Consider the following 65071-nt stretch of genomic DNA (forward strand, 5'->3'; position numbering starts at 1 on the left):
CCTTGCATATTTGAATTGAATTCTGCAAAATAATTAAAGCATGTTATTTCAATCCCAATATCAAAGAAAGCAATGATCCAGGCCATTCATAGTCTTCCATTGACCAAAACTTTCAACAATGACACAATTATTCTGATTTGCATCTTTCAATTGGTGGTTGTTGAGGAAAAGAAAATGTCATAATTCCAGAGATAACATGGGCACCCTTATGTATATTGAATATACATGGGCCATCCTACCGTGGAAATTTTGGAAATTAGAATTTTATTGATAATTGGCTATAAAATGAAGAAATTTAATCCCTTGGAATCATTGGAAGCAAGATTAGTGAGGGAGAGACAGCCCTCCTCTTACTCTGTGGGCAGTGGAAAAAAAGGAGAAAGCAAAAGGAGGAAAGCTAGCATGGAGGTTGAACACCAGCAAAACAGTGGACTTTTATTAGGCAAAACCATGAATGTAAGAGTTCTTTCATCTCTCATCTGTCTCTCTTGTCACAGACACACTTCTCACTTGGAATCATTGTAGATTACGATGATGTCACTCCTCACGTCAAAATTTGGTCACAGCTCCATGGTTGATGGGCTTGAGCCCAATGGATGCCAATAGCTCCCATTAAGGCCTATAGAGCCAAAATAGGCCCAACCCAATAATGTTGGATGATAGTTCCAGGCTTATATGATCTCTTCCTCATCCATGTTGAAGGATGAGGGAGGAGTGATTGTGATGATGAATTCTCTTCCTCCTTTCTGCAATGCCAAACTCACCCTTATTCCTCTCACTTCTCCCTCATCTATTTTCCTCCGCAAAACCAAATATTCTCTTTCTCTAAATACCGAAACTGGGATTTCCCTAATATCAGTAAAACCCTCACAAAACCTCAACCCCTCCAAATGGCGAATCAATGTCCGAGCCAGTGCTGCAGACGAAATCGACATGGTTCGAAACAAAGATGGCGTCTACACAGTCAAGCGGAAGAAGGTGGTGGTTCTCTGGGATCTTGATAACAAGCCCCCTCGTGGCCCGCCGTATGCGGCGGCGACGGCACTGATAGAATTGGCGCAGCGGTTCGGCGATATTGTCGACATCTCCGCCTACGCCAACCGCCATGCCTTCGTGCACCTACCCCAGTGGGTCCTCGAGGAACGCCACGAACGACGCCGCATGGACTTCCTCGAACGCAAGGGCATAACGACGCCGGCTGAGCCCTATATCTGCGGCGTCTGCGGCCGCAAATGCCGAACCAACTTGGACCTCAAAAAGCACTTCAAGCAGCTCCACGAGCGCGAGCGCCAGAAGAAGCTAAATCGGATGAGGTCGCTCAAGGGTAAGAAACGACAGCGTTATAAGGAGAAGTTCATTTCTGGGAATACTAAGTATGAGGAGGCAGCGAGGTCTTTAATCACTCCAAAGGTTGGGTATGGACTGGCTTCGGAGTTGAGGCGTGCCGGAGTTTTTGTGAAGACGGTGGAGGATAAGCCCCAGGCGGCAGATTGGGCGTTGAAGAGGCAAATGCAGCATTCCATGAGTCGAGGAATTGATTGGTTGGTTTTGGTATCAGATGATTCAGACTTTGCGGATATGTTGAGGAGGGCCAGGGAGTCGAATTTGGGGACAGTGGTTGTTGGGGATTGGCACAGGGCATTGGGGCGCCATGCAGATTTGTGGGTTCCCTGGACTGGGGTTGAAAATAGGGAGGTTACGGAGGAGGATTTGAGGCCTAGGAATAGGAGGAGAAGTGATTTCGAGGATAGGGATGATGGTTTGTTTTCAGTCACCCATTTTAATGGAGATGGCATTGGTGGGGGCATTTTGGATGGTTTAGTGGATGAGCTTGTCGTGAATAGGTCCGAGTGTAATGGTGTCAATATATCAGCTTTTTCTGAAGGGGAAGAAGATTGGATAGGAGAGGAATTAGACAAGAGGGGTCGTGTTCAGTTCCAAGCTGGCCAATCTCTTGATGAGGATGATGATTATATCTTATGGGATAGTGAGGATGAGGAAGCAGAGGAGGAAGATGGGTATTTGTGATATAGCAAATGCACTTGTTAGCCTGGGGAATTGATTTTTGTTTTGTGGGCATTCCCTTCTGTTGTGAAATTGGAATATATGGGTTGGGAAGGATAAGAACTGCTGCAATTAAGGAACAAGAATGTTTATTGACAGCCTAATTCATAGATTCCAACTTCATGCCCAGATGTCATTGATTGCTTTCTGGATATACAGAGTTGGTTGGGTGGTTTAACTGGGAATTCACAAAACGTGCATGAAAAGGTGCTCCATCACGGGCAATATCTTTGGATCTTACAATGAAAGGTTGACAGTGTTGATTATCATATCTGCAAATGGTATGTGTCCGCCGGAAAGTACATGAGTTCTATATCTCCATACCTTTGCATTTAACCTTCAATGCTTTCATCATTTACAAACTCTACATTTGACCATGCAACTTAGTGCAGTGTAGTCATCTATCTAGGGCTTGAAGAGGTGTCTTAGTATTTGCCTCAGGTTTATGGTGTAATATGTCACTTGTATGGTTTATATGTACAAATTGTACTGAAATTTTAATCACTGAAGCATTAGCATAAGAGGGCTGTAGAGATATTTCATGTTCTGATTCAAATTTTTATAAGGATCGCAATCAATAACCTTGAAGGGAATTCACATTTGACCTTCAGGCAAATTTTCAGTCTAGATTGACTTTTTTAGTTTACTTTGATGAATGAATATGTTACTCCAATTTGTAAAATGCTTTTGTGATTGTTTTATTAATTCAATGCTGTTCATTGATGGCTCTGATTTTATGGTTATTCATTTTCTTCATTGCCTAATATTTTGGTGTAGAACAACGCTAAAAACTAGTGTCAAGCATGCATCTGATTGTACCATGAGGAATAGTGGACGTTAATGACATCATTTTTTTATAAGACCAAGAAGAATAGAAGGAAAAAAGGAGGCAGGAAAGTAAAGGACTTTAGGTTCATAAGCTTAGTGGAGAGTTTGTATAAGCTTTTAGCTAAAGTTTTGGGTAATAGGTTGAAGAAAGTGATCCCATAATGCTTTTGTAGAAGTGGAACAAGTCTTGGATACGACTCTTATTTTCAATGAATTTTTTTTTTTTTTATAGGCAAAGGCATAGAAGAAGGATACATCAATAAGAACAGGGCGCCCAACGGCCAACCCAAAGCATACAAGAAGTATATAACAGGCGCCTATAGGCAAAAAAAAAAAAAAAGGAAGGTACAAAAAAACTCACTTGTCCTCATTTAGAGCCCAATCAATCAAAAAAGTTGATTAAAGAATTAGGCTCTTCATCTATACATGACTTAGTTCAAGGCCAAAAATTACGAACAAAAAAATATTTCATCATTTGAATAAAAAACTCCTCATTTTAAAAACAATCTTATTTCTTTCCTTCCAAACCGTCCAAAAGAGACTTAAGGGGGCTGCTCTCCAAACCTTTCTTCGCTTTCTTTGCTTCTTGCTCACAAACGAGCCATACCACCCAAGAAGGATCTCTCTAACCGATGAAGGAAGAACCCACAGCACACCAAAAAGGGTAAACAACAAATCCCACAAAACCTTAGCCTTGGTGCGGTGAATTAGAAGGTGATCAATAGACTCTTTAGCAGCACAACAAAGGAAACATCTATTCGGAAGTGACCAGCCCCTCTTCTTTAGTTGATCCAAAGTTGAAGCTTTACCCCATGAAGCTTCCTAAGCAAAAAAACCAACCTTATTGCCAAAGAGATTATTGATTCAAGTCTGAGGAGTCTTACAAGGAGTGGTTGTTAAGTTAGATTTTGGAAAAGCCTATGACCCACTTATGAAAAAAAAAACAGATTTTTGGAAAAGGCTATGACCCTGTCAACCAGAGTTTTCCTTTGGTAGTGCTGCAGTTTTGGCCAGAAAGGGGTTGACTGGATTTGATTTTGCATATCAATAACAAACTTTTTGTCTTGGTGAAAGGAATGCCTTTTGATTTCATTCACAATTAAAAGGATTGGGACAATGGGATCCCCTATCGCCTTATCTGTTTGTTTAGATGATGGAGGCCCTTAGTCTTTTCTTGAGAATGACAAGGGTGGGAGGTTTCATTTCAGGCTTAAAGGTGGGAAATAGGAGAGGAGAGAGTGGAGATTTCCTACCTTCTATTCATTGATAATGTCCTTTATTTTTAATCTTGTTCAAATAAATTGAACTATATGAGTTGGGTTTTGTTATGGTTTGAGGCTTCTTCAAGTTTGAAAGTTAATTTAGGCTAAAGTGAATTAATTCCAGAGAGGGAGGTCCCTAGCATAAAGGAGCTTGCTTTGATGTTGGGTTGCGGGGTGGGGAAACATCCTGCCACTTTTTTAGATTTGCCTTTGGGAGCTACCTTCGAATCTCCATGTATTTGCTATGTGATAGAGAAGAGGTTTCGCATAAGGTTAGCTCTTTGGAAAAGGCAATATCTCTCATAGAAAGGAAAACTCACTCTTATAGGTACCTTTTGCAGCATGCCTAATTTCTTTCATGTCTCTGATTGTTACTCCTAAAGTGACTTCTTTGAGATTGGAAACATTTTAGCATGATTTCCTATGGAGGGTGGAGCTTTTGAGAAGAAACCCCATCTAATGAAGTGGTTGTCTCTTTGCAAAGATAAAAAGGTTAGGGGGCTAGGTATTTGAGTTTTGGCCGCACTTAAAAAAGGCCTTGGAAAAATGGTGCTTGACATTTGCTTTGGAAAGCGAGTTTCTTTAGAGATATCTTGTTATGGAAAAGTTTTGGCAAGAGTTGGGAAGTTGGTGTTCTCGTGTAGGGAGGGAGAGTATGACATTGGTTTGTGAAGGCAATAAGAAGAAGATAGAGAGCTTTCAAAGCTAGAACAAGATTTGAGGCAAGCAATAGGAGAAGAATCATGTTTTGGCAATATGTTTGGTGCAAAGGTTCTTCCTTAAAGCACTTGTTTCCCTCTCTTTTCTTGTTTGCAACTTTTAAGAGTCTTAGGTGGCTAATGTTCAGGACTCAGGAGTTTGTGTTAAGTAGGTCTTTGGAATCTTGCTTCTGAGGACATCTCCAAGACTAGGAGTTGGATTGTATCAAGGAGTTGGTTAGGAGCTTACAAGCGTGAGGAGGTGCAATGGGGATGAGGCTAGATTGGTTTGAGAGGCTTGCAATAGTAGGAAATTCTGTGAAATCTTTCTATATCTTAGAAATGGATGAAGAAGCATTTTTCCTCCAAAGGAAGCATGTGGCTCTTGAGCTCCTTTGAAAGTGGCATTTTTTTTCCATACGAGACTGCTTGGGAAAGGATCCCAACTTTAGATCAGCTCAAAAGAAGAGTGGTTGTTGCTATTTGTGCAAGAATGCAGAAAGTCAGTTAAATACCTTCTTCATTGTGGGAAAGCAAAGGAGTTCTGACACTTCTTGTTCTCTCTCTTTGGTATCTCTTGTGTCCTCCCTTTGGTGAAAAAATTACTAATTGGTTCGTATAAGAGTTTCACTGGCAAAAAGTGAGGGTTTGGATGATAACCAGGACCCTTTATTGGAGTTCAATGTTTATATCAATCTTTGAAGGACTCCCTTACTTGTGCCCACTTCTGGTGGTCTCACCAATCTCTTCAAGCTGGTCCTTCATTCATCCTTGATAGACTTTATGAGTAGTTGAGCTTTAGGTAGCGGGAATGCTGATGTGGCTTTTGGTTGTTTTTCTTTTCACTTTAAAGTGTGCCTACCTTTTTCTTTTGTCAGGCACTATTAGATGTAATCTTGTTTTTCTGAATATCATTGATTATAGCAAGGTTACAGAATAAGTTCCAAATTGAAGTGGGACTTACTATTGTAGATCCTGGTCTTTCATGTCAAGGACTTGTACCTTTGGCTTTGACAAAAACATTGTGGAATTTATTGTGACTGTTGTTAATTTAGAAAGGCAACATGCCTAAACCACGGAACTGTTTGAAAGCTACAAGGAAAACACTTCTCTGAACTACATATATGAAATTTGATTGTCTGGTGAGAGTTTTGAGAGCATAATTAATAGTTCCTCATGATTATTCTTTTCCCATTTTTTTTTTTCACTTTAGAAGATATGTGATTGATGTGAATTCTCTGGATATCGGATTATTTGGGTTTAGACATTTGGGATGACACCACTCTTCAATTTTGTGCCCTCTTCTTTGAGTGCAAATCTGTTTGGTGGGGGTAAAGTTACTAAGATTCTACCCTGCAATTATCTTTTGATGACTAACATTGAATACTCACCAGAAATTCATATTCTTTAAAGGTGAAATGCGTGTAACACAAATCAAACCTATGCTTTTCTATCTTATGCAATTGTTCCAATCATCCAGCAGCCTAGGTTATATTCACTTGCCCATGCTAATCTATCTCAGAGGGTGGTTTACCTGAGTTTTACTATGCTTGAAATTTTCGACCTTGTCTCTCACCTTAGTGAACTAGTTTGGTTCAACAGCAACCAATTCATTCATTTTCTGAACGAGCTGGGGTTGGTGGTTGGCAGCATGGTCTCTGCCGTCTGGCTTTGCAGAACCATGTTCTTTTTGTCTTCTTAGAATGAACCCTAGACAGCACTTTCTTGTTTTAGGATTTGACAATTTGACAAGCACTCGATGCCAGCCTGATGTATCCCTCCATCCGGGTTGCCCCTGGTAGTGCCCTCAAAGCACAGAGCCCTAGCAATTTAATCTTCTATTAGAATGACCCAATGTTCTAACTAAGAGATAATTAAACATCTAATAATGATGACCTGAATGTTCATTGCAATTCCTGTTTGCCAGTCCGTGATAAGTTTGTAAAGTGAGATGATGTTGGATGTTGGCTAGCCCTTGCCACTCCATATTTTTGTTTTCTTGTTTTTTTTTTTTTTTTTGTCCATAAATAATATAAGAGGGCCTTATTACCAATTTGTCTGATATATCTGTTTGAAAGCTGGAGGGTTTCTTAAGCTTTTGTTTCGATGATATAACCAGGTCACTCCCATATTTGTTGAAGGTGATTCAGAGCGCATTTAACAATGATTTTAGAAAGTGTTTTTGGTATTTCTAATACTTTAACGATAACATTTTTTAAGTATAAAAAATATTAAAAACTCTTTTTAAAATCACTATTAAACGCACTCTCGGTTTGAAAGGAAGTCTATTGTAATTGGAGCATGAATTCATTCTGCAATTTCAACCGAAGAAGCAAAGTAGCAGCACCACTCCACTTTACTACTGTATCTGTATCATTAGGTTTGACGATAGACTTGTCCTCTCTTCAAATCTTATTCAAGATTGAGATTTGGACCCAAATATCATAGTCAGACTTAACATATTTCTGATTAGTGGGAATGGATTCTGGTGGACAATGGAGGGAGATTTTAAAAAAAAAAATGGAGTGGCTGGCATCGATTTTCCTAATTGCTTTTGGGATCAAATTTGATGTGGACATTTTTGTCCAATTAAACGCCTTATGTCTATCCTCAGTTTGAGGATTGATAAATAGACCTAAAATAGAGTAGACATGGACATGAACGGTAGTTGTGAGCCAAATGATTTTGGGGTTGATAATTAAATGAATGTGAAGTATGTCCATGGAAATGATTAATGGTGTAATGAGCGCATATGTGATATGCCCACCAGTCACCACCACATTGGCCCTTCAATACCTGAAAGCTCTCGATTCATGATGTCATTCTCATCTTGGACGAGGGTTTGCCTCACGCCCCTCACCTCTTATTTTTGTTATTAACAATTCCTACCCAAATCTTTTGAAGATAATTCGATCCTAACACCTAATTAAATAAATGTTAATTTAGAATAAATTGCTAGAAGAATCAGGCGGTCACAGTCAAGCAGACAAAACCAAGTATTAGCTCAAAACATATCATTTTTTTTTTAATTTTAGTAATTAGTTATAGTATCTCGGTGTTTAAGAATACTAGTGTAAAAAGGTTTTAAACAGCAGGTTTGTCTTTAGTCGGGAGTGGGTGGCACTTGGTAAGGCCACTTGGTTTAGTGTTTCAAACTCCATTTTATATGATGAATTATATCCTTGAATGTCCACCAATGAATTAAGGAAGCTGAATCCACAAGTAGAGAGAGAGGTCCCGATGGCGTAACAGAGAGGCAAAGTGACAAAGTCTGTTGTTATTAAGTTATTATAGTTGTCCCCGATGCAAATATTATTGGAATATCCAAGTTTGAAATTCGAGAAGTCGGCAGGCCACGCCACGTGCTCCAAATTATGGACGCATTCCTTCTGAACATACAAATAATTGCAGCCGCCTGACCTAACACACTTGCTCTAAGCTGCAATCTTATTTTTATATCAACAGGGACGGCCACCAGCAGAGCAACAGCGATTATCCTCCCTAAACGCCCCTTTTCCATCAACTCAGGACTCACCCCATCCCAACTCCCCATTTGGCCCGACATTCTTTATTTAATTTCTCCCGCATATTCTGGCTATCTAATTGGTTCAATGATTTATTAACTTTTATATTTCTTTCCAAAACCCTCGAGTTCCAGTCAAAAAATTTTATTCCATCACATTTCACCATTTTGATGAATCAAAATTACCCACATGACCTTTCGTTTTTTGCATCTTTTTTTTTATTTTTTACTATTTCACTTGCATTATTTTTTATTTTTCTTTTTCTTTTTTCTATTACTATTATTATTATTATTATTTAGGCTTATTCAACCTCCTATAATTTGGATTAAATACAATTAATCGTCATTAATTTGAAATTTCATTAAATACTTGTCTTATTTTTCTCTTTTATTAATTTCATTCATAACCCTTATTATTTATAAAATTAAAAATTTAATATTCTAATTAAAAATTAAAAATTATTTATTTTCAGATTTTTTTTTTTTTTTATCATAGCAAAAAATGAGTAAGTTGAAAATGTGAGGAATTCCAACATCTATTCAATAGAAATTACAAGTTACATATAAATTATACTCATAAAATGAGTAATATGCTCTCATAATTATAAATTTTACTCCCAAAATCCGGAATTTTGTACCCAATGGCAAATGATGATATTGTTTCTAGCATCATCGGTTTATACATTTGGTTATCATTGATACCTTTAGTCTCAATGGTATGCTCTGTACCATTAGTACCATTGGTCCTTATTATGTTCTTGATTTTATTTTATGTATTTTGATTTCATTAAACTTTGTATCTTGATCTCATTCCTTTATTCCTTAATTTCATTGCTTTATATCATAGTCTTTTTGCTTTATATCATAGTCTTATTAAATTTGTACCTTCATCTTATTGTTTTATATCTTAATCTCACTCATTTTTACATTGGTTCTATATATTTGCACATTGATATGATTGTTTAATGAATGAGCTCTTATAAACTCTAAAATGGTCATATCATCAGAATAATTTCATATCAAAGTACTTTAATAAATGTGAAGCTAAATTACTTCTCTACTAATTGTTATACCTACACTCAAAGCATTTTCGTCAAATGGGTGCAAATCCAATTTTTTAATTGCACTTCTATATATAAAATAAATAAATTATCAATTATAGCTTTTCATGGCATATGTGATTTGATGAAGTAGAATGAATAGTAAGTTCTAAACATTTCACTCCCATTAATTTAAATTATGGTACGCAAAAGTGATTTCACATAAGATAGGTTATATTTATTTTTTAAGCGTGTATTTGATAATGATTATAGAAAATGTTTTCAATTTCTTTAATATTTAAAAGATAAAAAAATTTAAATGTTAGAAATATTATAAATACTTTCTAAAATCACTATCAAACGCACTTTAATTTGGTTTGTATTGATATTCAAAGCATTATGCAAAACACTTCAATTTATTTAGAAGGAAATTCAGTTTCTCAAAGATTTGAATTCCACACCTCAAAAGTTGAATTTCATTCACATTAATGTCATTTTTTTGAAGTGATTTTATTACGTCTTTATCTGGTTTTTTAATAGAGATGCCCAATCCACCTTTACTTCAAAAAAAATAAATGTGCAAGCAGAGTCCTATGACTTCAAAAAACAATTTTATTTGAATAATATATACTATTAACATATCTTTGTAATACAACATGATCTTTTTTCTTTTGTAATTGTGCATTCCATTTATTCCAAATATCTATTTCCAGTTTTCTTGGTAATTTTAACCTATACCTATCTAATTATTTTATCTCATTTACTACTCTTGCTTTTTATACATATTCTAAAATTTTTGTTAATATTTATCTAAATATTGAAATTTGAAAATTTGTAACTATAATTCTCTCAATATCATTTATTACAAGGTATTTTCGAATTAAGTTTACAGAATTAACTATTTTAATTTTTTTTTAAATGTTATTTTTTTTTTCAACTTAATACTGAATACAATTTTCTTTCGGTCCTAAAATAGTTTATTTTTAACTTTTTTTTTTCTTTTATTTATTACTTGTTTTTAAAATATTTTGACTAAATAAAAAGAAGTCAATTTTTTTCTTTTTGATAAAAATAATTTTTAAAACAACTAAAACACAATCTTGACATAACTATCATCTTATTAATATTTGACGCTTAAAGAGAAATAAAATAATTTATTACTTAATAATTTATATTTAGAATTAAGTTAAATTAAATTTTATTTACATTTAAATAAAAAAACAAACAAACAACCACCACCTACCTCTATCACACTCTTATCCGCTTAACTGTTGATAAAAGTGTTACTAATATTTTATACTTCCCATTAGTTTAATAATTGATCTCATAATTGTGCATCCTGTGACCTTTCCCAAGATGTGATCGATTCTTTTCTCATATTTTTATTGAGTAATCTTTCCTTAGCTAAAATCTTTTTTTTTTTTTTCTTCATTTTCTAAATTTATATGCTTATAATTATTAACATTTATATTGGGCATTCCTTTACCATCATGATATATGCTACTTTTTTTTTAGTTTGTTTACTTTCTTCTAGATTTAAACCAGGAGGGTTACATCTTTGCCCTTCAAATCAAACCATCTATTTTCTTTGCTCTTATCATTTCTACATATATTGTATTGAAACCATTATTCATTTCATGTCCCTTTGTGTTAACAAATATTTTAATATGCTTACTATACTCTTCACTTCTCAGTCTTATAATCCCAAATATTTTTCCTTCAAAGCTTCTTCATGCATGTAGGTGTATTGACTCACACAAAGGCTAGGGATACTAGGTGTAAAAAGTAAAAAAAAAAATTGTCATTTACAAAAGAATTGAATCCCTTTTTATTTTTCTAAGGAAAATATTAAATATTTGAATCTTTTGGATGATTGGGTCTTACCCAAGCTTCTAAGGTGTTTTATGTAATGTTTTTAACGACGTATTTTGAATAAGAAATTTAGAAGTTTTGCTTTCAGATTTGAATAATTTAAGAAAAGTCATAGTTTTAAGATGAAAACTCACAATTACTTTGCATATAACATATACAAACATGAAAATTACTTTTAACATGTAATAAAGGTTCAAATAGGATGGTTTATAATTCTACTACATCTCTCATATAATTTTATATACATAGATTGGTTGACCTAGAAATAGTGTTTTATACACTCCCAATTGCTTTGTACATGGTATATACAAGCATGAAAAATATTTTTAGCATGTAATAAAGGTTCAAATAACATGGACTATAAGTCTATTATACCTATCATATAATTTTATAAGTATACGCAAACTTTGTAACATGAAAAATACTTTTGACATGTAATAAAGGTTTAAATACCATGGATCATGAGTCTATTATACCTGTCATATGATACTATAAATATGCGTAGGCTTGGAGCATGAAAAATACTTTTGACATATAATAAAATTTAAATAACATGGATTACGAGTCTATTACACCTGTCATATAATTTTATAAATATACGTGGACTTGCGGACTTAAAAAAAATATCTTATATAAATAATGAATTTGTTTTGTGCATGCAATACAATTTTCTTATAGATAACTGATCCATACATAAAAAATGTTTGTATATGTAAAAGGGTACAAATACGATGAATTAGAGTTTTATTGCACCTATCATGTATCATCATCATTATTATTATTATTATTATTATTATTATTGTTATAATATCGTGCTCTACTGAAATATGTAAAAGAAAATCAAAATAATATATATCCATAATAATTGTCATACAGGTAATATAAGTTAATATAAATATTATTCATATTATTTTAATATTACGCAAATAATCACATTAATATTAAATAATATTATTATTATTGATATTAAAAATATTAATATAATAATAATATTACCAACCATAGTAAAATATATATTAGGAATGGCCATGTTGAAATCAATATTTATATTCACTAATAATAATAATAGCATGTTTGGAATAATTGATAATAGTATTTGTAATAGTAGTAAGAATAATAATAGAAGGAATGGAGAGAGACTGTATAGTACACAATGCATTGAATTGTAATCTAATAGTAGGGTAAGCTTGCCAACTTTTGTTGGACATGTGATGAAAAGGGCAAAGAGAAAAGGAAGAAAAGGAGTAGAGTTGCTGCCCACGCTCGGTTCCTTTGGCGGTAGTGGATAAATTTTCTATCGAAAGCGTTTGAAGTCAATTACCAAATTGCAGTCCCGATTTTGGCATGAATGAACGTCCCCGATGCTTATCCCCAAAAACCGCTGTTCATACCAAAAGTCTTACGTTTAGCCTCCCTCTATCTTTTTTGTAGTGACCATCGAATAAGACAACGTGAGCTCATCTTTTTTTTTCCTTTTTCTTTTTTTCCATTTTTTATAGATATAAATAAGCTCAATAATTTTATCATATTTTAATTAAATTCCTTCTTTTTTTATTTTTTTTGGCCCCCTTTTATTTGTGGCATATTCCCATCATGAACCTAAAGGGAAGTGTGTATTTTATTGATATGCATAAAAAGATATGCAGGGAATAGTTTTTACAATTGCTTAACTGGTATTGCCAAATCTCCCACAGTTATCTTTTTTACTTTTGGGTCCAAACTTTAATTTGTTGTGTATGTTTCATCTTATGTTTTATTTTGTCCTTTATTGTTTAATTTCTTGATACCCATATAATATGATTATGCACCCAAAGCAGCGGAGGGCACCTTGCCAGCCTAGTCGTGGCTGAATTAAAAAAATGAAGTAACCAGGGAAAAAAAAGGGCGAAGGTGATCAGCTTCTGGGAGTGGTTATTGCGTGTACGGAAAGTCACTGAGAGAAACCCATCCATCCACCACCGACCTGCCTCTCTCTCTATCTATCTATATATATAACATAGCTTAAGTCCAACTTGACCCTGACCGCACACTCTAGATTTTGATGAGGCGGTCTTGGGCAAGGGCCAAACTGATGGACTCATCATCTTTGAGGACAAACAAAACAAAACGGGGCTTAGTATTGTGAGGGCTTGGTGTTTGCGTAGTAGAAGCGGAACCATCCACGTCGGCCAACCCCAGCTCGCATCACATGCCCCACAAGCCGCTACGTGGATGAGAAAACTCCAAATACCCTTTCAGACTCACAAACAAAGAGAGAAGGGGGATGAGATAGGGGGCGATGGATTATGTCGGCCAGTGTTGGATTTATCTTTAAGGAAGATCAACGTGGCGGCCTCCCCACTCGACAGAATAGCAGCCAAGTAGGAAACTAATGCGTGCTGCCTCTGCATTTCTATATTCTCTATTTACTACTATAAATATTAATCCACCTTCTCTCCCAAGTGTTTTCTGAGATAGAATCTTTTTCTGGTTTTGGTTTTTAGCTTTGGGGCTGTTTGGGGCACAGAACAAAGGTCGGTTGTGATGATGGAAGGCAAGTGTTGTGCGACCACAGAGAAGCGGAAGCAGAGGCAGCAACAAGAGAAGCCTTACAGAGGTATAAGGATGAGGAAGTGGGGTAAGTGGGTGGCTGAGATTAGAGAACCCAACAAGAGGTCCAGGATATGGCTTGGTTCATACTCCACACCGAAAGCCGCTGCCCGTGCCTATGACACCGCCGTCTTCTGTCTCCGGGGCCGCTCTGCTCGCCTCAACTTCCCGGAGTATATAGCGGAAGAAGATGAGGTTCAGGACTTATCCGCCGCATCCATACGAAAGAAAGCCACCGAAGTCGGAGCTAGGGTTGACGCCATGGAGACCGCCCTCCACGCATCAGAACCCAATTCTAGCAGAGTCTCCGACAAACCCGACTTGAACGAGTACCCTAGCCCAGAAAGTTCAGATGATGATTGACAGCTATCTCAAACCCACAGATCATAAACTTATGATCTTGTGTTCCCCTCTATTACCCATCTCTTTCTTCTGCAACCATGGAAGAAGAGAAAAACAAAGGAATTGTTGCTGGGTAATCCGAAACTGGAACTATAATCCAAAGGATTATGTCAAACGGGCAAAGCTGCTTACTCTTTGGTTTTCATCACTTTGTCAGATGTAACAACCCAACCCAACAAAGGGGTGTTTAACGGCTATAGTTAGTTATTTGATGATGGACTTGGTTTTTTTTTATGTTAATTATTGTTTACTTATGTTTGTTTTGTTGGAATGATTTTTATTAAGTCGGAGACAAGTATGAAGAAGGAAGGAAGGGAGGAGGGAAAGAAAATGAAGGAAGGGGGGAAGGTGGCTGTTGAATTGAATGAAGGGATAAAGAAACAGTAACAGACCACCAGGGAACCCCTCAGTTTGCCAAACAACACTAGATAAGGAGATAAGGAAGAGTTGGTTACCAGAACCGTTACTTAATGACGTGCCTGTGGACAGCAGGAACAAGCACAAGAGACACCGAAAGAGAGAGAGTAGTGAGTGGTCCTCCATCAGGGAGCCTGTCACCGTCATGGGATGGTGGAGGCTTGCGAAAGGTTGTTTTATGGGTGGGTGATGGATGATGATGGGTGGTGGGCGGTGAGTGGGGTTTTTTGTTTTTTTTTTTTTTTGCCTTCTCTTTATTTATTTGTTTTTAATTTTTAATTATTCCTTTTCCTGGGTATAAAATGCATTACGTTGGTTGCTAAATATTGTTGTATTGGGTGTAATATAAGTTGGCCTGCGGTCTGTACAGGGACACAAAATGAAACTTGTCAAGCCTCACTTTTCTTCTCTTGGGATATGCTTCTCTTTCCACCTTTCTTTATTGCCAGAATAAACCTGCGGCTGCCTAACTGTACTCCAATCAAACTCTGCCTCCCTTTCTCTTTCATCTCTTTACATTTTAATGTCCAATCATGTGGATGTATAATCACTTCTTAAGCTACCACCATTTATCAGTTTGATCGCGTCGGGCTGGTGCTGTCGATCAATAATTAACTTGAACTACTTTCTAGACCGAGCGCCCTCACTAAACGCTCTTGATTTTATTGACAAAGCTTGTTATTTTTCTTTTGAGAGATATCATTTGAAGAACAGTCTACATTTATAATATTAAAAATTTCCTCTGTTCTAGTCTATGCCATAATTGTTTCCATTAATACTGCGGTTGGTCCAACAAATCTTACTCTGACTAATTAAACATCATCCGTTGAACAAAGACTATAACTTGGACAAACTTAAATAAAACTGTTTGAAGTATGGCTCATGATCTGTCCAAGTACAGTTTGGTTGAAAAATGTGATCAGCCATAGTCAAATAAAATTAAATAAAGAGAGATGTCCATCATTGAACAAAATAAAGTCTTCTGCACAAAAGAGGTAAAAACGAATAATGGGCTTAGAGCTAGAAGAGGAAAAAGGCTCATACTCTATGAGAACACTCCACCCAGATTTGAGATCAATCAGCAGAATCCTCTATTTTCTAGAGGGCACTGTACCAGGTTGTCAGTCACCACAACCAGGTTGTTGCCCTTGTATAAGACCTGTTTAAAATATATGCCACCATACATATATGGTCCACCACTTCCGCACCCAAAAAGATATATATACATATACATATTTCTTCTGATTATATTAGCCTTCAGGGGATCGGATGCAAACCCTTACGGATAAACTTTGATATAAAATATACACGTCCTCGCAGCACAGATCATTATATTACAGCTTGAATATATTAATGCTACAGCTTGAACATGTCTTGCCCAATACTAGAGAAGCTTCTGTGTAGACTGCTACACCACCAACAGACACCTTGGAACTCATCGCTGCAAGAACCTACTGTTTTTAATAATAACCAAATCTTCTTGCTGGGCCTTGTCCATTTTCCAATATAATCCAACAACTATGAAACATGATTAACATCTAAACAATGTTAATTGGGATTTGACAAACCCAATTGTCTGAACCACTTTCATTCATCTGATTTTCTTATTCACTTTTTATTTGCATGGAAATGAAAGGTTGGTCCATCATGCATGTGAATTCATCACCTTCCTCCAAAAGCAAGAATCTCGGTCAAGTTTATTATTCTAGCTTGTATCTTGTTTTCATACTTTTAATTGTTTGTATTTTTACTTTTTCATAATTTATTATAAATTTTTTGTTGAATAGACAAAGTCAAAATCTTTGATTTTTTCTAAATGGAAAAAGTAATATGTTGGTTTTTCTTGACTTTTTAATACTTAATAAAAATAAGATATTATAAAATCAAACAATTTAATATTTAATACTATTAAATATTATTTAGAATTAAGTGAAAAAAAAATACAATTGTTAATTTTGATTGGTTAGTAAAAAAATTTAGTGAAATAAATATTTAAACTAAATTATAAAATGTATTTTCATGTCTTCGCTTGTGTCTCAATTTAACCTTTAAATTATTTTCGTTACAACAATTTCAATATATTCTAAATTATGCTTAAATATCAAATAGATTTTCTGTTAATATTTTTTTTTAAAAAATGATGGAGAAACTCACATAATAAATCTTTATATGACACGTTTGGACATTGAAATTGATCATCAACTTATCAGAGGTATGTGTTCATCCATTCTAAAAGAAAATCATAATGGAATAATCTTTTTAGTATTTAGATATAGTTTAAGATTAACGTTATTTAAAAAATAAATAAATAATCCGATTAATAGTTACTAATCCAATTAATTATATCCAACCAAATATATATTTACTAATTCCAACTTAAATTAATTTAAATTTAAATTTGAAAAAAATGGACTTAAAGATTGGGCTTGGGCAAAAGGGCTTGAATTTGGGTTGACTCTGCATCCATCCTTCGCGAGCCGCATCCCTAAAAAGGTGAAAAGGATTATGCATCAGATTGCCACTTATTAAGCCGTTTTCTATTTTAAAATGCACCCTTTAACTAAAGGTGAAGCCCTGAGGCGTGAAGGACACCCAAACGGAACAAAACTTTGGGCCTTCAAGCTTGGCCTGGGTCATCTTAGACCACCAAATTATTGAGCCTTTGGGGCCATGTGAGTTGGGCTTGGACACATGACCCCACACCGACCCGAGAAGAAGAGAAATACATATGTTGGGCTCTACCTTGGGGACAATTACATAAAAGAGTAGATCTAAAGCCCAAAATTTTTGGACAAAAATGCATTTTACCATTCACACATATCCATTTACGTGTTTTTCTCGACATCAAACCATTGAAAATATTATTTACAAGTGCATAAATATCAAATATAATTTTTATTTTTTATATTTTTATATATATACAAGACATTTGTATTAGGTATGCAAGGCTTGTACAAGTTTACATGATATGAATATATTTACATATTTTTCTTTATTTTTTATTTATTGTTTATATCATAGGAAAGATTGTTTACATATATGCATAAATATTTATTATAACTTTTTATATTTTCACATATGTACAAAACATTTATACTAAATGTATAATGGATTTGTAGGAGTTATACAATGCCTATAAAGTCTTATATAATTGTTATTTAATTAAATTTTAAAAAAAATCAAAATTTTAAAATAAAATATTATTATAACCCAATATTAAATTAATGAAAATAAATAAATATAATAATAATAAACTACCTCAAACAACCTATGGAAAACTCCCCACCTAAAAAACTCTACATAAAGCATAAAAAAGGTTGTTATAGATGTGAGAATAATCTAGAATCATCGTTCCAAGGCATATATAAGGCTGCCACAACATCCTACAAAAAAATCCAATACAGGAAACTTCCTAGAAAAGTCTAAAATCCAAACAAAGAAGTTTTCTAAAAGAAAAACAAATAAAAGTTACAAATGCCAAAAGCCAAAAGGCCAAGGTCAAGGCTCTCTTCATAGTATAAACATGGAAAGGTGGGTTTTAATTTCCTAATTTTTAAAAATACAATAATAATAATAATACAGAATCCTAACTTTTATAAATGAGTATTATCTTCATTCATTTAAAAATATTTTAAAATACATGTATTTTTTCATAATTCAAATAATTATTTATTAAAATACCCTTTTATTTGATAATATTAAATAAAATTATCCAAAATTAATTTATTATTTTAATTTAATAAAAGTGTTTTACAAATAAATATATAATAATTTTTTTTTATTATATAATATGAGATACATATTATTGTAAAAAAATTCTCTAGGATTCTTAAGTAGTAAATAAAATATTTCTAATCCTCTAGTTAATAATAAATTTATATAGTATTATGTAAATCCTCTCGTCTTCTCGTTTTATTTAATAAAATTAAATAAAAAATTTGTTTGTTGACATCAATAATAAAATAAAAACTTTAAAAATAAAAAATATAATTAAAACGAAAAAACATAAAAATTAAATATAATTAAATACAAAAAAACTTAAAATTTTAAAAATAAAATATTTACTCCTATTGTATTTTCAACTCCTCTCCAATATTTATATTTTCTATCGGAGTGTTTTAATTAAGTGAAAGTTAATATTTCACTTTTATATTTTTAGCTTTAAAGTTTTTTTTTTTAGTTTTAATTGTATTTTTAATTTTTAAAATTTTTCATTTTATTAATCTCAAATTAGTTCTCACAATTAAAATATTATTAATTGGTATTATTAACATGTAAAAGGATCATTTTAGAAAATAATTATTTGAATTATAAAAAAGTGCATGTATTTTAAAATATTTTCAAATGGATGAAAATAAATATGATTTATAAAAGTTTAAGTTTTTTTTTATATTTTTTTAAATTAGTGAGTCAAAACCCATTTTTTTCTATAAACATAAGTAATTTAGTTTCTTAAAAAAAGGAAGATACAAGAAGTCCTCCGTGGAAATCTCTTTGTACAAAATCATCTTAATCTTTGAAGTATCTAAAATTTCTATTTTAAAAGTAAAAATGATACAAGCAATTTATTTTATGTCTTTTGTACCATTCAATTTTAATGTGATTTTATGAGTTTTTTTTTCTTTTTTAATTTTTTAATAATTTTTTATTATTTATTTGTTTAAGTTGAGGCTTACACATGACTTTGCCTAGAGTCTTACGCCTTCCTCATTTAGGTAAACACTACAAAACACCTTAAAAATCATCTTTAACTGTTTAAAACATTGCCACTAATGAAGAGATTAAAAAACATTTTTGAAACATCAATTGTCCCGTATGGTAACACCCAAAAAGGGTGAATAAGTGAATTTTAGATATTTTAATATAAAAGTTGAATGTTTGGATTTTAATTAAACCCTTGAGAGAATAATAAACATAATCAATAAATCACAATGAACATAATAGATTTTACGTGGAAAAACCCATAACAATGTGTGAAGATAAAAAAACCATGAGTTTAAGATCTCAAATGTGAAATTCACCGTATAATATATAGTTTTACTTGACAGATGTTACCTAAGACTTACTCTTAAACGCTTATATCACAATCCACATCCACGACATAATACCTCAAGTGCTCAAGTGAGTTTGTTAAACGAATTGTTGAGAGCTTTTAGGAACTATAGGACAAGTTAAGGTTTTTCTCAAATGGAGCATCAAACCTTATAATGAGTTTAGGTAGTGTGAAACCAAGGTTTGGTTAATATCAGTTTTGATGATAACAAAAGAAAGTTTAGAATTAATTATTATATTTTAAGTGTGATTAGATAAAACGATTTTCAAAGTGGCAATCACAAAGATAAATCAAACCAAAGAGAAATCATAAAGAAGAAGAAGATCTCAAAAAGAAATGTTTTACAAGACCCAAGCTTCATAAGATCTCTTTGTAAAGTTGTTGGTACATTAGGATTTTCATACATTACATTCTTTACTTATGCACCCAAATCATCCAAAAGTTATTTTGTTTTAAATTTTTTAAAATTTGATGATTTCATACTTTCAACTAAAACCTTGTATCAAATGTTTTTTAAACTTGTTTAAAAGGTTTTAAGTTGAAAAAGTTTATTGTTGAGCCAAAAACGGTTCAACCGATTGAACCGAATGAAGAATTGGTTGACCCCAACTTAATTGGTCGAGATGTGTAAAAAACATTCTCTCTCTTCCAAAACGATTGTTCAATCGATCAATGTGTGAACAGTAACTGATCAACCCCCACCTTAACCGATCGAGCTCCAACGGTCACCTGTCAAACATTAAATGTCAACGATTAGTTAACCGGTTGACCCCCCAACTCGACCGGTCGAACCCCTAATAGCTAATTTGACTTTTTTTCCTTTATAAATATGTTCCAAATCTTTATTGTTTATGAACTTAACCTTCTCAAACATTTTTTGAATATATTTGAGTCTTGGAAGAGTGTTTTTTAGTATACCATTGTTCTAAAACTTGCATATCTTTAGTGCACTATTCAATTCTAGTTTTCTTATATCATTTAAGCCTAAAGTTTTGCACTAGGATTTTGTGAAATTATTTGTATATCTATGAGAGGAAGAATCTAAGTGTGAGGTATCACTTAGAGATTCTCAAGTGTGGGGTATCACTTGAGAGGTTGTTCAAGAGTGGGGTATCTCTTAAGAAGTGTAAAGGGTGCTTAGAGCCAAAAGTCCAAGAGGGTGGATTAAAACCATAATCTAATTGTATTGCTTGAAGACTTGATTTGGAATCCTTGAATTAATGGAACTTTAAGCTTGTAATTGAAGTTAGAGGAGAGTGGATGTAGGTCGGGTTGCGCCAAACCATTATAAAATCTTGTGTTTACATTCAATCTTCCCTATTCTTTTAATTTATATGCAATTGTCTTTATATTATTTAATATATATTTGCATATAATTGTCTCTTATATTCACATAGTTTGAATTTGCAAAAAGAGACCATCACCCTTTTCACCCTTCCTTTAAGGTGATTATCTTAGATTGGATTAGTTTAATTTTTCTAACAAGTAAGATATATATATAGTTTTAAAGATTTAAAGGATCAAAATTTTCTTGAAAAATAAAATCTTGATTTTCCAAAAAAATGAACTACCAAAATTTGACAACTGTCCAAACAAGTGTTTATGTGGACTTAACTACCACTTGAGCATTGGCTTGAGCACTCGAGTGTTTTGGCTAACATTTGAGCACTCTAGTTAATTTCAATAAATTGTTTAAGTTCAAAATTAAAACTTTGATCCAATTACCATTTAAAAAACTAATTTGCCTTTATCTAAACCTTTTAAACTTGCACATGCCTCTCCAGATGAATAACCAGTAACCTCAAATTTTTAATTAAAAATAAGTTATTGTCTAAAAGGATCCTATACCAGAATGAAAATGAACAAAATTACCAAGAATTAAAAATAATAGAAAATGTCTTAACAATTTGATAAAAAAATAATAAAAATGTATTTGACAATAAATTATTCAAATAATGTCACAAATTATTTAAAAGCAAATGCGTGATTTAAAATATCATTAAAAAAGGATATTTTAAATTTTTTAAAAATTAATTTAAAAAGTAATCAATTTGATGCCTTTTAGGATAAGAAATTATCTCCTAATTACCAATAATTTATTAGCACTCGTCAATGAGATGTGGAGTTGATTCCATAGAGAAATTTCTTATCACTACTTGGTTCTTTGCTATTAATCGCTATCTTAATCATTGGAGGAGAAGATCCTGTGCCATAACCAGTGGTGTTTGTGGTAGGTTCTAGTTTACCACCAAAGATGAGTGCCTTTATGGTCCATTTATGTGTGAGGACCACTGGAGAAGTTGTTCCAATAATAGGTAGTTAGTTATCATCAATGGGAAGTGCGGGGGTAATAAAGCAGTCACCATGATTTCAAATTCTCAACCTAACCACCAATATGATGGGGCTTGTAAGCAAGTGCCACTTGTTTAGAAAATTTGAATCCTCCCCTTCCCATGATGATACCCGTGTTAATTCGATGTGTTCTGATTTAAGCCCACTTTACTAGGCAGGCTGAGTCCAGCTAAGCTTCCCAGGTTTCGGCGTAGTGCCATCGGCTAGGTCTAAGCTTAAAGTGGTTGAGACTAGACTCAACCCCAATCAGGTGAGACGGGGTCGGGTTTGCATAATGATTGCCTAAACTAAAATTAAATCATGGACACTAAAAAATTTATAAGAGATACATGCTAATACATGTAATTGACACTTCACAATAAATCACACGTGGGTACTTTTTATGAAACCCACTTTGTAGTGGAATGTCTCGTCTCTCTTTATTTCTTTTATGCTTTTAGTCGATATTTTGTAACTAAAAGTTTAGATTTTCTCAATATTCACAATAAAAATCAAAATCATTTTTATTATAATATTTATAAGATATAAATACCAAGCGACTCATATTATGATATAAAATAAATTTATTTAAAATATAAAAATAAATATATTAATAGATGTTGAAATCTTTGTATGAACGTTTGAACATCATTATAAGTATTTAAGCGTTTGAAGTAATGTTTAAGAGCTCGATGAATTGTACAATAATTTTCAAAGCATTTTTGTTTAGTTAAAAACATGGAGTCTGTGTTATGTTTTAATTAAATTAAATTTTATTTTCTTCAAACTAATTCAATTAGTTAATTGAATTGAGTTGCATGAAAAAAATAATTTTAATATTTTAAAATGATTTTTTAAGTCATTATCATAGTCATGTCCATCTCACACCTTTTTTCTCATTGTTTATGTTTTTGAGCTTTTAATTAAAGAAAAAATGAAGAAGAAAATTAACATTAGTAACCATGATTTAAAGAAAAACAACTGTTTATTATATAACTCTAAAAAAAAAGTTGGAATTGCAAAGATTTGAAGTAGGTTTGGTGGTGAGGAGGTGTTAATTAAGAAATCAAGTTTAAATTATGCTTTTAGTCGGTGAGAGCTGTGATTTTTGAATTGAGAATTTCGGCTCCGATAATAGAGACGTTGAAAAAGATCCGCACAAAGGAAAAGGAAGAGGGAGAGAGGAGATTATGAGTGGAAAATAAAGATATTTTCGAACCTCCGATGTATTCCTGATTTACCTGAGAGTGGAAATGGGTTGATGAAGGCACTAAATTGGTAGGTGAAGACGGACGGAAGGTGATTAGCAGACGTAAGCATGTAGTTGTATTTGGCGGACGGTGGATCAGCACGTATTCACATTTCATACTCTTTTTTCTTGTGTGGACTGTCGATATGGGCGGGAGACTGAGTGCGCTGACAAACCCAATGCACTAAAAGATGTAGCTGACAAATTTGGCACTTGGTTCGTTGTGGTTGGGAGTGGCTGGCACGCGCTGCTGGAAAGGAGTATGTTAGCTGAAGTCTGTGGAAGGAAGAAGACTAAAAAGACGCTTAGACTTTGAGAAGAGTCAAGATTTAACTCTTTGAGTTTGTGCAAACACCCCAAAGGGGTTAAAAAACTTAGGAAAGGGGAGAAAAGAAAAGAAAAGAAAAAGAAAAGTTTGTATCGGGGGAGGATCTTTCAGTGCCATCAATTCAACTTAATTGTGCTTGGACTGTCATCCATTCACTCCCAACAAATCCCTTTCCTCTCACATTTGCACCCACTTTCCCTTACATGACATGACCATTTTCTAGCCATGCGATCATGCCCTTCATTCATCCTTTCTAACTTTCTCTCCCTTTCTCGGGAAAAATGAAAAAGCAAAGAGAATTAGACTGTACTACATAAAGTGATGAAGTAAGTGTACATAAAGATGCCACATCTAAATGTAGTTGGGAATAAAATTCAATCAAAACAATGATGCCTGCCAGCAATTCACTTTATTTGGCATATATCAACCCCTTACCATCACAATTACTTTTCTATCAATTTCCAAGCTAAAAAGGCTTCCATCCCCAACCCCGAGCATACCTAGAGTATAGAAATATAAAGGCATTAGCAAAAGTAGGTGAAGATGACCCTTCCAATCTTCCTTCTTCATCTCTCTCTACACATGCGTATTATTATAATTTCTTGTCTGATGTCATTCGATGCCACGTGTCAAGCCTTTTCTCCAACCGACACGTTAGGACGAGGACCCCCCCTCCTCTCTCTCTACCAATTAAGTCCAAAAACCATACTCTGTTTTTCCGATTTAAATGTTTCTTTCAACTACAAGCCTCCATAATTAGCTGCTTCATAGCGTTGTTAGACCTATGAGTATAAAACCAGAGGAACCTCAGTTTTATTGGGTGTAAGAGGGAATCTCACATGCAGACTAAGGTCAAAGAATAATTCTCACACCACTCATTAGCATTTTGGCAGGAGCTGCTGCGTATATTTTATCGAGCTCATCCTTTTAACTTATTTGGGTGCCCAGTGTCCCATGCATGTTTTTATTGTTATGCATGTCAACAAGAATGAGGATAATTAGGCATGGGGAGCTGTGCCTTCATTTATTATACCTTTCAAACTTAAATATGATATTTAATGTGCATGCAACGGTTGTTTTTTTAAATCATAACAAAATTATAAACATTAATGCAAATTTGTTCTTTAAAACATACCTCCCAGTTTCTAGTTTTTCTAACGGAAAAAACAAAAACAGCCATATTCATCACTGTTTTTAGCTGAAAGAAAAACGAAAAAAGGAAAAGGAAAAAGAAAAAAGAGTCAAAATTGACAAGATATCAGAGATTGGAAGCATAAATGTAACGCATTTGTCCTGTAGGTAGAAGCAGATTGGAAAGTGGATGAGAAATGGAGGTGGAAAGGCGCGTGGAAGTTGGAGAAGGGGAAGGGGAGGGGGGGGATTATAATTGAAAAGCTACAGTTAGTAGTGTTAAGTGTGGTCCATAGACACGTGCAAATGATGGCATTGTCTTCCCTAATGATGGATTCCCACCGCTTCTTCCACTGTGTGGGCTCCTCCATTCCTATCATGAATGGTTGCCTCCCTCTACTTTTTCTTTGACCCACTCTATATTCCCCTCCTCCTTTCATATCATATCAATTATCACCCTCCTCAATCCTCACCATTTTTCAGGCACTTGGAACTTTCTCCTCTCCCAACGCTGCTCTGGCGTTTTCTTATTAGCCCTTGTTCAATCTCTTTTTCACCCCACTGTGACATCTCCCCTCATAACCACCACTTCCATTCTGGATTCACTGCCTGAATCCCTGCGCCTTTTGTTTAATCGTGGCGGGTCCCATCCCATTCTTGGCGGTCTGCTTTGCTAATCCCACCGTAAATCCTTCCTAATATCTCACAAATCACATTTTTGGATCCATCCCGCTGCCTAATATTGACTTTGTATTTTCTATTACTTTTAATGTCTCTCCACCTGTTCAAATAGGTTTGACGTATTTTGGTGCTCCTTTCAAGTAATCTCTCCAAAGTCCTAAATATCTAATCTAATTTTATTGTTTTAAATTAGAACACTAACATCCTCTAATTATTTTTTTAACTGTCCATAGAGTGGTCGTGACCACCCCAGATATATCACATTCACCCACTTTTGTTTGCTTTTCTTTCCTTTGTTTAATCATCCCTAATGGGGACTCTTTTTGACACATTCGTGTGATTATATCTAAAAGAATTGTTCTTGTTTCATGCATATAAAAAAATAAAAACAAATAAAAATAAATGATTTTTTTTCATGATTGATTTGATTAAATTTAGGAAGCCTTTTCATAAGGGTTTTCTAGATAATCAATTTTAAAATTTAATGATTTAAAAAAAATATTTTGGAGCCTTTATAAAATTAATATTTAGTTGTTCCAGGTAATGATGAGTCACAGGCTTGGAGCCTGATTGATACTGAAAACAGAATGAAAATCTTGAAAATGATTTTCATTTTTACTGTTTATTCAGAATGACTTATTATTACAATTAGCAACATTTAATGTGAATCTAAGCTTGATATTTTTGGTAGTGAAAGAGTTACTTGGAGTTACCTGATAGGTTGGATGGGGTGAGCTGTGTTGGCCCTATGCAGAAAAAAAAACTGATGTTAGGTACAGAATTATGAGGGGCTATGTAGGTAGCTAGTCATTGATTTAAAAAAGAGAAGATTTTATTATGTCGTGATTGATGGGGGGTGGTGTCATGGAATCTGCTTAAGGTAGGCCAAAACATGGACTCACATCCTATATAATCTCTGGAATGTCAACATTTCTATGATTATCCTAGGCATTCACGTCCATTTAGAATGACATCTGCCCAATAGAATTGAAGAGGTCATCTTCATTTCAAAGTTACTTTGCTTTTTCTAAGTACACAATTGGCAGGTTAATTATTACACCAAAATAACCATACAGGTAATTCTCTAAAAAGGGCTGGCTGTTGTAGTAGTTTAATCTGTACCATATTATCATTAACAGTTGAGAAGAAATTAACACAGTGTACGCGTATCCTTGTGATATCAAGCTGGATGGATTATATGGATATATGTCCCTCATGTCGCTCCCTCTCTGTAGCTTCTGCATGGAGAGTTCAGAATGAGCTGTTCAGCAAATCAACATCCAAACATCACGCTGAGTTTTTGTCAATGTCAATTGCCTTAATTCGTACTATGTTAGGGAAGGAAGGAAGGAAGGAAGGAAGGAGAAATTATGGGTCACATCAGACTGGCAACCCAATCCTTTCGAACAAGTATATTCATATTTACCGGGTGGGAAGGGGGAGAGGACTGAGGAGGATCCATAGCAGGTGGGTGGATGTTAGTTACAGAACAATCATGCCTGGAGAATACTTGGCTAGATTCACGCATGGAGTGCCTTTGATTGCTGATTCAAGGAGGAATAATAATGTTTGAGGTCTGAAATGGCCCCATTTGAATTTTTTCTTAACTTCTTCTAGATATCAGGTAGGTTTATCAAGAAATTGTGGTTTTTGATTCCTTGGTCATATTGTCCTGTCACTCTCAGAAGAACACCCGACAATCCCTCCTCTTATTCAATCAAAACCCCACATCCCCGTATACCTCCAAAGATCCACGACACAAGATGTGGCTGGAATTGGCCTGTAATGCTAAATGTCAAAGTATACAGATTACATACTGTACAAAAGGGTCAGAAGTCATGCTGTCTTGAAACCTTTCCAAACAAAGACGCGAGGGTTTAGGGTCGTATTTGCGGGGATTGAAGGATTTCAGTCGACCCAAGACTCTCCACATTAGGCCCCCAAGAAAGACACTCGTATGCGTTAGATGCTATAGAAGGAGAATCAAAAAGGCCACAGAAATTTGCAATAATTTGTGAGATAGTTTATGAATGCAGCACATGTGTGGTATATATCTCACTTGATAATTGCCAATCAGTGAAGAAGAAGCTGTGATTGCGGTCATCAAGACAACTGTAACAATAGCTTTACTCAAGACTTGATCATATTGTGTGAAAAGACAATAAGATAAATTTACCCCCATGTAAAATACGTAGATGATTGAGATATATATACTAGGTGATGAGTGGGAGGGTGAAGAATTTGGAATACAAAAATGAGATGAAAAGTGGGGTTGATGGGTTTATACTATTTGGGAAATTGGAGCTACAGTTCCCAAAGAAGGGGATATGGAATTGAGATAGATTTGTTTGTGGGTTTTTTTTTTTTTTTTCTCCTTTTCTTTTTTTCAACATTCTCTACCACTTAAAGACGGCCTTCAGTTCCAGTCACCATATCCGTATCTTGAAAAGCAAAGAGTTCCCATATTCAAGTTTTGGGATTGGAGGAATTTTTTTTCATTCTCTTCCCTCCATCGCCCTCTCTGCTCACTTTATAGAGAAAAAGTTAAGAATGAGAGCCAAAGAGGCCACCGAAAAGCATGGACACCTTATCATGAAAGCAAGAAAAAAACGACCGATTTGACGGGCCAACACACGCATATACACACACCACACGCTCATACAATATTTCTCATTCTCTCTCTCTCTCTATCTTTTCTTTTTTGTATGGAAATCCTAAGTCAACCTCACCTCATCATTTGGTCTTGGTTCTTCTAAGCACCACCTCATATCCCACTTTCTTTTTCTTCTATCTCTCTCTCTCATCTTCTATATAATTACCACTCTCTATCATTCAATCCTCCCCCATGGGAAGCATGAAGGTGCATCAGTTCGCACGTGGATTCTGGGAGCACGAACCCTCCCTCACGCTTGGCTGCAAGCGTTTACGCCCTCTTGCTCCCAAGCTGGCCAACAGTGACAGTGTCGCTGCTTTCGATCTCAAGAGCTTCATTAGACCTGAAAGTGGCCCCAGGAAGCTTGGATGCTCTGATGATAAGAGAGATTCACCTCAGGTGTGTGTCTCTAACTCTCAACTAATTTTCTATTTTAATTGTCCACTGATTTCTGCAACTGTCACTTTAACTGCAAATTGCTGCACCGCTGCTCCATGGCTTCTGGGCAGCTGCTTAACTTACCTTAACTTATTATTGAACTGCAATTCCGACAGCCCTCATGCATCTCTAATTACGTAATAACACTATACAATAAGATCTATATGAACCAGAAGTATGATAACCTCTCACCACCCAATCATGACATGCCAAACATTTCATGTAGGTGGAAACACATCCAGGTGGGACGCGGTGGAATCCAACCCAGGAACAGATTGGGATCTTGGAGATGCTGTATAAAAGTGGAATGCGCACTCCCAATGCACAGCAAATAGAACAAATCACTGCACAGCTTGGAAAGTACGGGAAGATCGAAGGCAAGAATGTGTTTTATTGGTTCCAAAACCACAAAGCACGGGAGAGACAGAAGCAGAAGCGCAACAGTTTGGGTCTCGGCCACTGTCCCAGGACTCCCACATCCATAACTACAATAACCTTGGATACCAGGGTAGGTGCCATTTTTTCAAAACTCTGTTCCTTGGGTTCTCCTCTAGCATTGGTATATTTTTCTGAAAAAAAAAAGAATGCCATTATAGAGTATCATCCATACAGACGGTTGCTTGGCTGAACTCTTAAATGGCCATTCTCAGTTTCTCACAACATCTATCAGATACTTACTTCTAGTCTAGGTTTATTGTGGGAGATCTATGTGAAAGGTGAAAAAAAAAATGAATTTAATATTATTTACTAAAAAACTGTAGGTGGAAGTGGGAAGAGAAGAAGATAGTCCAAACAAGAGAAAGTGTAAGAGCTGGACGTTTGAAACGGTGGAAGAAAATAACAGATACTACAGAGAGGAGGGAGATAAGACTCTGGAGCTTTTCCCGTTGCACCCGGAAGGCAGATGAAGGGGTTTGAAAATTTAATTTAAACTCTGTTTCATTGTGATCAATTTGCTTTCATGTGCTTTTCCATGTTTTTCTCTCTTTGTTTGGGGAAAGAAGAAAGACAAGTTGTTTCTTTGTGGCCTCCTGCTTATTATTCTTGACTTGAAACCAAAGTGCTTTGTCACTCTTTATTCGATTTCTGGAGGTGATTCCTTTTGACTATGGAGGAACTTGTTGAGGCGAAGCTTTTTTAGATCAAAAGCAGCAAGCCAAGGACACTGAAGTCCACGCACTTGCCTGAATTTTCAAATTGAAAAAGAGAAGTGTCCTCTCAGCCATCTCCTTATACCACACAATGAATAATATCTATTACTTAAAAAAAGTATATAGAATGCAAACATTTCATAAGACTTTGATAAAGTAGCATATCGACCATCAAGAGACATGCATATAATTTTTTGTGGGTGGTGGGGACGCTCCTCGCCCATAGAGGTTGTCTCTGGGACTGGGAGGGAAAGCCAAATCACATGAAAATTGAAATGGATAAACAGTAGTTCATTGCATCATCCGTGCTCATGTTTTTTGAGTTTGATTGGACATACAACGACCATGATTGTGTTCTCCAAAATGGCGGGCTATCTAGTAAGATTCCTTTTGGTCCATCCAAAATGGATACATATGTTGCACATTGCAGTGCATTTTGGTAGGTCTGCACCAGTGATTTTAGTCTCCAGAAATATCCGGATATTTCCACGAATTTTTCATTTTTGGGACCCACGGGATATTATAGCATAAATTTTAGTTGAAATTTTCCCCAAAAATAGTTTTTAAAAATAATTTTTATTTTATTATTTTTATTTTTAATATTTTTAAAAATAATTTTTATAGCTAAAGTTTTATCTTTAATTATTATATATGCTTGTATAATTATTTTTTAAAATAACTATTAAAAAAGAAGTAAAATCAACTTAAAACGAATAAAAGATGTCATTTAAAAATATAATATTTTATGCTTTTGAGAATAAAAAATAGAAAACAGAAATTTTGTTGTGAAACATATTTTAAAATTTTTTTTGTTATGAAAAATAAAAAACTATTTTCAAAAAACAGTTTTCTAAGAAACCCTTGGTTTCTTTACCGGTATTATTTATATTCGCATATGTTATATTTAAGGAATACAATACTCTCTAAAATTAAATCTTAAAACAAAATTTTAATAAATTAATTTATTTTAATTATCTTATTTTAGAATACGATTTAATTGATTATTAAACATATAAAAATTTGTTCATAATTTATTGAATAAGTTTTTTTTTTTATATTTTTTTATATATATAGCAATTAAATATAAGGAAAATATAAAATTGTAAATAAAATTATAAAATTTTTAAATAAAAATAATCATATATTCAAATTAAATGAACCATTTTTTTAGTAATAATATATTTTTAAGTTCTATTATATTATTATTTCTTAGAAACTTTTATCAATATTTTTAGAAGTTTAGATCAATTGTTATCTCATCAATGTATTTTATTTGAATTTTAACATGATATTTATCAATATTTTTTGTAAAATGTAATCATTCTAATATATGAATGCTACTTCTACCCTGAATCTAAAAGGAGAAATAATTTAAGAAATCGAAGATCACCCTTTCTGCTCTCTCAAATTAATGAATTGAAAAATTAATCATAAATTTTGAAAAAAAAAAAATTCATTATCTAACCAGTGTATTTTCATTTTGGGGAAAAAAAAAATCATGAAGTTATATTAAATGTACCATAACCATTCAATAATTTTAAAAATTTATCCTAAGATTCAATAACTAAACTTTGGTTTAAATATGATAGTCATCATTAGTTTGGCCATGTGACGTCAGTATGACAAAATTTGTTGATCATAAGGAGCCACTAACTCATCTTTCAGCAGGGTTAGCCGCTTTGGAGTTTGGATTAGGAAATTATAGTATATTCGCGAGCCTTTAAACGCACTTCGTGTCCTTTTTTTTTTTTTGGGTTTGAAAGTGGACATAAGATATGATTAGAAAGGGATGGTGGGAGGAAGAAGAGATAATCCCTTTGAGTTCTCCAACTATAGGCTAATACGGTAATATACTGCCTCCTTAAAAGAGAGGTGTGGGATCCAAATCCTTAGACGTTAAATCTTCTTTTAGTTAAGAAAGGAAAAGGCTTCTGTAAAGAAGTCATACTAGCTTCTTTGTAACTTTGTTAGTGTGAAGTCGCTGCCATTTGGCCCCTACATAAAGCGTATGAGAAAGGAGCACTTGGATGGATGAATTGTATGAACGCTCTAATGTCAAGCGTGCTCCAGTACCCAAAAAAAGGGTTGCCACGCCCCACCATGACGACCGTAGGCTCTTCTTTTTTGCTGAGATTTCCAAGTTGAAATAAATAAATAAATAAATCGATGTTGCTTCGAAGTTCAGACTACTATGCTACCTTGTCTTGCATTTAGAGAGAAGGCCCATGATCATTCTCTAAAAGACTATTCTAGTAGTCTGCTCAGATCCAGCCCATTAGGGGGGTTTGGTGGGTCGGCAGAGTTAGACAATGGTAAAGGCCCAACCCACGCCACGTGAACGGTGAGACAAGCAACCAAAATGGAAACTTCCACAGCCACGCAACCTCGGGCAAAAGTTGCCGCGTGTCGCCACCAACCAATTAACGCAAAACAATCAGGTTTTTTTTTTGTTTTTTTTTTTTGAACTATTAAATTATTAATAAATACAATGGACAACCGTTTTAAGTTTGGCCGTCTAACCGGAAACCGTCTGGGGACATAGAAAGAAATCTAACGGCCCAGATTTCTTCCGACAACATAAATTAGGGTTGCAAATCCATCTACCCAGGTACATAAGTCCACAGTTGCACCACCGCCGGTGCGGTGCAGGTCGGTCTGCCCTCCTCTTTACCCCAAAAAAACATCTTCGTTCACTCCGTCGCCGTTGTTTGGCTTCCTCCGAACGATTTTATCCCCTCTTTACCCTTCCCTCTCCTCTTCCTGTTTCTATTTCCTACCCTAAAACAAAAATTTCAAAAAAAATTTCAGAAATCTCAAGAAAAAAAATTCTAATATCGGCTGTCGGATTCCAATCCTTTCAGACAAAACTATCAGTGGCGCCACTCCGCGGAGTCTAGTACTGTTGTTGTTGTTGTGTGCTCGTATTGTCTCTCTAGGGTTTGATTTTTGAATAATTTGAGGAGAGGGAAGTACAGAAAAAGGAAAAAAAAATCAGAAAAAAGAAAGGAAAAAAAAAAGATCTGGATGGCGCAGATTCAGGCCGCGGTAGCAGGTCCCAATGGAGTGGCGAATACAGCATCGCTATATGTGGGAGACCTTGACGTCAACATCACGGATTCGCAGCTTTACGATCTGTTTATCCAGGCCGGCCAAGTGCTGTCCGTACGGGTGTGTAGAGACTTGAGCACCCGGAGATCTCTCGGCTACGGCTACGTCAACTATAGCAACCCTCAAGATGGTTTGTGCTTTCATCCTCCTTACCTTATAATTCGACTTAAGGGTCATATCTCACTCTTTAGGATGTCTGTAGCTTTAGCATATTGATGTTGGTAGCTCTCTCCCTAGAACAATAATGCTGTTGAAATCCCTCAAATTATACATTTATCGTGGCACTGAAGGAAAACCCCTTCTTTTCATTATGCAAAATGTCTTACTTGATAAGTAGATAAGATGCTATAAAATGTGTGCTGCAAAGGGATTTCATTTAATGGAAAATGAGTCACAGGAAATGATAGTTTTGGATTCAGTAGCTATCTTTATTATGTATCACTAAACCCCCCCGCCCCCCCCAAAAAAATGGAAAGTCTTTTGCATGCTGACTATGTTTATTTGATAGTCGAATAGTGATACACACGAAATATTAGCCTTTGTGTGATATTCACTTATAGCCTCTTTGAGTTTAGGGTGGCAGTGGCACCTTTTATCTAGTCGTTTGAGACTGATTTGAGTGTACCTCATTGGTAGAAAAAGTTAAATAGAGGAGTGATTCAGGGATACACAACTTGAACTTGTGTGTACCCCTTTATGTTCTTCTTCACACCTCTCTTACGTCATTGTTTCAATTTGATCACAGCGGCAAGGGCATTGGATCTACTGAACTTCACTCCACTCAATGGCAAGCCCATCAGAATTATGTACTCTCATCGGGACCCTAGTATTCGTAAAAGTGGAACCGCCAATATATTTATTAAGGTATTTATATTATTATGTTGTTCCTCTTGCATTTAGCCTTGGTGTTTGTTTATTATTTCACCTGCAGTATGGGATAGTATCACCTGCATTTGGCATTAGTGTATGCTATTTAACATCCCTTCTCTTTGGTACAGAACCTGGACAAGTCAATCGACAACAAAGCACTCCATGATACTTTTTCTGCTTTCGGAAACATTCTTTCTTGCAAGATAGCTACTGATCCTTCTGGCCAGTCCAAAGGCTATGGTTTTGTACAATTTGATAATGAAGAATCTGCGCAAAATGCTATAGATAAGTTGAATGGCATGCTGATTAATGACAAACAAGTGTATGTTGGACAATTCCTTCGGAAGCAGGAGAGAGAAACTGCTTTGAATAAGACAAAATTTAATAATGTTTATGTGAAAAATCTCTCAGAATCAACAACAGAAGAAGATCTGAAGAATATTTTTGGTGAATTTGGAACAATTACTAGTGTTGTTGTAATGAGGGATGGAGATGGAAAATCAAAATGTTTTGGATTTGTTAACTTTGAGAATGCAGATGATGCTGCTGAAGCAGTTGAGGCTCTTAATGGGAAGAAATTTGATGAGAAAGAATGGTATGTTGGGAAAGCCCAGAAAAAATATGAAAGAGAGCTTGAACTGAAAGGGCGATTTGAGCAGAGTATGAAGGAAGTAGTAGACAAATTTCAAGGGGTGAACTTGTATATTAAAAACTTGGATGATAGCATTGGCGATGATAAACTAAAGGAATTGTTCTCAGAGTTTGGTACAATTACCTCATGCAAGGTTTGCAAATGTTCTCCCTCAAAAAGAAATATATTAGAAATTAGAGTCCTAATCAAATGCCTCACCCCTCTCTTGGTGGCAGTGGTCTAAAATTAGTTCCCTGTTCTGATGATTTTACAGGTTATGCGTGACCCAAGTGGAATAAGTAGAGGCTCGGGATTTGTTGCCTTCTCAACTTCTGAAGAAGCATCTCGAGCAGTAAGCTGATTTTTATGTGGTTCTTTTACCATGTATTGCAATTCTCTTGCTATGTTCAGAAATAATCAATTTCATGTTTTTTACTACAGCTCGCGGAGATGAATGGTAAAATGGTTGTGAGCAAACCTCTTTATGTTGCCCTTGCACAGAGGAAAGAAGAGAGGAGAGCCAGGTTGCAGGTAGTATATCAGGGAAATTATTTCAATGTATTTTTTTAAACAACAAAGATTTTACTGAAAAGCGTTTAAGCAAGGGGCACACCCTATGTAAACAAGAGGTATACGATGGGTGTCAAAGGCACCAATAATTACTTGGAAAAATGTATACATGAACATGCTTAAAATGATATAAATTTGTTTGTTTTTTTTCTTTTAAATACAATGACAATATCAAGTTCCAAAAGAGAATGGATGGTTTCATTCTTCAACTTGACGCCCAATATTTGGAGTTAATTGTCCCTAAATTATAATTTTCTCTCCTTCTAAGGAAATGGATGGAGTTGGAAAGTCATGGTTGAATTTGAAGCACTAAAACATGGTTTCAACTGGGATTTATCAAAAAGGTCTAGAACTCTTAGTGCTGATCTTAAGATTTTCTTTGCTATTAGGTTTCAAATTGCGATTGCAAAGAATATGATATCTTGGTATATTGAAGGTTTTCTTTTCAATATGGTCTCTTGCTATGTTAGGCAGAAAGGCTAAGATGGAGTGAATGTACGCATTACTTACCCTTGTTGTTCTCATAGAATTTGCATTTTCCGTTGTTTTTTCTCTAGATTTTTTCGTGCCTCTTTCTTTTGTGTTTATTGTGTGGGCAGCATATAGTTTCATAGAATAACGTAACTAGTGGTTTTTTTTCTAGCTTTGTGTGCCTTGCCTTTCTCTCTTTACTTGTGTTGATTTTGCAGGCACAGTTCTCTCAAATGAGGCCCGTCTCGATGGCACCTTCAGTTGCACCTAGGATGCCAATGTACCCTCCTGGTGCTCCCGGTCTTGGGCAGCAATTATTTTATGGGCAAGGGCCACCTGCTATAATTCCTCCCCAAGTAATAATTTTAATTTTGTTTTCTATTCTTTTGTTCCATTTCTCATAAACTACTTTTTCTTTGGTCCTGTTTGGTGTTGCTTGTTTTTTACTTAAGCTATAAGGTTTTTTTTAATTTTTTTACTTAAGCCAGACAGTGAAGTTCAACCCAAATCCATAATTTAGAAGGGTAATATAACTGAGGTTCAAGCCCAATCCAATTTTGAAAGGTAATGACTGTATTGTAAAAGTTATATTAAAGATAAGACAACTTCTTGCATAAGCTAAAGAAATTACCTATATAAAAAAAAAAGAGCTAAAGAAAGGCTTCTATGAGAAGCAATATTTTCTTGGCTTTCATCTTAAACTCTTGCTTGATTCAATAGCTTTTTTAATAAAATTACCTGAACTAATAAACTTTTTGTTTTGTCAAAAGCCAATCCAAATAGATTCTTCTTCTTCGTTTTTTTTTTTTTTTTTTAATTAGACAATCCATTTATGTAAAATTGGTATTGTTTCCTTCTTCTCCCCCAGAATCACATTTGAGCAATTGGTTTTTTTCTTCTGTTTTTTTTTCCAAGAATTATATTTGAGCAATTGGGTTGATTTATTGATGGATCTTAAAAGTGACTCTGAATGGAATTTATGGTGGAATATTCTTTAAAAGTAGTGGTTTATGAGAATTCGATTACAAGGAGGGTGCTTCTATTTGGTTTTACAATAAATTTTTTGTCCTAAGTCAAGAAAACTGGAGGCAAAATCTGGTTTGGCCATATTGTAAATAGTATGGGAGCAACTTATGGTTTTGTTTTGAATAATGAACAGCTTGTATGGTAGTTGGATCATTTCAAAGAGGCAGTTGAAAAGAATTAGGTGCATGGGCTTTAGCAGGAAGCTAAAAAATCCGCGTTGAGTCCACCCTATGGATGCCCATAGCAATATCAATGGAAGATGTGTTAGATTGACAAAATTTATGCTGATTTTAGATGGCAGTAACTCATAACAGAACTGATTGAGACAATTTAAGGATGGTTATTTCTTCTTTTTGTGGTAATCAAAGAAAGATGCTGACAAGCAAAAATGCAAAGAAAGGAAAAGTTGGGAAGTTAACAACTACTATTCAATTTGAACCTTTGCGAGTGTAATGGGAGAAGGGCTAATGGTTAGATGATAACTTGCCAATAGGAGATCAGAAAAAGCTGCCTTGTTTGTGTTAGCCCTTGTATAACAATTGAGTGGGATCTAATGTGAGAGACATGATCTCACCTATAAAAAAAATGTGAGAGACATGGTCTCAATAACACCCTTCTCTTTTTCAAGAGATTGTTCTTTTTGAATTCAATTGGCAAAACCATTTATTTAAATGATTTGGGCTATTGACATGGAAGAGGGCAGTTGCTTTTTTCTTGTTCTCTCCTCTTTGTTTAAGGAGACACTCCTTGGGTGACATGGGTCCTTTGTGGGTAAAGCCTGCAAAAAGTGTTGGAAGGTGGTCCCATTATGTATTTTTTGGACGGTGTGGAAGGAAAGGAACTTTCTAGCGTTTGATAATGCAGACTTTTTGGTCCAAAGGATGAAAATTTCTTTTTTTTTTTTGTAATTTGTGGTCTTGGTCTAAGGTGTCTATCGATGTGGGGCCTTTTTCTCTTCTTAGCTTTTTTGGTTGGCTGGGTTTTAAGTGAGGATAGGTGATGTTTTTGTTTCTCTCCCTCTCCCACTTGGGTGAGTTTGTGGGCGTCCGTATACTTCCTATACTTTGGGATGTTGTTTTGGCGTTTCCTTTTTATATTTACCATCTATTCTCACCTATTAAAAAAAAAAACATCATTATGCAAAAATACACATTAAGTGTAAACTTAGTGAGGTGTTGGGAATTCAATTGTAGATGGATTGAGATATAAAGTCTTCCTTTTCAATTTTGAGTTATTTGGGGAATTGGAGCATGGGAGGAGACCATATATGGTTCCACATTTTCCATGGATAACAATCTTTTAAGGGATAGTGAAGGCATTGAAGCTTGTAGGTGGTTAGAAAGAGGGAATTAGTTAGCACCTGTAGAGGGTGTGAGATTTCAACCTATCTAATTATGCAAAGTAAAGGTGCTTCAATGGGAAAAAAGAATTCAAGATCTTGTTGTAGAGGTTGTAGGTTCTTCCAACTTCTTCAGTTGAGTAACCCTTGTCCAAGTATGTCTATCCATTCCCACAGCTTTGGCTCAAGATACTGGGTATTTTGTCTAAAAAATTGATTTTCTTGGTGGGATGTGTGGTACTGATATTGGTGTTTAATTCTTTTTTTTTCGAACCCCTGTACCTTATTTTTCAGGAATTGTCCTTGTTTTTTATATGCTATCCACTTTTCTACTTTTTCAGGAGGGCGCACACAGTCTCTCCTCAAATTCATAGTTCTCTAGCTTGCTATCAAAGCATAGTTTGAAACCCTAACTCCCAGTTGCAAACCATCCTCTCCAACTCAAGGTGTTCACCGTGACAACACGGAATTCTTACAAGTCAATTAGAACCCTATCTACACCATCTCATCCATGACTTGCTCCTCAAAGCGCACACAGTCTCTCCTCAAATCAGTAGTTCTCTTGCTTGGTATCAAAGCGTAGTTTGAAACCCTAACTTCCAGTTGCAAACCATCCTCTCCAATTCAAGGTGTTCACCGTGACAACAAGAAATTCTTACTAGTCAATTAGAACCCTGTTTTTTTTGTTTTTGATAAGTCAATTAGAACCCTATCTACACCATCTCATCCATGACTTGCTCCTTAAAACCCTATTTTATCTTTTACAACTTTTCTTAGATTAAAAACCCAATTGCAGTTGTGTTCACTTTTGTCTAGATTGGGCTGAGTTTCTTCCTTGATTTTAGAGCTGCTACACCTTTGGTCCTTTTGTTGTCCAAGTGAGTTACTTCAATCTATTGCATTTTTTTAGATGACTTTTGATGGTAGCATCAAACTTTTGTGTAATTGACTTGAGACAGTATTGGTACCCAAATTACACCATAAAATTAAAGGAATCTGATTATCTACTTGGTCAAAAAATGAAAATATGTATTAGGGCAAAGGGTAAATTATAGTTTTTGTGTGATGATTCTTCTCATTATTACTTGGAGGACAATGAAGAATGATATGGGAAGAACCCAATAATCATGACCTTGCTTTGGAATATCATGAAACCTTGTATTTCTGCTACATTTATGTTCTTTGACATTGCTAAAGAGATTTATGAAGCATTTTGCCTTTTTAGTTGAAAATTGCTCATAAAGCTAACTACTATCAACAACTATGCTTATTTCAGAGTTCTTAAAGTTATTGAATTGCTTAGGCACTGTGCCTAAGCTACTATAGTAAGCTTGAAAAAGGTAAACTATGCCTTTTTTCCTAAGGAACAAGATTTGACAATAATTTAACATCTCTTATTGTAAGAAAAACAGATTAATAACAGAAGAAACAACTTTTCTTGGTGGATGTTCAAGTTGTCTGTGCAATAATTCCATAAGGCCATTTTCGTTTACAGAATAGGCATTTGGGAAAGGGTGTCGTATTCCCATTCCATCAATGCCTTTATTCCGTCCAACATTTTGAACTTTGGAATTTATCCCCACCTGGAAATCATCTCCCACAAAATATGGTTGATTGAAAACCTATGATGCTCCTAGGAATTTCTAACTCCACTCTTGTGCTTTCCTTTTATGATAAAGAATAATGACTAATAAACCATCCATCTAATCCTCTCAATAAATAAAATGCTAATTATATTTCATTTCTTCTTCTCATATTGTCAATCTTTATTGTAAAACTAATATATTTGTAATTCAGTAAATTATTTATTTCTTTTAGTCATCGGTTATTCATTTTCTTAAAATACTGATATCTCTTGAAGATATTTTGATTACATTTAGAATAAATAAATATAAATGTAATCATGGCTTAGTTTAATCTTGTTTAAATATGTATAGTAATTGAAATATTATTTTATTTTAGTTTAATATTATGTCTAGTTTAATCTTGTTTAATAATTTTTAAAATTTTAGTCATTATATATATTTTTTAAGGATAATGTCTTATAATATTGTAATATAATAAATTATGCAAGTTATCTCAATCATTATTTATCTTTTCCTTAAAAATATATGATATTTTCTATTATAAGATAATTTAATAAATACAAACCATACCAATATTTTATTAAAAAAATGTCATATGTTATTTTGCAAGTATTTCAAAAATAAAAAATATTTAGTGAACCATGTGCACTTCAAATTTATTTATTTAAAAAAAAAAACTATTTAATAAGTTCTTTCATACTTTAAAATGCATGTATTTTGAAACCTCATATATTTGATCAAATTGAAAGTGTATTATTGTAATTAATTATCATTTTATTTTTAATTCTATACTACACAAAAACTTGAATAGAAATAACAAATTCCATGACCTAAGTTATCCAAACATAAAAATTGGAATCATCCAGCACACTTATTTTTGTCTTGGATTTCCCAAGGAATACAATTCTTTCTCTGCTTATTCTATTAACCAAACATGCCCTAAAATGTTATGTAACTGTCTCAATAACAAATGCGTTTTGGAATCTTTACGCATTGGGAAACTTGTTGTAAAGTCATTGAGTAATTTGTCCTGCAACAGAATTTTCTTCAAGACCCAATCCTTCCTAAGACAATGACAAGGATAAAACACAAACAAAACATTATCATCAGTAGCAAGGTTAGCAATGCTAACAAGATTTTTTTATATTTGAGGAACAATATAAACTTTATTAAGATGAAGATCTCAAATTGCAGTGGATATAAACTCATATCCAATGTGAATTGTGGAGAAAATCTCCTCGCTGCTAACTTGCACTTGTAAATTTGACTGGAAACTCAGACTGTTCAGCTTTTTGTAGTTTAAATGATTAATGGCTCCATGTTGCAATACCGATTTTATATATGCTGGTGTCTGTAGATGCCACCAGTTGATTGTTGCTGGACTGATAACCATGATCGTATCTGCAGAAGCAGGTTGTTGCAATATGACCAAATTTTGAGCAAATATGACATGGGGGACCTAGAGGGATTTCCTCTTCCTCTACTCCTTGGCCTTTCCCATGCTTGTTTTGGTGCCCTGCAAAATTCATATTAGTTTGAAAGAAAATATTAGAATGTAGTATTTTGATGTTTTATATGGCCATTTTTTTCTGTGACCCAATAGCTATATTAGTCATAGGTCAATAATGATCCAACAATTATTGTACTGCTTTGATGGAACCTCCCGACTAAGAAGGAGACCATAAATTTAATCCAGTTTGGGGAGGTCCTGATGGGTAGTGATATTTGTAACTAGTGGGTCATAATAAAATTTCATGCCTTCTAAAATGTATCTGTCAGAAGCTGGATTCTAGCCACTGCAAGTTTATTTTTTTTATTTTATTTTTTATAAGTTAGCCACTGCAAGTTAATCTGGAGCATTCTTAATTTTTAAAGTATATCTAGAGATGCTAAGACTCCCATTTTTTTGTTGTTTTAAGTTGTAGTGGGAGCTGCAGTATCTTGTTCTTTGCTTGTATTGAATACAATTTTTTCTAGGTCTTTTGAAGCAATGCTTTTATGTAGCTTTTACAGCAGCCAACTTAAAAGATTGATTGTTGATGAATCACCTTCACCTGAAGAAAAGGTTTGGTCAGATCCCATGATGAGATTTTTCAATTTATGGCCTTTGATGATTGGGAAAACTATAGCAGAACATGAAAGGTAGTTTGATTTGTCAAGCTTAATTGAAACAGCATGGTTAAACATGTTTAGGAGAGCATGGGAGGCATGAGATGAGGTAGATGCTATTTGTAAAGGCTTGAATGCCATGAAAGAAAGAATACCATAGTGGAAGAGTTTTTTGGTTGAAAATGCTCCTTTATTTCATTCAACATTACATGAGCAAATCATACATGGAAATGGTTACATATTGGAATAAATTCCACAATTTTCCTGCATGGAATTAGCATGTAATGCTGTGGTTTTGGAGATACAGTTGGATGATTTATTACCTATACTTCATTAATAGGGTCTATCTATAGGGACATAGATTCTAGCCCTTTTTGGAAGGTTGCCTATTGCTGAGATCTCTAGGGATATCAAACATTTTGGTGGAAGGCGATTCTGCTACAATTATTTCTTGGATTTCAAAGAGGAAACAAAAGACTTAGAAGTTTAATGTGTGATTGTTCAAAGTTTTCGCCATTGCATGTAGGTTCCTAGGGGTTTTTTAGCTAATCAGGGTGCCTTGTAAGTGGTGTCTTTTGGTTTTTGTATTTTCTTATATAGAGATTTTAGAGTCTCTTTCTTTTTTATTTCCCTTTCTTTGCCCTTTTGGTCAAATTGTGTTTTGCAAGGGCATTTCATCCTTCCATATAGTTCTCATTTTAATTCAATGAATTGGTTGTTCTGGTAAAAGCGAAATGAAAACTCTTTACAGGTGCATACATTGCTGAGGATTTTTAGGAGAGCTATGATGAGTTAACGGAGAGGATTTTGATTTGCCTTATCTTGTCCCTGCTTTTACAAGTAGCAGTCTCACATTCATCTCCACACAACATAAGACCTTGGGTTTCTTAAATGTTTAATCCTTATTGGTTGTGCATACGGAAAGCTCAAGATTCCTCTATGTACCTGTGCTTTTATGATGAACAGGGATAAGTGGAGCATTCACTAGGATGAAATAATTAAAAATGTGTAATCCCAACAATTAGGATTGTATGGGTTTGGTGAATTAGGGCCCCTCCCTGCACCACTGAGGGTGTGCGGTTGGTTGACTGATTCGTAGAACTGTTTTTATGTGGATGGATATTTCTTGTGTCAGTTAATCATCTACTACTAGGGACAAAACCTTTCTTTGAAGTTATGGGGTTGATTTAGTGAAAATTTTGTGGACAAATAGTGAATGACAAAAATCTAGGTACAATTCTAGTCGTATCTTTGCCCGAAGAGGTAATGATTGAGAAGGATGGCATTTTTAAATTCATTTGCAGTGTTTATTGCTGGACTTTTTGGTGCAAGGATGGTGTCTGCTATTTCCATTGTTGCATTGGTTTTTTTAAGTAGGTTTAAGGTTGAAGGGATGTGATATACACAATATGATTGTATAGCTCTTCATCCATTATATTTATTAAATATTCATAAAAAGAATATTGTGAACATAAATTTTCAAGCCAACTGAATTCATTGTAGTCAAGTTTGGGGATTTCACCCTTTACTTCTTATGGGTCGTTTTGCAGTTTAGTTTTAGACTCTTCATGCATCTTTGGTTTAGGTGTTTAGATTTTTACTAGATTTTGTGGAAATTTTTATTACGGCTGGAACTGTAGCTGGTTATGATGATCTATTTCCAAAAATCTATTTTTTCAGGCTGGATTCGGTTACCAGCAGCAACTTGTTCCTGGAATGAGGCCTGGTGGTGCTCCCATGCCAAATTTCTTTGTGCCACTGGTCCAGCAAGGTCAGCAGGGTCAACGCCCAGGGGGCAGACGTGGGGCAGGTCCTGTGCAGCAGAATCAGCAGCCAGTGCCCCTGATGCAGCAGCAGTTGGTTCAAATGCAACATTTTCTATGTTTTTGAGTTTCTGCTTTTGGACTAAATTTTCATTTTACACTTTATTTTATGCCCCCCCTCACTTCTCTGATGGGAAGATGATTGTTACTTGCTCATGTTTCAGATGCTTCCAAGGGGGGGACGAGTCTACCGCTACCCTCCTGGCCGCAATATGCCTGATGTTCCAATGCCAGGTGTTGCTGGAGGCATGCTTTCAATTCCATATGACATGGGTGGCGTGCCACTTCGAGATGCTGCAATTGGTCAGCCAATGCCCATTTCAGCTTTGGCTTCAGCTCTTGCAAATGCAACACCTGATCAGCAAAGAACAGTATGCCGTTTATATACCTTAGTTTGCATTGTATTAATAGCCTTTTTCATTTTTTTTCTTTTTCTTCTGCTCTCATTATTGTTGATACCTTAGTTTGCATTGTATTAGGAGCCTGGTTTATTTTACTTTATTTTATTTTTTATGGTGCTCATGGTGTTGTTTCCGTTTTTATGGTGGCTAGATGCTGGGTGAAAGTTTGTACCCTCTCGTGGATCAGCTGGAGCATGAGATGGCAGCTAAAGTGACAGGCATGCTTCTGGAGATGGACCAGACTGAGGTTTTGCATCTGCTCGAGTCGCCAGAGGCTTTGAAGTCCAAGGTTGCGGAGGCCATGGACGTCCTGAGGAATGTTGCTCAGCAGCAGGCTAACAGCCCAACCGAACAACTAGCCTCACTGTCCCTAAATGACAGCCTTGTTCCCTGAGTGTGTTGGGTGGAACTTAAATGTGGTTCCAGCAGTTTAAATTAAGTTTCTCTGCTAGTGAAGGCTCTAGATTTCATTTGATATGGAGTTACATTAGCCATAGGATTCTGAAGTTTGAAACATATTGTGTGTGTTGGTTTTTGGTGATGAAGTTTAGGATGCTATACATTCTATGTTCTGGTGTTGACGATCGAGTGTTCGATTGAGTTGCTTGCATATTCCAAACCATAGAATTCTGACGTTAAATAGATACTATGTTTGATTTTGTGATAAAATTTAGTTTCTTGCACTATTTCAAGTATCATGTCTTTCTCTTGCTTACATGTGCTTGACTCTAGCCTTAATTACGATATGCCTCACCTAACTGATTTTGTATATCTTCTCTTCTCATTTGCTCTGCGTCTGCTTTCTTTAGCTGATTTGATACGACCGTCCTGAGTTGCACCCTCAAAAGTCAAAAGCATGGTGGTTGAGAGATAATAAATTTTGAGAGCATTGATGGACCATGTGAATTGAAGGGGACCCAAGCCTCAGGGGCTTGCTGCATAAGTCGAAGTGCAATAGGATGCTACGAATCCTTAAAACTAGATGTTTTCTTTTTGGTGTGTTCCTATTTCGTTTGGTATTGGGGATGATTAACTCAGGGCCCATATTTCACAAATTAAAATAGAATTTGTTTTAATAGTTTATTTTAGGAAGAGCACCCTTTAAATTAGAACAGTGTGCTCGCTTGTATCATGGACCTAGCTGTAGTCTTCCTCACGGTATTAACGACTGCACACATTAATCGCTCTCACGTTGATGATAGGCCATGTGCCCCGTTATCAATCGACAAGACAAGTTCAAAAATATTCAATTTCCATTTCCATAATTCTAATTGGAATATTTCGCAGCAGGTGGCCTAGAAGGCCTAATGTGAAAGTTGTAAAAAAAAAGGAAGAAGAATCCTAATGGACTACAATGATCAGAATTTTCTGAGAAAATCCTCATTTAGCTTTAGGCCGACGTGGCCCCCAACGGCACCACGTTTTCAAAGCATTAAAAGAGACGTTCAACCTTCAAAATCTTTCACCTAGATTTTAAACGACGGCTACATTTCACCTTCAGAAACCCAAGTTTGAATTTTCATTCAGTTCAATATTCAAAAGAATGGGTCCATCTATGGCCTTCGAGTTAGGGTTGAATTGCCAGCCCTAATTTTTGGAAAACGGGTTTAGAATCATAATAGTTATTATTATTACAACCTAATCTCACAGCATTCTTTTCATATTTTGACTGGATCTAGTCTTTTCCAGGCAACTGGGGGAAAAGGGCAAAATTACATTACGAGGACAATCATTTAAAGAATTGAGATGCTCATCTGCAGCTTTATAAATCACAGCAGCCCATTAAGAATGGTAGGGAGAAGCTGAAGATAAGCTATTGGCTTCCCGGAACAGAGGAGACTCCTCGGTGGTCTAATGGCAACTCCGACTGTTCGGCTCATCTCAGAATGCTTTATCAAACCAAAGTTCACTTCAGAAGAGACCAAGGAGCCCTGTTACCTGACACCATGGGACCTTGCCATGCTCTCCGTCAATTATATCCAAAAGGGCCTTCTCTTTAGCAAACCACCTGATGTGGATGATCCACAAAACTTCATGGCAACTCTCTTGGACAGGCTCAAGGATTCCCTCGCTCTCACACTCGACCATTTCTACCCACTTGCAGGCCGCCTTGCAACAAAGAAGGAGGACAGTCCACCCTCTTATGTGGTCTTTGTAGATTGTAACAACAGTCCCGGAGCGAAATTCATCCACGCAGCTGCAGACATGACAATATCTGATATCCTTTCACCAATTTATGTACCCCAAGTTATCCAATCATTCTTTGATCATGATAGGGTGATTAACCACGATGGTCACACCTTGTCTTTGCTATCAATTCAAGTCACAGAGCTTGTGGACGGCATCTTCATTGGATGTTCCATAAATCACAGCATGGTTGATGGAACCTCTTTCTGGCATTTCTTCAATGCATGGTCTGAGGTATTCACTGCACAGGAGAAGAATAGTTCCATAACACTGTCACGCCCACCCATCCTCAAGCGCTGGTTTCCTGATGGCTATGGTCCAATTATCAACCTTCCTTTCACTCACCATGATGAGTTCATCAGCAGATTTGAAGCACCCGTACTCAGAGAGAGAATTTTCCACTTCTCATCAGAATCAATAGCAAAGCTCAAAGCAAAGGCAAATGCACAGTGCAACAGCAACAAAATCTCCTCTTTCCAGGCATTGTCCGCACTTGTCTGGAGGTCCATAACACGAGCGCGCTGTTTCCCACATGAGCAGGTAACCAGTTGCAGGCTGGCCACCGGTAACAGAACAAGATTGGACCCGCCCTTGCCGGAGAACTACTTTGGGAACTCAATTCAAACGGTGAGAGGCATTGCCACTGCTGGTGAACTGCTTGAACATGATCTTGGGTGGGCAGCCTGGCTCTTGCACCAGGCTGTGGTCGGTCACACTGACAAAGCTGTGCGTGGCTGGCTTGAGTCATGGTTTCAATCCCACTTCATTTATCAGTTAGGCCTGTTTTTTGACCCCAATAGCGTAATGATGGGGAGCTCGCCCAGATTTAACAAGTATGGAATTGAGTTTGGATTAGGGAAAGGATTGGCAGTTCGGAGCGGTTACGCACACAAGTTCGATGGGAAAGTGTCATGTTACCCGGGACGTGAAGGAGGAGGAAGCATAGATTTGGAGGTGTGCCTACCGCCAAACTCGATGAGTGCTCTTGAATCCAACCAGGAGTTCATGGAGGCTGTCTCTTTGTCCCCTTAGGTACTTCAGTTTTCACATATGCAATCTGCATAAACTAATGATGTAAACTTCATTAGTCTCTGTTTTTCTGTTTCTTCCTTGAATAAGCACTTGTCTATGTACGGACGTCCTTCATATATTGCAAATTCAGATAATATGATGTGATATCGAGGCAAAGTAATTATAAAGCAAATGTTAAGTTGTTATGTCAAGCTACCAAAGAGTTCTATCCAAAGAAACTCAACCCAAAATCAAAGGGAGGACAAACAGTTCCACATCATATCTGCTAAACCTAATATAAGACTATATGCCCCCTCCACGCACAACAAAGATAGGACTTTATAGAAGGATGGTCAGCTTATCTTATGGAAGGTCAAAGCTCGACTTATTTAATGGTTATTCAATTCACTTCATCTGTAAACATGGACATTTCGGACTAGATGCCAGCCACTCTAGTAATTGAGCAATGAACTCCAGTTTCCAGCTGCAGATTTCAGTACTCCATATTTAACTAGCAAGAATACTATTGATTGATTTAAGCTTTCCCTCCTGCAAAATTAGAATACAACGGATATGCGGTGAAGAGCTGTTAACAGCTTCATCACACCCCAAGACTCAAAGGCCATGAGAACCCAATTTTTTGGACTTTATTTGCTAGTTCTCATCAACCATAGGCTATAGCACCATGAGGGACTTTATTTGGAATTTGGTAGTAGGAGCAAAATTCAAACGGAGAAAAAAAATAATCAGATTATAGAATGAAATTGACTACTTACATCATCAACATTGAGAGGCTCCTTGAGATGTCACACCATCTGCAGAGTGGTTTAACAAACAGAATCCAAAAATATCACTAAACTCATGCTTTTATGTGGAAAAAACTATCAAATAAGTTAGTAGTACTTGCATCCAAAAATATAAAGACCTGAGATCAGACCTTGGGAGTTGTAACCTCATTAAACTGCACATGCGCCTATGGGAAAGAAAAAGAGGAAAATTAAGTTGTTCTTGATGCCATCAATTAACAACAGCAACTTGAGCAGTGGAAGTCCATTGGAAATGGGAGGCAAACTACATTTTGTATGAATAACAATAACAGAATAATACAAACCAGCTAAAAGTTGAGCCCCATCGATTCTTCAGTGGGATGATCAAGGGGGTATGAAAAAAGCAACCAAAGATCAATCCTTCAGAAGTTCAAAAAGATTAGGGACAGAGCAGAGTAGAAACGAAGTCAAACAGGCCTTACTAAATCCTAGTGCAGGAAAGCTAAGCATTCCCTTTGGATGGTCCTAAAATTTACATGTCATGCAAAAGTGAGGAGCACAGATAGCCTTCTAAATTTAAATCTAACAAGAAACTGAATATCAGCCCGCTAGCATGGACAAAAAGTCAATAATCTCAGACTAAAAGAGGAGAAAATAATTTTTCAGGACGGTAGTTATTTCAAGAGGCTGAGAAGTTTCCCCGAAACCTCTTTGTATGCCCACGCACTGATAGCTATCCGATTTTGTCCTATTTATTGCATATAAACTGCATCCCCTTGACGGCTGAAATGCCGAAACTGCAAGAAATCATTAAGGAAATAAAATAAATACAATAAAGGGAAAAGCTACTTCAATGTTGAAGAATTTCTGTGTGAGAAACCTACAGGACATTAGCGATAATTACAATGCAATTTGGCGTTGTTATATGAGGGCCCAAGAAAGACAACCAGAAAAAGCCTCATGATGTTTAGCAGCCGATATTCAACCATGAAGATCCTTTCAAAGGCCCAAGAAAGACAACCAGAAAAAGCTTCATGATGTTAGCAGCTGATATTCAATCATGAAGATCCTTTCAAATCTGTGTACCCCTCAGAGCTTAGCTTCAGCCATTTGTTCCATGAGGGCCTTTTTGAGGAAAGGGATCGCTCTTAAAACATTGAATGAAGCATGGCCACAAGTTAGAGCCTAACTTAGATTCTTCAAAGCAATCTCATATACATTCCAAAGCTTTTACTGAGCTTTCCTCATTTAAATGGTATCACAGCCACTCCCCAGTGGAACTGTTAGCAGGCTTAAACCCTTTTCCCTCTATAACTCCTTCCCAACTAAAGCATTTCCAGATTCACATTCTTATTAACTTCCACAATTATTAACTGTCTCCATTGATCGTCAAGAACATGTAGCAATCAACTGAGTAATTTGCAACCCTTAGAGCATCATATACATTACGAGCCTAAATCCTTACAACTGAACCTTTCAGAAAAATTGGTAGTTTAGCATTGTATTAGAACAAAGATGAACTTGAGGTCTCAGGTTGAAGTCCTTTAAATTTATGATTTGTCTATAGCTACTGCTGCCTGTGACATCCATGTGCCAGTATAGGGCCACACCTTTCAACACACATGGGGTTATCTGCAACTACCACTATCTGTGCCACCCACATCTGGGTGTGTGGGGGACTTATCTACAGCTACTTGTCACAAGATGCTTCAAATGACCCTCCTCATGAGCTTATATAGGAGGTGGGAAGCTTCTAGAGACCCCTGGAGACAACTACATACAAAGTGGAAGAGTATGAAAGCTTCTAGAGAGGGCTAGAGATGTCCACACATCTCTACACTTGGCTAGGAGAGCATTGGAATAGTGTGGGGTGTTCTAGAATCTTCCAAAGTCATCTTGTACATATCCTTGTACATAGACTAGTGTATGAGCTTCTAAATTATTCTTAATTTGTAAGGAACCAGTTCTAGAAACTTCCTAAGGTGCCTATAAATAAGTTAAAGCCTCATTTGGCCAAGGCACCACCCAAACCACTTCCTAACCAAGCAAGTGAGTTCCAAAGCACTTGTAAAGTTTCCTTTGAGCAATAAAAATTTTTATTCTTCAAGAGTTGTCTATTACGTCTTTTAAAGCTTTCAAGTCATAAACATCTTAGCCTAGCAAGTTAAGCATCAGGAGTAAGGTTGACTTAGCAAGATCAAGTGTCTTGACTAAGTGTCGCACAACCTTAGAAAAAGAATAAGTCCGTGACATACTGCTGCATATGCCACCCACATGGAGGGGGTGTCCTCCATTTCCATTGTTCTTCAAGGGTGCATAATAGTCCAACCAGATATATAGAGCCATATTTTCTGACGGCTTACATATAACCAAATATTTACACTTAACATTTCTTAAACTTCAATGAGGAACACCAAAATCTTACTGTTGAAAAATATATGACTCAAACGCCTTTGCCATATTATCCTGCATAATTCAAATGTATATCCACATGTTAGAATAAAGCATTGAAAACTTAGCAAGATAAAATTACACTTCTTAACTGGGTAACAATTCCAGCAAGGAACATCACAACCTTAACTTTAAACCGCTGCAGCAGCAACGAGAAAATTCTTAACTTTAATAACCAAATTCTTAAACACAAAAATTGTAACAAGGGTACTTGATGAATGAGCACATCTCAGAGCATCAATTGCTTAACCGTGCTGCAAATCCATCAAAGAAGCGAATGATCCAATGGCTGATTGATGCTATGAACCAGGTGTATGATAAAATGCTTGAAAGACTCTCAAATGAAAGTCCACAAGAAACCATACAATGAAAGAACTATCCAGTGAGCAAGCAAGAAAATCACGTCCTCTCTCGATTAAATTTCTCATTTGGCCGAATTTACAAAGATTTAAAGATGAAAACAAAGGATAGTCATCCAAATACGATTTTCAGTGCTTGGAATTATCAAAATTACAAAACATGAAACAAAATAATCATGAGTGTACCGAGGGACCAAGAAATTCTCTAGGGCTACCACGTACCTGAATTAAACCCAATACAGCCTGATTTTGGACGGGTTGAGCAAAACAACGCCTCAAACGGCGGAAAAAAAGTGTTATTTGGGCCGCCCTCCACCCTCGGGTTGAGGCCTCAAGCAACCTGGACGGCTGGACCTGATCTTTAGTTTTCTATAAAATTGAAAATTAATTATTATAACATATACTTATGTTATAAAATTCAGTAATGTATCATCTTTATTTTATTTTTTTATTTTTTTATTTTTCTGTTGTCATGGTGCACCGTTGAATTGAATCATGGACACCGCTGGACAAGCACATGACTACTGTAAGAATTTTATCTCGAGATTTTTTGTGACTAGTGGCTTTCGAGTTAGGGGCAACTACCAAGCGAATTTAGAATACGGATACAAGTTGGCCTTTCGATATTGAATTATGCAGATGATGGGTGATGCTTCCGGGGTCACGTTGGTTAAAAAAAACACAAGAAATGAGCAACCCTACGATACTTCCTTTACCGCAAAACAATTAAGGTTATGTTGCGACTTGTGACTTCTTAGCAGTCAAAACACTGTTCATATTTTGACTGCAACCGCAGAAAAGGTCAAAATGATATTTCAAGGACAATAATTAAAAGGATTGACCTGCCCCTCAGCCCCTCCTTCCGCCTGTCTGGAGGTCCATAACACAAGCACGCTGTTTACCACATGAACAGGAAATCAGTTGCTGCTTGGCCATCAATAACAGAACAAGATTGGACCCGCCCTTGCCGGAGAACTACTTCGGGAACTCCATTCATACAGCCAATGCCCATTTCAGCTTTGGCTTCAGCTCTTGCAAATGCAACACCTGATCAGCAAAGAACAGTATGCCCATTACCCTAATTATTGATGATACCTTAGTTTGCATTGTATTAGTAGCCTTTTACGTATTTTTCTTTTTCTTCTGCTCTTATTATTGTCGATACCTTAGTTTGCAGTGTATTAGGAGCCTGATTTCTTTTATTTTATTTTATTTTTTATGGTGGCTAGATGCTGGGCGAAAGTTTGTACCCTCTCGTGGATCAGCTGGAGCATGAGATGGCAGCCGAAGTGACAGGCATGCTTCTGGAGATGGGCCAGACTGAATTTTTGCATCTGCTCGAGTCGCCAGAGGCTTTGAAGTCCAAGGTTGCGGAGGCCATGGACGTCCTGAGGAATGTTGCTCAGCAGCAGGCTAACAGCCGAACCGAACAACTATCCTCACTGTCCCTGAATGATAACCTTGTTCCCTGAGTGTGTTGGGTGGGACTTGAATGTGGTTCCAGCAGTTTAAATTAAGTTTCTCTGCTAGTGAAGGCTCTAGATTTCATTTGATATGGAGTTACTTTAGCCATAGGATTCTGAAGTTTGAAACATATTGTGTGTGCTGGTTTTTGGTGATAAAGTTTAGGATGCTATATACTCTATGTTTTGATGTTGACAATAGAGTGTTCTATTGAGCAATTTATTATGTGGGTAATGTCATGCATGATATCCATCATCCAAATACCTTTTAAAAGAATGGGCCCATCTATGGCTGCCAGTCTTTCTTGCAGGGCAACCTTTAAGAAAGGAGAGCCATAATTTTTTGCAAAACCGATTCAGAATAATAATGGTTAAGTTGTCTTTTCAACATTTTGATATTATTGTTATGCAGATAACGCTTCTACATCTAAAAATTCAATAAAAGGACACCGTGAAAGGGTTAAAACAAAACAAAGAAAAAGAGCAAGTCTGCAAAGCAATTAGGGCTGTGTTCTGAGCAGTCAAAACACTGGTTGATAACTGCAGGTTATTATTATTACAACTTAAATTCACAGCATTGTTTCATATTTTGATTGGATCTAGTCTTTATCAGCAACTGCGGGGAAAAGGGCAAAATGACATTTCAAGGGCAGTCGTTTAAAATAATTGCCCTGCTCATCTGCAGCTACATCAACCAGAGCCACCCATTAAGAATGGAAGGGAGAAGCTGAAGATAAGCTATTGGCTTCCCTGAACAGAGGAACTCCTCGGTGGTCTAATGGCAACTCCGACTGTTCGGCTCATCTCAGAATGCTTTATCAAACCAAAGTTCACTTCAGAAGAGACCAAGGAGCCCTGTTACCTCACACCATGGGACCTTGCCATGCTCTCCGTCAATTATATCCAAAAGGGCCCTCTCTTTAGCAAACCGGCCACCTCCTGTGGATGATCCACAAAACTTCATGGCAACTCTCTTGGACAGGCTCAAGGATTCCCTCGCTCTCACACTCGACCATTTCTACCCACTTGCAGGCCGCCTTGCAACAAAGAAGGAGGACAGTCCACCCTCTTACGTGGTCTTTGTAGATTGTAACAACAGTCCCGGAGCGAAATTCATCCACGCAGCTGCAGACATGACAATATCTGACAACCTTTCACCAATTTATGTAAATTAGGCAAAGTAGCAATTAACAACTAGTAGTTTAGTTTGTTACAACAGAACAACAACATTAGTTAGTTAAAACTCTGTTAGTCTCTGTTTTTCTAAACCCTGCTATATATAAAGCAGAGGTGTGTTGTATTGTCAAGATAATAAAAATCTCTCTCTCTTTTTCTCACTCTCTTCTTCTTCCTATCTTGGTATCAGAGCTACAGTGCTCACGCATCAATGGCCGCTGTGAATCAGACTACTGGAGAGGTGTTACATTCGGATCCTTCAGCTGAAGCTAGAAGAGGCAATCCGACGACCACGGACGAATCTTTGAGAATGGTAATAAGCCCTTTGAGTCAGCTTATTACGATGCGTCTGGAGGATGATAATTTCTTGATGTGGAAGTATCAAATTGAAAATGCTGTACGGGGTTATGGTCTTGAAGGCTTCTTGTTTGGAACAGAGCAAGTTCCACCAAAGATGGTCACTGATGAAACAGGGTTTTTGGTTCCAAATCCCAAATTCAGAGATTACCAACGCCAAGATCATCTGTTGATTTCTTGGCTTCTATCTTCAATCGGAAGTGCGTTCTTGCCTCAGGTTGTTGGGTGTTCTTCAGCTTTTGAGGTATGGAATACAATTTCCCAGAATTTCAATTCTCAATCTTCTGCAAAGGTTATGTTCTACAAGAGTCAAATGCAGATGTTAAAAAAGGATGGTCTGACTATGAGAGATTATCTTACCAAAATGAAGAATTATTGTGATCTTCTTGCTACTGCTGGTCACAAAATTTCAGACACAGATCATATACTTGCTATAATGCAAGGTCTTGGAGATGAATACGAGTCTGTCATTGCTGTTATCTCCTCGAAAAAGTCTTCTCCTTCTCTTCAATATGTCACCTCGACTTTGATTGCTCATGAAGGAAGAATTGCACACAAAATCTCTTCTAATGATCTTTCTGTGAATTACACCTCTCAGTATTCTAATAGAGGTTCTTCTTCCTCTTGGAATTCTAATGGCTACCCTTCTAGTGGTTTTCAGAATAGGAATCAATTTGGAGGAAATCAGGTGACTAGAGGGTCTTTTGTTCATAACAGAGGAAGAGGTCGTGGCAGAGCTCAAGGAGGAATCAAGCCTCAGTGTCAGCTATGCAATAAATTTGGTCATACAGTTCATCGTTGCTTCTATAGGTATGATCCAAATTTCCATGGGAATATGCCTGCTAATGGACCTACTTCTGGTGTTTTAGGAAGTGGTGCAAGGAATGGAGCATCTGGTTCAATTTCTAGTGCTGGAAATGTCAATCTCACTGAGTATGATGCTCAAGAAGATCAAGATTACTCAGAAATGGAAGCAATGGTTGCCACTCCTGAAGATCTTCAAAATTGTTGTTGGTTCCCAGATTCAGGAGCCACAAACCATGTTACTCATGATCTTGGCAACCTCAATTCTGGTGCTGAGTATAATGGTAACTCAAAAATCCACATGGGAAATGGGACTGGACTTAAAATTTCACACATTGGTTTATCTGTTTTTCCTTCTTCTTCTAGTCCAAATAAAGTTCTTTTCCTTAAAAATATTCTTAGAGTTCCTGCAATTAAGAAAAATCTGTTAAGTGTTTCTCAATTTGCTAGAGATAATAATGTTTATTTTGAGTTTCATCCAAAGGTTTGTTTTGTTAAAGACAAATCTAATCACTCTTTACTCTTGCAGGGCAATCTGCATAAAGGACTCTATCAGTTCAACCTGTCAAAGAAACTCTTTGGAAAAGCATCTGGTCTTTCTTTATCAAATGGTAAAAATGAACTTACATGTTGTAATGCTTCTCTTGTGCATAATGACAATTCTGATTTTCCTGAAAAGACCAATTCTAGTTTTCATGTTTTTGATCTATGGCATAAAAGGCTTGGTCATCCGGCCTCAAAAATTGTAACACAGGTTCTCAATGATAATAAAATTCCATTTTCTACCAAATCTGGTTCTTCAATTTGTTCAGCTTGTCAGCTCGGAAAAAGTCATAATTTGCCTTTTCCAATTTCTCAAACTGTGTATACTAAGCCTCTTCAGTTAGTTGTATCAGATTTATGGGGGCCAGCTCCATTTAATTCTTCTTATGGGTTCACATATTATGTTTCTTTTGTTGATGCATACTCTAGATACACCTGGGTTTATTTCTTGAAAACTAAGTCACAAACTAGAGAAGCCTTTTTAATGTTTAAAGCTCAAGCTGAACTCCAATTTGGTTGTAAACTCAAAACCTTTCAAACAGATTGGGGTGGTGAATTTAGAAGTTTGAAAACCTATTTTGAACAAAATGGTATAATACATAGGCTTTCATGTCCTCATACTTCAAAACAGAATGGCATTATTGAAAGAAAGCATAGACATATAGTGGAGTTAGGTTTGACTCTTCTTGCTCAAGCTTCTCTTCCACTTAAATATTGGCCTGATGCTTTTTCCACAGCTGTTTTTCTTATCAACAGGTTGCCTACTGAGGTCTTAAAGCAAAAGTGTCCCTATGAGCTTTTGTTTAATTCTAAACCCAATTATTCTCAGCTTAAGGTGTTTGGCTGCCTTTGTTTTCCTCACCTAAGACCTTACAATAAACATAAACTAGATTTTAGGTCCTCACCTTGTACTTTCCTTGGTTATAGTTCTAAACACAAAGGGTATAAATGCTTAAATCAGCAAGGAAGAATGTTTATTTCCAGAAGTGTTGTCTTTGATGAAACTAAGTTTCCTTTTGCAGATAAACTTCAAAAACCTGTTCAAATTGTTTCACATTCAACAGTTGGTCTTCCTTGCATTCCTTTAGTTAAAAACCTAGAGCCACTAAGTGTCAGTCCTTCACTGTCACTTCCCACATCTTCAGCTCAGTCAAGTCATCAACTTGATGAGAATCTTGGTTCAGACATTAGGTCTGTTCAACAAGATTTATCAAACACTAGTTCTTCTTCAACTGTGCCAATTCTAAATGAGTCAGCTTCCATACCTTCTTCTTCTAATCTATATGCTCTTCCTAGTACAATTCCTTTATCAAGAAATTCAGATGAACCAAATGAATCTATCAATACAAGACCAGTCACTTTACCACAACAGCCACATCATATGGTTACGAGGTCAAAGAATGGTATTTTTAAACCAAAAGTCTATACTGTTGATCTTAATGTTGAAGAACCTACTACTTTCCAGGAAGCAATCTCTCATCCCAAATGGAAAGAAGCAATGGATGAAGAATTTAGAGCTTTGATGAAGAACAAGACTTGGTCTTTGGTTTCTCTTCCAACTAACAGAACTTCTATTGGATGCAGATGGGTTTTTAAACTCAAAAAAAATCCTGATGGTTCTGTCTCTAGGTACAAAGCTCGTCTAGTAGCAAAGGGCTACTCTCAAGTTCTTGGTTTTGATTTTTATGAGACCTTCAGCCCAGTTGTGAAGCCTACTACAATTAGAGTTGTTCTTGCTATTGCTGTTTCTCAAAGCTGGTCTATAAGGCAGTTGGATGTCAATAATGCCTTTTTAAATGGTGAATTGCAAGAGGAAGTTTACATGGACCAACCTCCAGGTTTTGAGGGCAAAACCAATCAAGAACAAAAGCTAGTTTGCAAACTACATAAGGCCTTGTATGGCTTAAAGCAGGCACCTCGGGCTTGGTTTGACAAACTAAAGATTTCTCTTCAACAGTTTGGTTTTTCTTCCACTAAGTCAGATCAGTCCCTATTTGTAAGGTTTACCAGCTGTTCTTCTCTTTTTGTTCTTGTTTATGTTGATGACATTGTTGTGACAGGGAGTAGTAGTCAAGAGATTCATGAGCTTATCTCAAGGTTAAGTGGTTTGTTTTCCCTTAAAGATCTTGGTGAACTTAGCTATTTTTTGGGAATTGAGGTAAAGAAAACTACAGATGGTGGACTTCATCTTTCTCAAAAAAAATACATTCAGGATTTGCTCAAGAAGACTAAAATGGATGGAGCTAAGTCACTTCCCACTCCTATGCTTTCTGGTTTAAAACTTTCAGTTGGAATGGGTGATCCAATTGATAATTTTTTTTGAGTACAGAAGTGTTGTTGGAGCTTTGCAATACATAACCATCACTAGACCTGAGATTGCTTTTAGTGTCAACAAGGTTTGCCAATTTATGCAGAAGCCTTTAGATACTCATTGGAAGGCTGTCAAACGAATTTTAAGGTATCTCAATGGCACTACAGATCTTGGTATTGTGTTGAAGCCATCAGAAACTATGAATTTAGTGGGGTTCTGTGATGCTGACTGGGGGAGTGATGTTGATGATCGAAGGTCTACATCCGGGCATTGTGTTTTTCTTGGGAAAAGCTTGGTTTCATGGAGTTCAAAAAAAGCAGCATACTATTTCCAGATCTAGTACTGAAGCAGAATATAGAAGCTTGGCTAGCTTGACCTCAGAAATGTTATGGTTGCAGTCCCTCTTGTCTGAGCTCCAAACTAAGATGACTATGGTTCCTGTAATTTGGTGTGACAATATAAGTACTGTTTCCCTTTCAGCTAATCCAGTTTTGCATTCGAGGACTAAGCATATGGAGTTAGATCTTTATTTTGTAAGAGAGAAAGTGATGGAGAGAAAGCTGGTGGTCAATCATGTACCAACTGAGGATCAAGTTGCAGATGTGTTCACAAAGCCTTTATCTTTCAGATTCTTTGACAAGCTGCGTGAAAAGCTTAGTGTTACTTCTCTTGATCTAAAGAATGGAGATTAGGCTTGATGTTGCTGGGATGTTCTCAGGATCTCCTTTTGAGTGGTAAAAAGCTTGAATGATTGAAGTTTATGGTGGCAGGTTCAGTGGCTCATGGTGGCAGGTTCAGTGGCTCCCAGAGGCTTGCTCCCAGAGGCTTCATTTGAGGGAGCAAATTAGGCAAAGTAGTAGCAGGTTCAGTGGTTCCTAGAGGCTTCGTTTGAGGGAGCAAATTAGGCAAAGTAGCAATTAACAACTAGTAGTTTAGTTTGTTACAACAGAACAACAACATTAGTTAGTTAAAACTCTGTTAGTCTCTGTTTTTCTAAACCCTGCTATATATAAAGCAGAGGTGTGTTGTATTGTCAAGATAATAAAAATCTCTCTCTCTTTTTCTCACTCTCTTCTTCTTCCTATCTATGTACCCCAAGTTATCCAATCATTCTTTGATCATGATAGGGTGATTAACCACGATGGTCACACCTTGTCTTTGCTATCAATTCAAGTCACAGAGCTTGTGGACGGCATCTTCATTGGATGTTCCATAAATCACAGCATGGTTGATGGAACGTCTTTCTGGCATTTCTTCAACGCATGGTCTGAGGTATTCACTGCACAGGAGAAGAATAGTTCCATAACACTGTCACACCCACCCATCCTCAAGCGCTGGTTTCCTGATGGCTATGGTCCAATTACCAACCTTCCTTTCACTCACCATGATGAGTTCATCAGCAGATTTGAAGCACCCGTACTCAGAGAGAGAATTTTCCACTTCTCATCAGAATCAATAGCAAAGCTCAAAGCAAAGGCAAATGCACAGTGCAACAGCAACAAAATCTCCTCCTTCCAGGCATTGTCCGCACTTGTCTGGAGGTCCATAACACGAGCGCGCTGTTTTCCACATGAGCAGGAAACCAGTTGCAGGCTGGCCATCGGTAACAGAACAAGATTGGACCCGCCCTTGCCGGAGAACTACTTTGGGAACTCAATTCAAACGGTGAGAGGCATTGCCACTGCGGGTGAACTGCTTGAACATGATCTTGGGTGGGCAGCCTGGCTCTTGCACCAGGCTGTGGTCGGTCACACTGACAAAGCTGTGCGTGGCTGGCTTGAGTCATGGTTTCAATCCCACTTTATTTATCAGTTAGGCCTGTTTTTTGACCCCAATAGCGTAATGATGGGGAGCTCGCCCAGATTTAACAAGTATGGAATTGAGTTTGGATTAGGGAAAGGATTGGCAGTTCGGAGCGGTTACGCACACAAGTTCGATGGGAAAGTGTCATGGTACCCGGGACGTGAAGGAGGAGGAAGCATAGATTTGGAGGTGTGCCTTCCGCCAAACTCGATGAGTGCTCTTGAATCCAACCAGGAGTTCATGGAGGCTGTCTCTTTGTCCCCTCAGGTACTTTAGTTTTCATATCCGTAATATGCAGAAACTAATATCGTAAACTTCATCAGTCTCTTTTTTTCTGCTTCTTGCTTGAATAAACACTTGTATTTGTGCCAACGTCATTCATATATTGCAAATTCAGACAATATGACCGCCGCGCCGGGCTATAAGATAAGATACAGCTGTTGTACTACTTGACTGGTAAGAAAAAGCTTCCGTAAGAACTGGAAGACTCTTGTATGTACGGTAACCCTCTCTTCCGCTACTGGTGGACTGTTGCACAGAAAGGCCGACAGAAGCAACCTTTCTTAGCGCGCTTTTCAAGCGCTTGGCTTCTGCTAGCGGCGGGCGGCAACATCACACCCCAAGACTCCAAGGCCATGAGAATCCATTCTTTTGAACTTTATTTGCTAGTTCTCATCTGCAATAGCACCATGAGGTTTGGCATATCACCTGTTCATTATTTATATCAACAGTCCGCATTCATGGGAGAATGATTGCTCTTTTAGCAGCGCATCCCTCGCTCAATTCGTTCAACAACAAACTAGTTACTTGCATTATTTGAATATTACCACGTACTTGAGTTGGTTGATGTTTTCCAGTCCACTATAAATTTGAGATACAAAGGGAGTTTTCAAGGGAGTGAATGTCCTCTGTCCCCTACAGGTTCTCATAATGCAGGAAAATTGGATGGGAGAGTATGATGTCCCCACTTGAAGACATTTCCTATATTTCAAAATTTTTATTTTAAGGCATCTAGATCATACAGGTTCCCAACGAAATAGTATTTCCATGGATGATCATACCATACCGTTTGAAGGAAATGTAATCATTAAAACCAGGGGAAAAGTTACTTCAATGCCCAGTGACTTCTTTGTAAGAGACCTACTGGACATGGGCTACAATGCAAGTGGGGGCCTAAGAAAGACAACCAGAAAAAGCCTCGAGAAGACATGAAGTTAGCAGCTGATATTCAATCATCAGAATGCTTTCAAATTCGTGTCCTCTCAGAGCAAGAAGTTGTAGGGTTTAGCCACATGTTTAATACAGCGCCTTCAGGACAAAACGGATAATCTCAAATCATTAAAAGAACATAGCCACGATCACAGCCTTATTTAGATCCTCCAAAGCAATCTCATACATCTTTCAAACCCTTTGTTACCAAACTTTATATGCTGTCACAATTATTACTTGTTTCCTGCGAAATCAACTGAGCAATTCACAACCATTGTGCTCCTTTATTTCTTTTTCTTCTTTTTTTTTCTAGGAAAAAACAATAGAAAGGACAGGAAAATGCTGAAAATAGCTTCAGAAAGGAACAGATTTAAAGTAACTTTCAGCATTTTCTTTCCATTTCCATTCTTCTTCTGAGATTCGAAGGTGCACTAGAGTCAGAACCAGATAACTAAAATCTCACCTTTGCAAAATGTAATATCTTGGCCATATTCTCCTGCATTATTAAAATGTGTCTCTACATGTTAGAATAAAGAAACAGATTGGAAGCAAGGAAATCTACCAAGATGAAGCTGCACTGCGTAGCTGGTTAAAACTTCAACGATAATCCCACCCTTAACTTTAAAATACACTTGCTAGGCTCTTTTAATATATTTCTTTGCTTGCCTATAAAAAAAAAAAACCTTCAAAATATAGGGGCACCTACAAAAATTAACAAGACAAATTTGGAGGACATAAATGCTAACGGGTTGTGATTCATATAAGTTTGGTGGTAAAGAAAGTTGATGGTAAATTTAATAACGAAAATCTTGAACACAAGGGTGCTTGATGAATGAGCAGATATCAGAGCACCAATTACTTAGCCGTGTTGCAAATCACTTCAAAAAACGCTGAGGGGGAATCTGCCAATAACTACATGATCGTGCTGACTGATGAGGTGAACCCAAGCGTATGAAAAAATGTTTGCCAGAGGGCCCAAAAGATATCGTGGAATCAAATACTATATAGTCAGCAATTAAGAAAATCATCTCCTCTCTCGAGGACATTTTCTCATTTTTGGCCGTGTATATATATATGATTTGTATTTTTTGCGCTCTTAATTTAAAGGTTACTTTCATGAAAGATATTTATACTATTAAAAGATAGTATTTGAGTACTATTTATTGAAAAATGCCTCAAATTCCTAATCTGTATAAATTCTTTTTATAAAGAATATCATACAAAATATTTCGAAAATTGATATGTAATTATAATGTTAGATTTTTTTTTTATAAAATAAGAAACGTTATTAAAAATATCTTATAAATATTCCATCTCAGAAAAAAGTTATGACTATCAAAACAAGTTCATCTAATTTTTATGATATGATGGAATGGTTATCTTTTATTTGTTGATGTAGGTATGGTTTGTTGAACTATGTTAAAACTTTATATTCCTTTGTATATTTTTTTTATCTTTACATTTTTGAACTAACATTGTTTGCATTCCAATTTTTACTAATACAACAAACTAATATTAGAACTCATATTGAAGATTTCTAGAAGAGTTAAAAGACAACATAACACATAAAATGATGACAAAAGAAATTTTAGAAAATTTTAGTTTAAGGTGGAGTTTTTCTTTCATTGGGATGTGACACTATGCATCATATAAAGAGATGAATTATTGAATTAATGAAATTTCATTCAATGTGGAAATTATTGGATATTGTCTTAAATTGCTCATTAGTATAGAATCAATTTTTAAAGAATAATATATAAAATATTTGTTTTTGTAATATTTGGATTTTCTTATAAAATAAAATAAAAAGTTATTAAAAATATTTTCATAAATATTTTAGCTTTGGAAAAGGTTATAAGATATAGATGAAGACTAATATGTGGTGAATAGTCATATAATAAAGAATGGGTGGGAATCAATAGTCATATCTAGTTTTTGACCTCTAATATTTTCTATGATATAAAGATTAAAATTGTAAACTGTTTTATTTTTATAAAGCTTTCGCTAGCATAACACTACTTCTGATCTAAAAAATGTAGAAATTCTAATTATTTATATTTAAACATAATAAGTTAGGATTTTATAAACTCAAATGGCTCTTTTATGTATATCTTTTTAAAAATTATATCAAAATATGCTTGAACAGTTTTAAGTGCTTGGAATTATCAAAGATGAGAGGGATCAATTGTAATGAGTTATTTAAATGATATATTATGAATTCAAAAAAAAACTTTAGGAGTCAAGATACCTAAAACTTACCAATCAAAATAGCTAAAGGGGACTGGTAGAGTATTTTATGGAAGCAAGATTCTCAAGCCACATACTCTTTTTAAAAAAATGAAAATATCTTCTCTTTTATTTCTCCTTATAATCTTTGGAAAAAAAACCCCACCATATTCCTCTTTAATGTCGTGGAAAAGAAACTAAAATAAGTATGCATATGACAATGTTTCTACTTCAAGTATTTTTAATATAAATATTTTTTCTACTAATATTTTTAGGAAAATCATTTATCATTTATTAAATGTTTTTTTAAAAGTGCTAGCTATAAGTTAATTTTTCATATTTTTAAAATATTTTCTTAATTTTATAAAATACCATTTTTATTTTCAAAAATAATGTTTAAATTAAAAATACTTTCCAAAATCATGACATCGTGGAAGAAATATTTATCATAGTTATCAGTTTATTCACCACATAAAAAGTTGATGTGGTTCAAAAAGGATGTAGATTTGTAAATACTTTCCACTCTACTATATTTTAAAAAATTTATTCTAATACAACTGTACTTTTATAATAAAAAAATCCGTGAAAGTGGCAAGTGACCAAGTAAAAATTCATCATGTATCATGGAAGATTTATAATATTATAATAAAATAAAAAAATACCATGAGTCATTGAATACATGGAATCAGATGATGTGTTATCAGACCACATCAAAACCGAGTGGAGAAAAGTCATCATATGAATATGATTATATGAAGTTCCATACGGGTGTTGTTTGATTCAGTACTTAATCCACCCACTAACTTGGGTTGGAAACTTGGACTGTTCAACAGGGCAGTCGTGGTAGGTGGCTGAGCAATGTCTATCTCCGGCCGTTGAATGGAATTATATACCATTCGCAATGGCATCCACCCAGACCAATCAAGGACGTTGAATTTGTGATTTGAAAGATGAAAGCAGACAAACATAAGACGAGATTTTATTGGCACACGCCATCTCCAGGTTGGAGCCTTGGAGTGGAGGTTCACCCTTTTTTTTTTTTCAATCATCCAAAGATATACCATTTGAAAATATAGATGAATTAAAAATCTAAAAAATAAGTTTCTTCCACTCGAATGATACTCTTCCTCGCACTTTCAAGACTGATCCTTATTTCTGTCAACAACTTCCCACATAAATTTTTTTTATTTTGATATAACAAGTCGAAGTGTAATTATCATATTATTATTTTTATTTAATTTTGGTTACACATTTTCTCATCAAACAGGTTTTTTTTTTAAAAAACCTTTTTCATTTTTTTCATATTTTAATTATATATTAAATAATATTTTTTTATATTAATATTTCTTTCATATAAAACAAAATTTATTTCTTTTACGTCCCCATCAAGTTCTGTATTCTATTTTATTACTTTATTGGTTTCAATCTTGCTGAATAATTTAAATTAAATCCGATAGGTTTTTTTTATATAAATTTATTATTATTTGTTAAATCTTTGTTTATCACCTAATGTATTTATTATATCTTTCATTCGTATCCAATCATAAGTAAAATACCGAAATATATAAAAGGAAATGAGTAGATGTGTAAAAACAAAGAAATAAAAGAAAAAATATTAATTTTATTGGGAAAAAAAAAGAAAGAAATAATGTTAATTATTTTTTAATATATTAGACGAAATAATTTACATTAAATATAAGAATTTTCAAAATATATTTGTTATTAAAAAAAATAGTTTGTAAAAAAATTATTTCCTTTAAACATTTTAATAATTAAAATAATGTTTAAAATAATATAATGATTTATTGTGTTTTTAAAATTAGCAAAAAATTATATTAATGTCATTTATACCATAAATCATTTTTATTTTTTTGAACTAATGTTATTCCCTTGTTTGTCTCGTGTTCTTCCCCACGATCATAACCCTTTTTCACTCATACTTCTTTCACCATCTTTTATTTATTATTATTTTTTACTATAATTTTATATTTCCAATCTTTTATTACTTATTCCAAAATGTTTCATTAATCTTCCATTTTTTGAAAAAACAAAACATTTAAAAAAATGTGGGTATTCAAATTATAGAATATAAAGTTTTTTCACCAGTTATATATTTACTGGAAAATTTTAGGAAAATTATTTAAAGCAAAAATATAAGATTTTTTTTTCAATAAAAATATATCCATAATTTAGAGTTTTTTTTATCAATTTTTTGAAAAATAAAAAAAAAATCTCAATAAGAGTTTTTATCTTCCTGACTAGTTTTGTTAAGGAATCTTAATATGGAAGTAGGAAAAGGTTGTTTGAAAATTTTATTTGTATTTATATAATACAATTTTTCATATTTTGATGAACATTTTAAAATATTCTTTTAAATATCATAATTTTAACTTTCAATTAAGTAAAAAACATAAAACTATCATGTACAAACCTTAGTTTATATAAGAAATTACTTTTTAACTCATAAATATATAATATTAAAATTATAATTATACTCTCAACCATAATATTTAATTAAAATGAATTTTAATAATGTTATCATTATTTATTTAAAATAATTACTTTAACTTTGAGTTTTATTTTAAACTAAGAAAAAATTAGAAAAATATTTAAAATGAAACCATATAATTATTTTAAAATAGGTAATTTATAGCTTTAAATCATAATAAGCTTAAAATTATTATTATTAATAATAGTAGTAGTAGTAGTAGTAGTAGTAATAGGAGTCGAAGTAGAAGGTAACGTTCATTATGATGGGAA

General features: G+C 35.4%; 5 protein-coding genes and 1 pseudogene across 6 annotated transcripts; all 6 read left to right on the forward strand.

The window, feature by feature from the left end:
* Positions 1-712: 712 nt before the first annotated feature.
* Positions 713-6012, forward strand: LOC117907724. Its single transcript, XM_034821367.1, has 2 exons — positions 713-2345; positions 3125-6012. The coding sequence occupies exon 1, from the start codon at positions 724-726 to the stop codon at positions 2026-2028; it is 1305 nt and encodes a 434-aa protein (XP_034677258.1). The 5' UTR covers positions 713-723; the 3' UTR covers positions 2029-2345; positions 3125-6012.
* Positions 6013-13337: 7325 nt separating this feature from the next.
* On the forward strand, positions 13338-15019 carry LOC117907949 (ethylene-responsive transcription factor ERF011-like). The gene is made up of 2 exons (XM_034821638.1): positions 13338-13647; positions 13771-15019. The coding sequence occupies exons 1-2, from the start codon at positions 13499-13501 to the stop codon at positions 14237-14239; spliced, it is 618 nt and encodes a 205-aa protein (XP_034677529.1). The 5' UTR covers positions 13338-13498; the 3' UTR covers positions 14240-15019.
* A 13261-nt stretch (positions 15020-28280) lies between these two features.
* Positions 28281-29668, forward strand: LOC117906281 (WUSCHEL-related homeobox 4). The gene is made up of 3 exons (XM_034819261.1): positions 28281-28520; positions 28786-29067; positions 29321-29668. Exons 1-3 carry the CDS (start codon positions 28314-28316, stop codon positions 29465-29467), a joined length of 636 nt encoding a protein of 211 aa, XP_034675152.1. The 5' UTR covers positions 28281-28313; the 3' UTR covers positions 29468-29668.
* A 2611-nt stretch (positions 29669-32279) lies between these two features.
* LOC117906578 (polyadenylate-binding protein 8-like) lies at positions 32280-51906 on the forward strand. Of its 2 annotated transcripts, XM_034819669.1 has the most exons (10): positions 32280-32948; positions 33564-33682; positions 33817-34473; positions 34594-34671; positions 34761-34850; positions 35579-35716; positions 43101-43277; positions 43408-43588; positions 51458-51483; positions 51649-51906. In XM_034819669.1, the coding sequence occupies exons 1-10, from the start codon at positions 32735-32737 to the stop codon at positions 51889-51891; spliced, it is 1923 nt and encodes a 640-aa protein (XP_034675560.1). In that variant the 5' UTR covers positions 32280-32734; the 3' UTR covers positions 51892-51906. The 2 variants fall into 2 exon arrangements, with proteins under 2 accessions (XP_034675560.1, XP_034675559.1); XM_034819668.1 differs by lacking the exons at positions 51458-51483; positions 51649-51906 and adding an exon at positions 43796-44330 and having other exon boundaries at positions 32287-32948; positions 43408-43614.
* Positions 45436-47030, forward strand: LOC117906580 (uncharacterized acetyltransferase At3g50280-like). The gene has a single exon (XM_034819670.1). The coding sequence runs from the start codon at positions 45499-45501 to the stop codon at positions 46861-46863; it is 1365 nt and encodes a 454-aa protein (XP_034675561.1). The 5' UTR covers positions 45436-45498; the 3' UTR covers positions 46864-47030.
* Positions 51907-52432: 526 nt separating the features above from the next.
* Positions 52433-59401, forward strand: LOC117906581 (annotated as a pseudogene).
* Positions 59402-65071: the final 5670 nt, after the last annotated feature.

The sequence above is a fragment of the Vitis riparia genome, chromosome 18 (genome assembly GCF_004353265.1).
Source record: "Vitis riparia cultivar Riparia Gloire de Montpellier isolate 1030 chromosome 18, EGFV_Vit.rip_1.0, whole genome shotgun sequence".
Lineage (NCBI taxonomy): Eukaryota > Viridiplantae > Streptophyta > Magnoliopsida > Vitales > Vitaceae > Vitis > Vitis riparia.

What these genes read in the sequence shown, in the direction of transcription:
- LOC117907724 (XM_034821367.1), top strand. Translation starts at nt 724, where the DNA reads ATGATGAATTCTCTTCCTCCTTTCTGCAATGCCAAACTCACCCTTATT.
- LOC117907949 (XM_034821638.1), top strand. Translation starts at nt 13,499, where the DNA reads ATGAGAAAACTCCAAATACCCTTTCAGACTCACAAACAAAGAGAGAAG. An exon ending in CTCGACAGAATAGCAGCCAA is followed by an intron (nt 13,648 to 13,770) that starts GTAGGAAACTAA and finishes TTTGGTTTTTAG; the next exon opens with CTTTGGGGCTGTTTGGGGCA.
- LOC117906281 (XM_034819261.1), top strand. Translation starts at nt 28,314, where the DNA reads ATGGGAAGCATGAAGGTGCATCAGTTCGCACGTGGATTCTGGGAGCAC. An exon ending in ATAAGAGAGATTCACCTCAG is followed by an intron (nt 28,521 to 28,785) that starts GTGTGTGTCTCT and finishes CATTTCATGTAG; the next exon opens with GTGGAAACACATCCAGGTGG. An exon ending in CAATAACCTTGGATACCAGG is followed by an intron (nt 29,068 to 29,320) that starts GTAGGTGCCATT and finishes AAAAAACTGTAG; the next exon opens with GTGGAAGTGGGAAGAGAAGA.
- LOC117906578 (XM_034819669.1), top strand. Translation starts at nt 32,735, where the DNA reads ATGGCGCAGATTCAGGCCGCGGTAGCAGGTCCCAATGGAGTGGCGAAT. An exon ending in GTACAATTACCTCATGCAAG is followed by an intron (nt 34,474 to 34,593) that starts GTTTGCAAATGT and finishes ATGATTTTACAG; the next exon opens with GTTATGCGTGACCCAAGTGG. An exon ending in CTGCTATAATTCCTCCCCAA is followed by an intron (nt 35,717 to 43,100) that starts GTAATAATTTTA and finishes CTATTTTTTCAG; the next exon opens with GCTGGATTCGGTTACCAGCA.
- LOC117906580 (XM_034819670.1), top strand. Translation starts at nt 45,499, where the DNA reads ATGGCAACTCCGACTGTTCGGCTCATCTCAGAATGCTTTATCAAACCA.